At 39.9% G+C, this 72089-nt stretch overlaps 1 long non-coding RNA gene and 1 pseudogene across 1 annotated transcript in view; both read right to left on the bottom strand.

Moving 5' to 3' along the window:
* The window catches only part of LOC123379243, a 20339-nt gene extending 19325 nt beyond the window's left edge, over positions 1 to 1014 (bottom strand). The window contains exon 1 of the long non-coding RNA XR_006583470.1: positions 795 to 1014. This is a non-coding gene — a long non-coding RNA (uncharacterized LOC123379243). The remainder of the gene's footprint in view (positions 1 to 794) is intronic.
* A 28074-nt stretch (positions 1015 to 29088) lies between these two features.
* On the bottom strand, positions 29089 to 71882 carry AOX1P (aldehyde oxidase 1 pseudogene; annotated as a pseudogene).

Raw genomic sequence — 72089 nt, 5'->3', positions numbered from 1 at the left:
TAGACTTCTTATGATTGTCACAACTTCTGTCTTCCCACATTTTATGTTTCTCTTCACATATGCTTTTTTGTTTGTTTGTTTGTTTGTTTGTTTGAATTGAGATGTTGGGGCACCTGGGTGGCTCAGTCAGCTAAGCGTCTGACTCTTGATTTTGGCTCAGATCATAATCCCATGGTTGTGGGATCAAGCCCCAGCATGGAGCCTGCTTAAGATTCTCTCTTCCTCTCCCTCTTGCCCTCCCCTGCTCTCTCTCTCTCAAAAATATAAAATAAAAATTGAGATATAATACACATACCATAAAACTCACTTTTAAAGTGTGCAGTTCAGTAGTTTTTAGTATATTCACAGGTGTACAGCTATCACTACTATCTAATTCCATAACATTTTCATCACCCCCAAAGAAACTCTATATCCATTAGTAATCAACTCCCCGTTCCCCTCTCCCCTCAGCCTTTGGCAACCACTAATGGATTTTCTGTCCCCAGGAATTGGCTTATTCTGGATGTTTCATATAGAAGGAATCATATAACATGCAGCCTCTTGTGTCTGGCTACTTTCACTTAAAGAATGTTTGCAAGGTTCATCCATGTTGTAGTATATATATCAGTATTTCATTATTTTGTATGGCTGAATAATATTCCCTTGTATGGATATACCACATTTTTTAAATAATATTTTGTTATCAGTTGATACAGTTGGGCTGTTTCTATTTTTGATTATTATAAATAATGCCATGAACATGTGTGTATAAATTTTTGTGTGTACATATGTTCTCAGTTCTCTTGGGTATATACCTAAGAGTAGTCCTTTGGTAATTCCATGTTTAACTTTTTGAAGAACTGCCAATTTTTCTTCCAGTGGCTGCACCATTTTCATTCTTCCCAGCAATGGTTAAAGGTTCCAATTTCTCCACATCCTTGTCAACACTATTATCCATCATTTTGATTATAGCCATCCTCCTGGGAATGAAATGGTTTCTCATTGTGATTTTCATTTGCATTTCCTTAATGACTAATGACTTTGACTATCTTTTTATGTGCTTATTGGCCATTTATACATTTTCTTTGGATAAATGTCTGTTCAATTCCTTTGCCCATTTTTAACTTGCATTATGTATCTTTTTATTGCTAAGTTTTGAGAGTTTTTAAAATATATCCTACATAAACATCTTTATTAGATATATGACTTACAAATATTTTCTCCCATTCTGTGGTTTGTCTTTCAATTTCCTATAGTATCTTTTGAAGCACAGAAGTTTTCAGTTTTGATGAAGTCTAATTTATCCATTTTTTTTTCTTTAGTCCCACAGACTCTTGTATACAGTGCCTGGATCCATTCTGACAATAAAAGGAGGCTGATAGCAGATGGGGACATATGAGAAAATGACAACTTTACAGTTCACACTACTAATAAAATTATTTAGAAAATTGCCTTTCACTAGACAGTGTAATTTCTGTTGGTGGATACAAGCCAAATATGAATCATACACAAATCATCATCTTCTATTCCATTCAGCTGGATGGATTTAAGAAACAGAGTAATAGAGAATATCATTCTAGAGGAAACCAGTTAGTATTTGTGCTATGTAAAATATGATTTCTAAATTGCTTAAGCATATCTATCAAAATCCAAATGGAACATTTAAAATCAGCATCATATAAAAGCAATCCTCTGTGAAATGATTTCTAAACTATGAACATTTATCTTTCAGACCTAGCATCTCAAAGCATAAACACTGGATAGACCGCTATGTTGGAACAGTCACCCCATTTCCCCAGAAATTTGTATTTGATTCATGAGTACATTCCAAGGAACATAGGATCCAGGTTTATCTTTTGGAGTCTGGAATAAAAGAACAAATGTGGACATTTGTAACTTGGAAAATGTTTGTGCCAGGTGAGAAATAGCATAATGTAAAACAGGATAAAAACCACCCAGAGGGTGATCAGGACAATGAGAGGTCTCAGAATGACAGAATGAAAAGTGTGTAAGAATCTAGGACAGGACTAAGAATCAGGGCAGGGCAGCTACAAGAATCATCACCTCACACTTGAAGAGGGGCAAATGAACAGTGCAATTAGTCTCTGTGTTCCTCCGTAGTGAAGAAGTGATTCACGGGGCTTAGGAAAAGCTATAAGGGGTGCCATGCAGAGCAAGTATTGAGAGGAGGTGAAGGAGGGGGCTCTCCCCTCAATATAAGGAACACCTTGTGTATAGTCAGAAGGGTCACTGTGAATGGCATGACTTTCCCCTATAATTAAATCTCATCACTGAAAGTGACCAAGGAGAACTGAGATGTTTACTCTGTGGGGGTGTTGATGCATGTGGGATTCTGCTCTTGGGGTTGGGCCAGAAAGGGCCCTTCCCACTCTACAGTTCAAACCAGGAAATACACATAGAATCAAGTGCCTGATTGGGTAGAGTGAGACCGACTGTTGGGGTGGCCCATATTCTTGGCCTGGGTATCTTAGGTTCAGGGCACAATTCCTGAACTCCCATTCCTGACCAACATGTCCTGGGAAGGGAATAAAACCAAGGAGGAACATGTAACTGATGAACGATCAATGAACCTTCATTTTCATTACAGAACTAAGCCCTGCTGTGAGCTGGGTAAGACCAGACTGACGAAAAATTGCAATCTAAGGGCACGTCTGCTCTTCCTATGCTCAAATGCCCTCAGGATTCCTGTCACCTTCTCTCCCATGGAAAACCGCCATGGTGGGGTAATAAAACTTGACCATAAGGACGGGGGCAAAAATTCATAATTTTATGAACAGAACATAACATACCATTTTTGTGAATTTATCTTCACAGACTATTCTAATCTTCTCTGGGGTCAGTGGACTACTGAGCTTCAATGGTCCAAACAGGGCCCTCTCTTGTCCTGCTGCATTGTGTCATGAATGGCAAAAAATACTGATCATTCCAGGAATATCCCAGACTCTGCTAGACCCTTGAAAGGAAACAAGTCAACTAGAGTAGGGCTCTCTCTCTCTCTCTGCATCTATATGTATATATACATATATGTGCATCTATAGGCAAATATGTGTATAGATGCACATATAAAATATTAAAATATATGTAACATTTTCCTTTAAAAAAGTAATTTAACATTTTAGTCTAGTATTCTCATTCTTTGGATTCCATCCTAAGGAAATTATCCCAAATGGAGAAAGCATATATAGATATAAGATGATTACTGGGGCGCCTGGGTGGCGCAGTCGGTTAAGCGTCCGACTTCAGCCAGGTCACGATCTTGCGGTCCGTGAGTTCGAGCCCCGCGTCGGGCTCTGGGCTGATGGCTCAGATCCTGGAGCCTGTTTCCGATTCTGTGTCTCCCTCTCTCTCTGCCCCTCGCCCGTTCATGCTCTGTCTCTCTCTGTCCCAAAAATAAATAAACGTTGGAAAAAAAAATTATTAAAAAAAAAGATGATTACTGCAAAATGAAAAATCAGATATAACCTGATGGTAATAGTTCATGTTAAGCTCCAAGATTTGAAGTATTTAAAAAAACTATAAAATTGTTAAATTAATTTATAATTAAAATGTTTAATAGAGCTTTTTCTTCTAAAAGCCTGGTAGAAACCCAAACAACCAAGAAATGAAGGAACCTCTGCTAGTTCCCTGCACAGTTACTACAAATCACATAAACATGCATGTATTTATCAAGCACAACTTACCTTCAACAACTACAGGGTATTTGAGCTTTGAGATGGAAGCAATAAAGAAATGTGCAACTCTGTGGGGATGCCACAGATGGCAGGGATTTTATATTGGTTTGGACCGTGAGTGTATAGGACACCCTAAGGAGAATAATTCAGCTCCTCTATTGTATAAAGTCCCATGCCTTGAATAAATGCACCTTCAATCTGGGGAGGGAGGAAGAATTTCCATATATGAGAAAATACAATCAACAGTAGCATTTCAACTTCATGCTGTTTATTTGAATTGTTAAAATACAGTATAAGAGGGTTTTCAGCATGTCATGGAAGATGTCTCTGAGAGTTTACTTAAAAGTTTGCCTCAAAGCATTTCTACAACATCTTAATCAGCGCTAAATTCAAAGTCAAAAACTTGAGTGTAAATCTCAATTTGGCAGTAAAAGTATAGCTTTAGAAGAGGCGCCAAAGAGCCTATGGCCCAAAAGCCCTCCTTTTTTCTGTCTATGAGCCAGAAGGAACCCTCTGACCTATCCACAGACTCCAGCACACTGAAAAGTGCTCTCAGGGTCTGAGAATTCCCTCATTGCATCTCATCTCACCATCCTTGCTCATATTGGGCTTGGCTTCACATTTCTGCACTCTTGTTTCCTGGCCTGTGACATGAACTCTGTTGTGTGCTAAGCTTCCTACACAGCTTTAAAATGCTCCAATTCTTAGATGTCAGCCTGTGGGAAAAATTGCTTTCCACACATCTTTCTGATTTCTGGGTCTCCTCTTTGTTTGCCTCCTTGCTGTGGCCGTATTTTCTCTGTCCCACTCTCTACCCTCACATGTATCTATCTACAGGGAGATTCTTCTCTAACATGATGTTAGATGAATCCTCCTAAAACTCTAGACCATACCCCAGGCCACATCACCTCCACCTATGAAGGCAGGTGCCTGTCTTTGGGGCCTCACATTCCGCTCCTCTGACACAGGTACTCTCCACTGTCATCAGCACACCCCCTTCCCTGCCCTGCCACCAGCCAGCCATGAACACAAACTATGCTGAATTTCATGTCTTTCTTTAGGGAGATGTCTTCCATTCTCCTCTTGTTCATTCCTTGACTACTTCATCCACATGCACTGCCTCCCAGAAGCCCACTTTGACTTCTCCAACCCATATATTCTTCCCATTCTCCAATGACACATGTCATGATTGGAGAGTACCTCAAATTATGTTCTGAACTGGAGGTAGTAATGAGCTGAATTGCCCACTGGTAAAGAAAGTGAGTGAAGCTTCCAGTTGAGTCCTGAGTCCTAGAATCACAGAGTGCATGATTCTCTAAAAAGGCAGCCAACTGCTTTTCCTTAGGCACATGCAGCTCCAGTGCTGGTAAATTTTCTGTTTCCAAGAGATGCTAGACATTTGAATAATTATATAAGGATGATGGTGAATTTTTAATCTTGTCAATTATTTCAAATTTGAATAAAAAATGTCTGTGGGCAAAACAGGCGACCTATTAATAACAACTGCTGTAATTATTTGATGATTTGATGTGCTCCCAACCCAACTTTAAACTCCTCAAAGCTACAGCCCATCATGTGCCCAAGACTTCACACTTAGCATACAGTCTACTTCTTTTTTTTTTTTTTAATTTTTTTCAACGTTTTTTATTTATTTTTGGGACAGAGAGAGACAGAGCATGAACGGGGGAGGGGCAGAGAGAGAGGGAGACACAGAATCGGAAACAGGCTCCAGGCTCTGAGCCATCAGCCCGGAGCCTGACGCGGGGCTCGAACTCACTGACCGTGAGATCGTGACCTGGCTGAAGTCGGACACTTAACCGACTGCGCCACCCAGGTGCCCCACATACAGTCTACTTCTGATCTCACTGGCATTGGGCCCATTTTGTCACCTCTAGGCTCGCTTCTGCCTCACTCAAGATCCTCAATCACAGACCGTATGTCTCTTCAAACACTAATTCAAAACATCCTTTTTTCCTTCTCTTTTTTAAACAATAAGAGATTTGAGTTCTGTGGCTGGCCTGGATAGACAGATTCTGACTTCAGGGGCAGAAAAATAAGATGATGAATAAGCTGGATGGAATGTTTTCTCTACAGACATCCAGAGCAGTTATGGTTTTTACAAAAGGGATTGAGGCAAAACAGGTACACATACCTGGCCTATGTCACGGGCTGGATTTATACTGAAGCCAACATCCATGCCAATGTCTGTTTGGATGTTCTAGTAATAAAAAAGAGAAAAAATGTTTATCTTAATGAATACAACTTAAGGAGACAGGCTGAGAACACTTCATGCCAGGACACCACTGGTACAGAATCTTTCTTTGGGCCACATATTTCAGGAGAAAGAATCAACAAAGATTTTATTGTGTAACAGTTTATTATGTATAAATTTCAAAGTTATACACATACTCAACCGGCTTAAGCACTGATTTTTTTCCCTCAGAAGCAATAGGAGATGGGGCGTCTGGGTGGCTCAGTGAGTTAAGCGTCTGACTTCAGCTCAGGTCATGATCTCACAGCTTCTGAGTTCGAGCCTCACATCAGGCTTGCACATGTGAGTGTGCTTTCTCTCTCAAATAAATAAACATTTAAAAAAATCTTTAAAGAAAAGAAACAATAGGAGAGAAAAATATTTGACTTTCTTCGGGCTGAGTGATGTAACTTATGGAGTTTAATCCACTACAACAGACATTAATCTATGACACAGAAAATGTTTATGGCCCTCATGATCCTTGTTGAAAAACTCTGTGGCTACCACACAACCCAACATCCGGAGTCCAGCTGGCTGGGTAACATCTACTGAAGCACAGAACTCAGGGAGCATCAGCCAAAAAGTCTTCAATTATTGCTATTGTGGAGTTTTCAATTTTAGACCAGAGGAAAGATAAATCTAACACTACAACTTGGTCACCAAGAGTTCCTGATAAGTTACAAATAAGGAATACAGCAGGCCTAGCTAGGTTACTGGTAACACCTTTGCTCTCCAGCAAGTCTGGACCTTCTTTCAGTGACATACTGGCTTCTGCCATGACAAACAGATTCTACTTATAATTATTAATGGAACAAAGGAAATCCCAAGAGTTTTTCTTTTTTTAAAAAAACATTTATTTATTTATTTTGAGAGAGAGAGAGAGAGAGAGACAGAGAGAGAGAGAGACTGATTTACAGTGCAAGCAGGGGAGGGGCAGAGATAGAGAAAGAGGGAGAGAATCCCAAGCAGGCTTCGTACCGTCAGAGCAGAGCCCCACACAGGGCTCGAACTCCCAGTGAGACCTGAGGCAAAATCAAGAGTTGGCCGCTTCACCGACTGAGCCACCCAGGTGCCCCAATCCAAGAGTTTTCTTGTTTGATTTGGGACTTTCATCTAACATTTTTCTTAAGAAAAGTAGAGAGTAATCCAGAAAATTTTACTATAATAAAACACTTCTGTTATTTAAGGATACCATGAAATGTAAAGTTATTTACAAATATAAAGTTATTTACTTTACAAACACAAAGTTATTTGGTATAATAAAACACTTCCCTTATTTAACGACACCATTTAGCAAGGCTGGCCTTCCAGCAGACTAGTGGCCTCAATTATTGGTGAGAGCAGATGCTCTTAAGTCGGCAGTGCTGGCAAGGGTTCTGTTTTCAAAGCCATGGACTTACTGTTTGTCATTGTCTTTTGTTAGGGCAGAAGGAGAGTGGTTCTAGGTTGTGGTAGCTAGCCTTCAAGATGGCCTGCAATGATCCCCATGTGCTGCATTCAAATCCTTATGTATTCCCCTGCCTCACTCTACACCAGGGTTAATTTGTCTTGCAGAAGTGCTAGTACATCACCCCAGTGTTAGGTTATAAAAGATGGTGGCTTTTGTCGTGGATGTTCTCTCACTTGCTCATACTCTCTTTTTTCCTTTGCACCAGTCCCTCTGGGGGTGGGAGGCAGCATGCATGTCCTATGGACACTGAGATGTCCTATAGAGAGGTCCATGTAGTAAGGAATGGAAACTTCTGGGCAACAGCCAGTGAGAAACGGAGGCCTCCTGCCAACAAGCATGTGATGGAGCTTGGAATCAGATTTCCAGCCACCACTGCAGCTTTGGGATAAATGCAGACTTACCTGACAGCTTGATGGCAACCTCGTGAAAAATCCCGAGCCTGAATCATTCAGATAAGCCACTCCCAGGTTTCTGGCCCTCAGAAATTCTGTCAGTTAACAAATATTTGTTATTTTCAGCTGCCAAATTTGAGAGTAATTTGTTACATAGCAATAGATAACTAATATATAAATGTAGGTTTAAAGTGAGGGAAATTTTATAGAATAAGAACAATTCTAACAACATAAGAATGACTGAGAAACAGGCCTCCAGGGAGGGTCCCTAGTGGGATGTTACATTACAGCCCTTTGCCAGGGGTGTACCTAACCTGAGTTACAGACCTAGCTTCTTTGAATGCATCTGATAAAAAGACTATTTAGTACACCTCTTAAGATTATTCAAGTAAGTTATAAGAACACACCTCAAAATTTCACACCAAGGCTATTACCTTTCTTAGACCTTAGCAAGGCCAAGGCATATACAAGATAAAGAAAACCCAAGTGATTTAAGTTTTCCCTAAATTTTTCTTTGAGGGAGAAGGGATGTAGAAATCAGTTAGTATGAGATAACTTTCCATGGAACTAAAACAGGACAGCTACTCTAGCATGAAAACCATGCTTAGTATGATCACTGTTTTTTCCTAGTCCAAGGTTCCCCAAAAGTGAGCTGGTCTGAGTTAGAATCCACACAAACCAGATACTTTACTGGGCAGGTTCAAAGGTACATACAATTTCAAAGATTAGGCTGACTATAGTTTAAAAAACATACATGCTGGAGACCTGTTAAATGAAAACTTAAATCTGATCATAATCTAAGATATAGTGACAAAGTATGTTTGGAAATATCAAGACCTATAGTCTCCTTCTGGGTAGGTTTTGGGACAGATTATCACAAGACAGTTGTGAGGGTATCACAGCCCCATTTAATGTATTAATAATCATTTATTATTACTGACAGTGGCCAGTAAGTAGCTTCATTTACCCACAGGGGCCCAGCTACAAGAGGAGAAACTCTCCTTGAAACAGAAGTGTGTGTGTGTGTGTGTGTGTGTGTGTGTGTGTGTGTGTGTGTGTGTGTGTGTGTGTGTGTGTGTGAGAGAGAGAGAGAGAGAGAGAGAGAGAGAGAGAGAGAGAGACCACGCACCTGTGTGGGAATCTCTTCACAGCATCCCTTAAAATCATAAGATGCCCTTAAACTATCTAAAAAGCAGGACCTAGCTAGATAAAAGATATCAAAAGCTGGCCACTAACTTCCCTGGGCTGGCCCTTGGTGCTTGTTAGATTATGGATGCTTATTAAATCCTTCAAAAATGTCATATGATGGCATTTCACATAGGAGGTCAGGATTGCTGGTTATACCAACAGTCTACATGAAAGCTCTCTTCAAGCTGTGTTTCTTCCTTGAAGTGGTTTCTTTCCCAATTCCATTTAAAAAGACCAGAAAAATAAGAGAAGTTGCCAGCTGTTTTCCACGGAAGCAACCACAACACCAAGGCAACTGCTGAGCTTCTATTTTTTTCTGGTAATTCAGAGAAATTATCCTTAGCCAAATACATGGTGCTTCCACAGTGCTCAGATAGATGGAATATATGGAATTTAGATCTATCAAAGGTACAACCTGAAGACTTTCCCAATTTGTATTGACCCTATGAACACCTGTCAGGCAGTCTATTTCAACCTCGGAACAGGCAGCTCCATAAACAAAATATTTTAAAGGATGGCTTTTGCCTGTCTCCCAGTTCTCAACCCCTGGAGGAAACAGAATTCTTGAGGAGAGCTGTTAAGTGATTAGGTCCTCTAATTGCATGGCCCGATGATTTAAACAGACCAGTAAGAAGCTGCATTCAATTTGCATGTACAGCAAACTAAAAGAATACACTTGTACAATGATGTGCCAGCATGTAACACATGCAATAAATCTGTTGAATAAATATATACTTCTTATTACACTTGCTTTGGCTGATAAAACATCCAATTGCTCCTCGTCAATGAATGACTCCTTATGCCTGGAAGTTAGGTGCTGACTATACGATTATCCAGCCTATTGCTTTTAATTAATCTTGAATCATTTCATCCCACTGTCATCAGATTTGGGGAATTACAGCTGCATTTTAGACCAAACGCTATTTCAAAGGTGCATGTTTGTCTGTCTGTCTGCCTTTTTGGCTCCAGGATTCAGCCTTCTGTTCGCAAGACCAGGCCCTTGGCTCTCATTCTATGCTACTTCTCTAGTCCCCATGGCCTGCTCTGTTCCTGACTCTTCCTTAAGACACCAAATGGGTGTCATGGTAAAAGAGACGCACAGGCGAGCAGCTTGCCAGGAATTTCTACCCTGCTCTCCTCTGTTTGCCCTGGTCTGGAGGTGGCCATTAAAAACGCTTCTAACACTTATTCCTGATAGCCAGCCAGTGCCCCAGGACTCCCACGAGAACTAACAAAATGACAAAATCACATAAGACTCTACATCACTCTGTTCTCTTATGGCTTTCATTTTCCATTAAAATAATTTGATAATTATTTTCTAAAGTGTGCGAGAAACAATTTTTCCACAGGTTGACAACACATGGTTATTGTCACATTTCTTATTTCTTGCCAATCTAGAAGGTGTGAAATGATGTTCGTCTTATTATGGGTTTATTCTGCAATCTCCCTACCTTTGTTTCTTAAGGATACACTAAGTTTTCAACAGAAAAATCAATCACTGCTGTGGGTTCCAAGCACCAACCTCATAGAACCCTCTAGTACTACTCAGTATGATTCAAATCATCAGTTCAGCCATATTTTATTTGTGTTCCTATTTTTTCCAACAGAAGACTTTCTGGACGCTTGGATTAACTAGAAGCTAAACGTTGTTTATAACAGTGGGTTAATAGAAGGTACAAAATCAATTTTTTCCAAAATTTCAAACAGAAGTGAAACTCTTCCTCAAGCTACAACTGCTATTTTTCATGGCATGGGATTGAAAGGACTATTTACCTGAAGTATTCAGCAACTGCAAGACTACCGCTTTCATCAAAAACAACTCGTGCCTGTGAAAAAGAGCAAACATGATGTGATAGTGATGTTTAAAGAAAGAATCATTTGAGACTTTAATTCTGATTTCACTAGATGATAAAGAAAGCTATCAGTAGTAATAACCAGGAAGAGCCAAGATTAATGTAATCCTTCCCACAGCACTTGTGGGAACTTCCAACTTCCCAACTTCCCAAGCACTTGTGGTCATCTTGTACTAACAGCATTTGTTCAGTGCCTGTGACCGTCTCCCGTGACTGCCAACTTAGTTACACCTGTGGTCTGCGCTATAACGGGCAATGTACGTTTTGCTGCTGAAGAACTTCATTCAGTCTTCTGGAAAGACAGCCTATCAACAGCGAGTATTTCAGGAGACAATGGATGGTGGGTTGTTTAATTTTAGTATCAGGTACCTATCAGTCTTGGGAGAGTGGCGTAATTTTGGTAAATTATACCATTTACATCAAAAGTTCTCCTGACTCTGCAGTGCACATTGTTGACTTACAGAAAAATGAGGGTTAGGGCCAAGTCCCCAAATCTAAGAAAGAAAAAGGTGAGAGGTGCAACCATTAGAGAAGAAAGTATGCTGAATGGCAGCAATTCATGAGGGTGGAAGGTTGACTGCCTGGCACTGTACCTCTCTCTTCAGTCAGGCTCTCTCAGCCTTTCTTTGGCTCAGGAAGCACAGTGCAGAGGGGAGAAATAAATATGCCCCAAAAGGATTGAGAGCTCCCATAAATATGAATTATAGAAGGAGTCCTAGTTTTTTTTGTAGAATAGCAGGGACCATTTTTTTTTAATGTTTATTTATTTTTGAGACAGAGAGAGACAGAGCATGAATGGGGGAGGGTCAGAGAGAGAGGGAGACACAGAATGTGAAGCAGGCTCCAGGCTCCGAGCTGTCAGCACAGAGCCCGATGAGGGGCTCGGACTCATAGAGTGTGAGACAATGACCTGAACCAAAGTCAGAAGCTCAACTGACTGAGCCACCCAGGCGCCCCAGGAACCATTTCTAAGGAGGATTCCTCAAACATTATTTCCCCGAGACCAATGTTTTTAATGTGACATTCTAGAACAGTCAGCATGACACATACTCAGCTTTTATTGACATCCATTCCACACCATCTGGTACTTTATAACCTATTACTTTGAAAGTTTGCTAGTTGACTTTAGAATGTGTGTTTTCTCTTCCAACTAGGTTGTAAGTACATCAAAGGAAGCAGCTGAAATTTCCACTGCATTTAGTGCCTACTATTGGTTGAAGACATAGCCAGCAGGTTGGTTTCCTATTTTCCTATGGGTGCTTATATGATTTTCACTTTTATAAAAGGACTGTAGTGTTGTCTTCCCATTTAGGAACAGTGGAACCCAAAGAAGGAGAACAAATAGATTTACAGGTATTATCTGGAAGATACCTACATTCCATAGGAAGAAACATTAATTAGTTCTGGCTTAAAAAGAAGAGTTTTGGGCAGAAAAACCACCTTTTTCTCTCATGGAGAATTTTCCCAGATGCAAGAGCTCCTCTACCATATGACAAAAATTTCCACATGCAGAGAGCCAAAAGGCCTCCATTTATCACTGTGTAACTGCAGTAGCTTTGACAGTGCCATTTCCACTGATATTCAATTCACTCATTCCTCCTCCCTCCTTCTTTTTTCTATCATAAAACACAAAGTAACAGTGATTCTCACCCAATCCTTCTGAGTGCCTTGATGGTTCTTGCTGATGACTGGTTCAAGGCATTTTAGAAGAGTCTGACAAGCATGCTAGGGATTATTTTTTATTAAGTTATCATAATTTCCAGCAAACACTGATTTCAAAACCACAAATATGTGCCAGAGGCTTAAGAGGCCCATGGGACACAGAGAAGGCAGAGACCAGCCCTGTAAGAGGTGATGCAAAAGGTTTCCCAGGGGCGGGGGTGAAGTGTGAGTTGGTCTTAAAGACAGACCATCTAGGGTGGAGGCCTTACAATTCATGCTAAGAGGTCAGGGATTAACAGAAAAACTGTTGGCAAACTCTAAGCATTGTTTTTAAATATGGCATGGCCAGATTTATTTTGTGGGAAAGCTCTGTCAACATGAAGCCAGAGTGAAAGGCACTGAAACTCAGGTGGAGGGACAGAGCCTTGCAGTGGCCCTGAAAAGAGGTGCAAGTCTGAATCGGAGTAGCGATATTCCCAGAACATGGAGGTTGAAAGACAGAGATATTTTTGAGTAAAATGGAATCTCACTGACCAGTGGGATGTCAGGAGTGAGGGAGAAAAGGAGATGGATTTCCAGGCCAGGAGAGCAGCTGAGTATTGTACCATGTACTGAGCCCGACACTGGGGAAAGCACAGTTTTTACTAGGAGGCTGTGGGAAGGAGATAAAGATTGGATTAATTCTCAACAACTCTGGAGCTCCACCCATGTATCTGGCCTAGTGGGGTTAATGATTCGGACACCACTGCAATGATTTTTACCTTTACTGCCAACCCGCTGAGACCCGCCACCACAGAACCCCAGAGACATTTGTATTAGGGACAGTTTCTGTGCGTGGTCCATGCAGGTGGTTGTTAGACACTGGCATCCTTAATTTATAACTAGCCACCTGTTTCTTTTCAAATACTTTGGTCATAGACCTGTGCACACACCCACACAGCAGCCTGTGTGTTGAAGCCCCACACGTGCAATGGCGACAGGCGGGCAGAACCATGAATTCTGCCAGCCACAAAAAGTTCTTTTCTAAAATCCCTGTAGAGCTAGTCTGGACTCTAAAGTCTGAGCACACATTCTTTTTTTCTTCGGCTTTCTTCTGTGCAGTAGCATCAGGAAGAGGAGGCAAAGCCCAAAGCCAACACGGGAGGAAAATGCTTCGTATCTTCATAATCATGAAATCAATACCTCTGCAGCCTTTCCTACCACCTCACTCTGCAAAATTCCAGCAAAAGCTCTATAACCAGAAAAATGCAAATTAAGGCAATAATGAGATACTATCATTCACCTATTAAATTACTTAAGGTTTTTAAAAAATCCATAAGACATAAAGTTGGTTAGTGGTATAATGAAATGGATACTTTCTAGAAAACAATTTAGTAATGAGTATCAGTGATTTAAGATATACTCTGTGACCCAGTAATTCCATTTCTGGAAATCTATTTTAAGAAAATAATCATTGATTTGACCACAGGCTTATGTACAAAAATATTCATTATAGTATTCAACAATGGGGATGGTTAAATAAATTATACATATATCCACATGCAGACATTAAAAATCAGGATTTCAAAGAATTCTTAACCACAGGAAGAAGTGTTCATTCTATATAAGATAGGTGAAAAAAAACCCAGTAATGAGCATAGGGAAAAAAAGAGAGAGAGAAAAGCAAATCAAGAAACAGGCTCTTAACTATAGAAAGCAAAATTAATGGTTACCAGAGGGAAGGTAGGTGGGGGGATGGGTGAAATAGATGATGGGGATTATGGAGTGCACTTCTGATGAGCACAGAGTGCTCTATGGAAGTGCTGAATCATGATATTGTACACCTGAAACTAACAGAACACTGCATGTTAACTAACTGGAATTTAAATAAAAATAAAACAAAAAACATAAAACAAAAAACCCACCTAAAAACCAGGATACAAAATTATACAAACAGCATGTTAGAAATTTTTGAAAAAGAAAAAAGATGGAAAAACCTCAAAACAGTGCTTATTGCTAAATGGTTAAATTGTTCAGTCTTTAAAAATTTTTTTTTGCCTCTTCCAAATGTTTTATAACCTTTAACATTACTATTGTTTGCAAAATAGAAACGATAGCTAAAAATTAATCTAAAGTAAATGAGCCAAAAGAAAATGGGTAAAGTCTGATTAGAAATATCAGATGTGATTTATATTATCAATTGTTCAAAGTCCTCACTATAAGGGATCTGGGTAGCTCAGTCAGTTAAGCATCCGACTTCAGCTCAGGTCATGATCTCACAGTTCATGAGTTCGAGCCCCATGTCAGGCTCTGTACTGACAGCTCAGAGCCTAAAGCCTGCTTCAGATTCTGTGTCTCCCTCTCTCTCTCTGCCCTCCCCTGCTTGCATTATGTCTCTCTCAAAACTAAATAAATATTTAAAAAAAATTCAAAGTCCTTACTATAAAAAAGGCAAGAAATAATGCAATATATGAGAATTTACACATCTTTTTATTGCCCAGCAAAAGTTGAAGAAAGACAACTCACTTGTTAATACTGGTATCCCCCACTTTGTGAAAGTTTGCATAATGCCACTTGGCTTTTATGAAACACCTACAATTTGTACCTGTTTTCACTAACTGAAATAAATCTGAAGAGGATTTTCACTTTTGCGAAAAAAGGTAAAGAGCAAAAATAGTGCTCAGTGTTTATTTTGCAGCAAGCCGTGGTAGAGGCAGAATGCACCCCAAGCAGTGACAGTGGCACCCCAAGCTCCTTCCCCAGGACTACAGTCAGCATCACAGCATCAAACTGCCAGAGCTTTGAACTGTATTGGTCCAGCCTCTGTGCTTTATCTCCATTTATTTTGTGCATCTGCCAGCAAATTAGAAAATACTAACAGAAGTTATTTTTTGGGGTTTGGAAGGGCTCAAAATATTTTCATGTATCCAACTTAATCCAACTAGTTGCATACTCACCTGAATCATTTTAGTGTGGACCCCCTGACCCATTTTGATTCCACTATGAGTCATCAGCACAGACCCATCCAGGTAAATGGGAACCAGGACAGCAGCCTAACCAAAAGAGATGAAAATGGTTTCCATGTTGTTTTTGAGTGACGTTGTCACATTTCCTGTCAATTAAAACATTTTCCCTGGATAATGTATTGAATTGTTGAATCACTATACTGTACTACTACAACTAATAAAACACTGTATGTTAACTATACTGGAATTAAAACTAAAAACATGGAATAAACTGTTCGAAGCCCGAAGACATACAGAACAGGCCATGGGCAGAATTTGACCCACTCTGTAGTTTGCCAACCTTTACTTTAATAGTTTAATGTTAAACGATAACCAAATATTAGCATAGAAATTGTCCTCAAAAACCAAGTGTGTGCTTCACTGTCAGTCTATTCTAGAAGGTATTAAAATGTACCAAATGAAAATAAATACGTAAATAAAACAAAACATTTTCCCTGGAAATGATCCCCTCCTTTCCATATCCTGCCAAAATATGCACACTTTCCCCCTGCCCTGAGAGCACTAAGTAGAGCCAGGGCAATGCTGTGGCAAGTGCTCTCTCATGATCACTCCACAAGAGGGCAGACTGTTACGGGATGGCTTTGAGGCCGGGGGAGGACTGTATTCCTTAAGCTACTATTTCTTCATGAGGACATTTGAGCATATTGGTACCTTTAGGGATCTCCCTAATTCAGAGTGGAACAACAATCTAGGTTTGGGGGTTTTTGTGGGGAGGGAGGTAGTTTTAAAATGCCAAGTTCTGTGTAGATAGGTTGAGGCAGGGGAGAATTGTTTATATGAACATATGTTCCCATAGTTGTAGGTATGATATAGAGAAGCAAAACCCAAAATCCAAATAAGATAGGATAGACAGACGTAGTTTGCCACAAAATGAGCTAAGCCCACTCCAAATCATTCTGGCGCAGAATTATAGAGCTTTAGTTGGAAGAGAACTTGGAAGTAATCTTATCTAACTGTACAGTTTCCCACAGGGATCCAGAAAGAACCAAACTGCTAACACAGAATTAAAGGCTGCTGTAATCAGAAACATCCAGACTCCAGCTAAACATGTTTTATAATCAACAAGAATGTGCCTTCTTACAATTTTGTTCATGCTAAAATAAGAGGTATAAAGATATCCCAGGAGGCTGCAGAAAACAAGGCTGGTCTTTTTACTTTGAGTTTCTAGTATAAGAGCAGTATTAACACACACAGTCCTAGGAGAAATGCTTCCAGTGGTTCCATTGTAGTTTAAGAAGCCCTGCAAGACATCTTTGTAGCTGCTCAACTGGGAGATGCCAGCCTCACAGGCGTGGTCTGGGCCAGCAAGGGGTGACTATAAAGCTCTGTCAGCTAGGTTTCTTAATATCTAAGCTTCTAGGCAGAGTGGCATAATAATCTAGGATTTATAAAGGCAGGATCTTCAGGAAATTCTGGTAACAAGTTAATTTGTATACAATGAAGATAAAATTTTAATAAACCTTCACTACTCAGATTACTTATAAACAACCCTGGTCATAAGTGAAAGTCAATGGAATCACATGTCAATCACCAGATAAACTCAAGGAATGAACTACAGATGGATGCTCTGACCACCAGAAAGACCTTCATTGCCACTGCTGGGACATGAGCCACACTTGGAGTACTGCCTCTTTATTGATATCCAAAGATTTACATTATTCCAGTGAATGACTAACAGAAGGTTCTATCATTCTAAATAAGATACTGACAGTGAAAATGGGCTCTGGGGCGCCTGGGTGGCGCAGTCGGTTAAGCGTCCGACTTCAGCCAGGTCACGATCTCGCGGTCCGTGAGTTCGAGCCCTGCGTCAGGCTCTGGGCTGATGGCTCAGAGCCTGGAGCCTGTTTCTGATTCTGTGTCTCCCTCTCTCTCTGCCCCTCCCCCATTCATGCTCTGTCTCTCTCTGTCCCAAAAAATAAATAAACGTTGAAAAAAAAAAAGAAAAAAAAAAAAAGAAAATGGGCTCTACTTACCTGGGTCAGCAGGTGTAAACTAGGAATGTTTTGGTCAAATAGGGACATAGGGATACCCTTTCTCAGCCCAAGGGAGAATCAGAACCTTGAGGAAAGCATTGTTGCCATGATAATCATGCCCAAGAGCCTTGGGAAAATACATCAGAGCGTGTTTTACTGTTTGTTCACACATCACTCCTGGAAATACCGTCTTGTCATTCTGGCCATTTGTTCTCAAAATAATAAAGCTAAGGAGTGGCATCCCCTGCAGAGAGCCTAGTGCTGGCTGCCCTGGTTGCTCATCAGATGCCAGGTGATGGCAGCTGCAAGGGCTGCTCCTGGGCTGAACTCTATGACACTTCAGTGTCATCTGCTAGAACATGAGCCCCCTGAAAGGAAGGACCATGTCCTAAGGCATCCCTTGGGATGTAACATAGTATCTCACACATTGTAAGTGCCCAATAAAAGTTTGATAAATGAATTTACAACAGCATAGTGATTTGATCTGTTTCTGAAGCTTTTAAAGTCTGTATTTGGCCTCCTTGGCTCTGCAAGCAATTCAGAAGTTGCTTATGGCAATTTGTAGTTGGCACATGTGATTGAGCTACAATTACAGTGGATTGTGCATTTCCTCCATTGTGTGACCCTACTGGCAACAGTACCCTGCCTGCGTGTCCAGGGAAGCATTTCTTTCAGAGACTGCTGAGTAATTTGTTCCATGTGCTGCTGCAATCCCCTTGGGTCATTTAAAATGTCAAATTTGGTTCAGTTAAGTGGCACCACCGGATGGTTCATTGTTATCGCCACAAAGGAAAATTCTGCAAAGCTTCATCTATGAAATCGGCACAACTGGAGCATTAGAACAGATGGTTCTCCAATATAAATTGGGGGCTGAGTCTGTGAAATTTAAATCATCAAGCAATGACTGCTGGTATTGGTGAGAAGTTTGCTTTGGTTCCAGATTCCCAAAATGTCTCAGTCATTCAAGCACTTGAGTTTCTACTCTGTGTTGGGGTACTGGGGATGTGGAGGTTAATTAGATATTGTCTGTTCTTCCGTGTTCACAGGCTAGTAATTAAATATACCACAGGGGAGGTATGTTTGACACCCTCAGCTGTTGGGAGCACAGCGGCTGCCTCTGCTCAGGGAGACAGCACGGAATGAGATAAAGACACATGACAAGACAGTCTTCAAGTCCAATCCTTATTCTCAATAGCTAAATGTCCTTGGGCAAGAGACTGAACTTCTATGGGCTTTAGTTTCTTCTTCTATAAAATAGAATCATACCTACTCAACAAATATGAGATATGGGTTAAATGAAGTGGGCAATACAAATTCCCCAGCCTTGGGCCTTATAGGTAGAAGGTGCTCAAATACCATTTCTAGTTCCCTTCTCAGAACAGTCTTTCAGCATATGGCTTCCAGGAAGCAGCTTGCCCGATCTCAAACTCCTCAATTAGGCCCTAAACAAATGTTTTCAGCATGGAAACTGGTTTCCAGGAAAAGATGGGTAGGACTGGTGTGCGCATTGGGGAAACTCCTCAGGAGACTTCGAGAATGAGTCTTTGTACTGCTTGCTGGATGTTGTCTAGTTTCCTCCCTGTTGAGCTGAATCCCACCTCAGTTCCCACCAAAAGGTGCCGTGGAGAGACATCTGAGAGGACACTGCTTCTGGAGCCTCTCAGATCTGAGTTTCCAGCCCTGGTCCCATGTGTCTCCAGATGTGGGACTTCAGGCAAGTTATTAGATAAAATCTCAAAGAACTTATAGCATAGTAGGTAACTATGATATGATAGCTCAGTACCTATCATTATTTTTTATCTACTTTTAAAGAAATTTCCGATAAGGGAAATGGAACAGGTCTGGTCTACTGCGGATATGAGATATTAAGTAATGGCAACAGTTAAGTAGAAACAGGCTGCCATTTCTACCACAGCTTCCTGCCCTGGGATTGCTGGAAGGTCTGTAAACAATAGGGACTGTTTCCCCAGTGATCCTGGCCAGTCCGCTCAGGGACAGATGGACCAGACTGATCCCTCTGTTAACTGCTGGCTAATCAGTTTACTCCCAAACCTTGAACCAACATCCACTGCTCACTAACCCTTTTCTAACAGTAGTTTTCCCCTCTCCCCTCCTGCTGAATAATCTTGGTTTTGCCTTTATTCCTCAACCACAGTCTCTTGATGGTCTCCCTCAACTGGGTAAACTGTGTGCAGATGACTAAATGGCTCTGTGTTGTTTTTGCTATCATAAAAAGGCATGGAATGCGAAGGCTGCAAAAAGATCACCGCTTGTATTGTTATGATTCTCCCTGAGCTACCACCTGTCTATAACCAAATTGCATGAAAACATTCTAATATTATACCAAAGCTGAGCCAGGATGGTTAGGTGAAAGGATGGGTATAGGAATGAGGGAAGAACTTTCTTGCCCATTTTTTTCTGACCTCCTTTGCTCTCTTAACACACAGCATACGTACTAGTGTTCCTCACAGCCCCACCCCCCTTTATCTCTAATCTGTCATCACTCAAAGCACCTGCCATTTCGTTTTCATAGCTCAGCCAAAGGTGTGAATTCTGCAAAGGGGAGTGACAACAGTTTTGAGGGCTCTGCCATCTTCTCCACACATATATATGCATATATAAGAATGCAGACAACAGGGGTCCCAAATCACTGCTGTACAGTGAGCAAGAATAGAGCAGACCACCAGCTATTCAGGTAAGTTGCATTCAAGAATGAATGGGGAAGCAGGGATTTAGCAAACAAACAGGGAATTGATTTAATCAATTGAAACTACAAGAGCAGATATCCAATCCTCCCCTTCACATAACTCTCAGCAGCTAAGAAATGAACAAACTTTTTTTTAATGTTTATTTTGAGAGAGAGAGAATGCGCGTGTGAGCAGGGGAGGGGCAGAAAGAGTGAGAGAGTGAGAGTGAGAGTGAGAGTGAGAGTGAGAGAGAGAGTGAGAGAGAGAGAGAGAGAGAGAGAATGAGAGAGAGGGAATCCCAAGCAGGCTCCATGCTTCATACCACAAACTATGAAATCATCACTTGAGCTGAAATCAAAAGTTGGACACTTCACTGAGCCACCAGGCACCCCAGAAGTGAACACACTTCTAAAATTGTGTTTTGAGGGGCGCCTGGGTGGCTCAGTCGGTTGGGCGTCCGACTTCGGCTCAGGTCATGATCTCACAGTCCGTGGGTTCGGGCCCCGAGTCGGGCTCTGTGCTGACAGCTCAGAGCCTGGAGCCTGTTTCAGATTCTGTGTCTCCCTCTTTCTCTGACCCTCCCCTGTTCATGCTCTCTCTCTGTCTCAAAAATAAATAAATGTCAAAAAAAAATTTTTTTTTAAATAAAATTGTGTTTTGAAAAAATTATTTAAATGATTTACTTTTCTGACTTTAGTTTACCCCACCCACTAAAAGGGAAGGTGCACCCAAATGCCTTGCAGCTTGCAGTTTCTATTTCATGGTCCAGAAACACAGAAACATAGAGTAGCTGGAGTCTTGGCATTCATCTGACCCACTGTCTTACTTTATACTAGAGTGATCTGGGCTCAGAGCGAGTTGACTCAGTTGCTTAATGCCACAGCCAAAAGAAGGCACTAGGTCTCCTGACTTCCCAACAAGAATGCTTGTTACTAACCCTGGGGAATCCTGCAAAGGAGCCTTTATCTTCTCTGGAGAAAAGCTGGCTTGACTAAGCACAACTTTGGTGAAGGTTAACAAACAGGCATTGCAACCACATGGCTAATCCAACTTAATAGAAAGCTTCCCCAACACCTTTTGATTTGTCTGTTTGGAGAGCTGACCTGACCAGCAGCGACTGAGCCAAAGCTGACAGAAAACTTCAGGGGGACCACAGCCAGCCCTTTTTTCTTCCAATAAGTCTCTGAATTGAATTTTTCCATGGCTGCTTTCCTCAGAGAGAAGGAAGACACGGACATACATTCTTTCCAACACTGAATCAGGGCCTTGGCATTAATCTCTTGTTTGATCAATTTCCTGTACATGTTCATCATTCGGACCTATAAAAGAAAAGGAGATTAAAATAGGGCAACAGACATAGTCTCTTCCATTCACTGTCATCCTAGTCAAGCTCTACTCATCCCATAGGCTCAAACTGAGTTCCTCTTACTCCTTTTTGAAGCCCTTCCCCACACATAATTTCTCCTCTATTTGGAGATTCTCTCAAATATGTTAGCACTTACATGCCTTCTATGCTGCTCTGGTGTGAGTTCAAAGGAAGGTATCCTTTCCTTATATAACTCAGTACAGTCCAAGTACACAGGAGACTCCTAATTCTAGTTGCACTTGTGAATATCTGTTGAAAGGTAATCCTGATTTTAACTTCCAGGACATGATCTACACAACTTGAATTATTCAGATGCTGTCACAAGACCACTCATTTCCAAAAAGGAAAGTACGAAAGCTTGTTTATACATAACCAATAACTAAGATGAAGAACAAATTAAGATTCTATCTCAGGATGTCTGAGCCATGAGTAGAATTCTTTCTACATTCTCAGAATCAGTGACTAATGCCCCTGGCAGAGAACAAAAAATGCCAAGTACATCATATTCTCAGTTGAGAAAACTCTCAGCTGTTCTTGCCAGTGACCTCCCAAGCTGACAGGTGCCATTACAGACATGCACTCTCCCGACACCCCTAAAGAAGTTCCCAGATCATTATAAGAGAAATGTTAGAAATTAGTAAGCTGTACCATTTTGGGGGAGGCAGTGTTTTTAAGGGTGGCTGTTCTCTCCTCCAACTTCCCCAAGGATGGAGGGAGATCATTATCTAATGCCACCAGTGCAACAGAACATCTGGGAGGGAGGCTGTGATGAGACGGCCAGAAGGGAAGGGCAGGGACCCCCACAAGTTCAAGAAACATAAAGAAACTGGCTCCTGTCTAGGGCCACAGATTCTAATATTGAATAGAAAGTCAGATGAACTTGGGGATGGGGCTTTCCAAGGTTTGTGGCAGCATGGGGCAAAGAGGCATCAGGAAATGCCACATGAGGTGCCAGCTGAGGGTCAGTTGTTGATTTAACGAACTCTCACAGGGAACTATTGATTTCTGAGAGAGCTAGCAGAAATGGAACCCTCAGAAACATACTTGAAAAGTGGCTACATCTAAGCAAAGAAAGGATGAGAGCTTGCTGGGAAGAGGCTGTCTCCTCTGGTCCTCCCTTCCCTCTCTGCCCCAAGAGCACAGCAGAAGGCACAGAACAGGGAAGGGGTAAAAGAAAGCACACTGTATCTCCCCAGTCTAACTCTGCTCCAGGATTCTGAGTGGAAGAGGCAGAGGGAAGGGAACAGAAACTGGGACCCAGACTTTAAAAACGGAAAGGAAACCATTTTAGTAATTGAATGACTAAAACTTCATGACACCTGCCTGGGATGTTAAAGGAAATAGGAAAAAGAAGGGTTTGACAGGACTTGTTGGCAGCAGTAATGTCCTCAACCAAAGGAGACTGCTCACTGAATGAGCTGGAATCCAAAGCTCCCTCCTCAATATCCTCTGTCTCCAGGATTTTTAGGAAAGAGCCTGAGAAGACAAGGATCACTGAACTTTGGAGTCCTGGCTCTGTCTTAAGTAGTTAGCTGTGTTACTTCCGGCAAATCACTTAGCCCTTCTGAATCTCAAACTCCTCAACCTGAATGACACCCAATTGTTCTCCTTGCTCTGGAGCTTGAGGTCTTGTGGAAGAGAGACTAGGTAGCATTACCTTCTCAGGAGCCAAACCACAGCTGGCTGCAACTTCAGTGATCCAGGACTCACTGATCAGCTGCACCTGAGGAAAGCCAAAGCCACGCAGAAGTGTGTTGGATGGAAGGCTGGTTATGCTTTAGAGCTAATGCATTTTTTTTTTTTTTAGGTTTCAGACATTTGCCAAAGACACTGAAGCATTCATAGGCTTTAAATACTGGGTCTACAGAATGTAATGAATAAAATATCCTGGAAAACATGAAAAAAGTGTTTTGGTATTTGGCCTAGTGCATTGGTTCTCAACCAGAGGCAATTTTGTCCTCTCTCTTCCCTGGTAACCTCTAGAGATACTTTTGGTTGTTAACACCGGAGGGCAGCTGTGCCACTGACATCTAGTGGGTAGAGGCCAAGAATACTGCTTAACATACCACAATGCACAGGACAGCCCCACAACAAAGAATTATCCCATCCAGAATATCAATAGAGCTGTGGTTGAGGTCTAATGCTTGCATTTGGGAAAAGAAATCTAAGTATGGGAAAGATGCAGATAATACACAGACACAGATTTAGGAACTCTGGACTTATTCTGGGGGTGCCAGTAAGTAATATATGGCTATCCCTGGAATGTGGGTCTTTATTTATTTATGAAAATATTCCTTAACTATTAAACATTTTCTGAATTATATAATTTTATCTAAGACTTTCCAGAATGTAAACTTGCCTCTTAAAGCACTTACAAATAATAATTCATCCAGGGAGGCACCTCCATTGCTATAATACTCCATATCCAGGGCCAACATTCTGCCAACATTCATGAAGCCAGCCTAGGAAAAGAGAACTGACTTTTTAAAAAAATGCTTTAATGTTTTTATTTATTTTTGAGACAGAGACAGAACACGAGCAGGGGAGAGGCAGAGAGAGAGGGAGACACAGAATCTGAAGCAGGCTCCAGGCTCTGAGTTGTCAGCACAGAGCCCGACGCAGGGCTCAAACTCATGGAGTGTGAGATCATGACCTAAGCTGAAGTCGGACGCTCAACCGACTGAGCCACCCAGGCTCCCCATAAGAGATAACTGACCTTTATTACTAGTGTTGGGGACCATGTTTCTCTATATTTTATTTTGTCACTTGTGAATCCTTACATAGATAAAAAATTTCATGACACTGGGTTTGGCAATGATTTCTTGGATATGACACCAAAAGCACAGGCAACAAAAGAAAAAAAAAATAAATCAGACTACATGAAAATTTAAAACTTACATGTATCAAAGGACACAATCAATAGAGTGAAAAGGCAGACCAGAGAATGGAGAAAAATTTTCAAATCATATATCTAATAAAGCATTAATATCCAGCATGTATATGAATTCCTACAACTCAACAACAATAAAAAAACTTGATTAAAAAGTGGGTAAAGGATTTGAAGAAACATTTCTCCAAATATTCAAATATCCAATAAGCACATGAAATGATGCTCAACATCACTAGTCTTTAGGGAAATGCAAATCAAAATCATAAGATACCACCTCACATCCAGTAGAATGGCTACTATTAAAAAACAACAACAACAACCAACCAACCAGTAACAGAAAGCAGTAAGTGTAGGTGAGTATATGGTGAAATTGGAACCATTGTGCATTGCTGGTGGGAATGTGAAGGAGTGAAGCTGCTGTGGAAAACAGTATGGCAGTTCTCAAATAATTAAACATAGAAATATAATATGATGCAGCAATCCCATTTTTGGGTATTTAATCAAAAGCATAGAAAGCACAGTCTTTTATATTTTTTTATTTTTATTTTTAACGTTTATTCATTTTCGAGAGACAGAGACAGAGCGCAAGCAGGGGAAGGGCAAAGAGAGAGGGAAGCATCATAATCTGAAGCAGGCTCTGAGCTGTCAGCACAGAGCCCAACACAGGGCTCGAACTCACGGACCATGAGATCATGGTCTGAAGTCAGACCCTGAACTAACTGAGCCACCCAGGTGCCTTGAAAGCCTGGTCTTGAAGAGCTATTTGTACATCTATGTTCATAGCAACATTAGTCACACACAATAGCCAAGGTGTGGAAGCAATCCAAGTGTCCATCAATGGATGAATGGATAAATAAAATGTGACACATACAATAGAATATTATTCAGCCTTAAAAAGGCAGGAAATTCTAACACATGCTATAATATGGATGAACTTTGAGGAGATTATGTTAAGTGAAACAAGCCAGTCACAAAAGAATAAATACTGTTTGATTCCATTTCTATCAGGTACCTAGTGTAGTCAAATTCCTAGCAAGTAGGATGGTGGTTTCTACGGGGCCACTGGGGGAGGAAGAAATGGGGACATCTTGCTTAGTGGGTGCCGAGTTTCAGTTTTACAAGATGAAAAGAATTCCAGAGATGGCTGGCGGTGATGGTTGCACAACAAAGTGAATATACTTAATGACGCTGACCTGTACACTTAAACATGGCTAAGATAGCAAATTGTATGTTGTATGTATTTTGCTACAACTAAAAATAATAATAAAGGAAAAAAAGAAGGGTAGAGAAAGATATAAAAGCAAAACAAAGACTCCTCCTATGCAATTCATGACTACTGTTCAACCAGTCCTTTTCTTTCCTCCTAATGTGAGTCAACTGCATACTTCTTAACCTCCTATTCTTGCCCCAACTCCTTGAATTCTGGCTCCACATTTCTACCTGAACCTTCTCCCCTGAAGCGACCTAACCTAATCTCCAAATCTGGTGACCTGCTCATAATGGATTCAGCACATGTTTTTCAGAGGGCCCAATTCAACAAAAACTCTCAGCAGCATTTAGTGCTGCTGGAGGTCTTTTACATAAAAATCTTTGCTATTAATATGTACCCAGGTGTGCCTGGGTGTCCGACTTTTGATTTCTGTTCAGGTCATGATCTCATGGTTTGTGAGTCTGAGCCCTGCATCAGGCTCCACTCCTTCAGCTTGGGATTGTCTCTCTCCCTGTCTCTGTGCCCCTCCCCTGTTCATGTGCGCTCTCTTTCTCTTAAAAATAAATATTTAAAAAAAACTACATGTCCAATATCCCTGCTTTCTATCTGCATTCTGCTTCAATATCTCTGAACTTATTAGAGTTCACTTTGTGATTTCTGTTGAAAAGAACCAAATTCAAACCGAAGTAGTAGTCAAGGGCAAAGTCTATGAATTCCAGCAGTTTAATTTTGGGTCCCGGCTCTGCCACTTAACTAGCCCTGTGATGCTAGCTAGGCTAGCTATAGAATCTATCTGTGAAATGGCAATAAATAAGGTAATGCATGGAAAAATTATAGGTGAGTGACTGAAACACAGCAAATGTTCTAAATACAAATTATTAATATTACTATTATAGGTGTTATTGACATCATCTCCTGTCCTCACTCTACATTAGAAAACATTATTTTATCATAATTGTCATCACCACTATGCTTTTGGCCTCTATAACTATAACCAGCCCGTTTAATAAAGTTCCATACTGGTGCAAGACATTTGTACTTAAATGTTCTGTATTTATATGAACAAGCTCATCATTGTTCCTCCAGATTGGTTCCTCCTTCCAACCTCGCTTTTTCTGCTAGAAACTTCCGAGTCACGTTTGTGGTTTTATTCTCCCCTGTATTTTGCCAAGTTTGTCACCAACTCCTATTTTATTTTATACTACAGTGGCTCTTGGACTCACTTCTTCTACATCTTACTATCACAGCTCAGACCCCCAACTACTTAATGTCTGAACGCATCAGCTGCCTTCTGATGGTCAGTCTGCCTCCATCCTCTCTCCCCAGGCCGTCCTGCCCAGTGCTATCCTATTACCCTCCCCAATGCACCTATGTTTGGTTATGACACGACTGATCAAAGGTCTACGCCGTCTTACTCCTTCTTATAAGATCAAGTTTCAACTTGAAACTCTAGGCTCCTCTGTCTGGCATCACTTAACCTAACCAATCTTATTTTCCACTACTTTTCAGTAATCATCGTGTGTTCTAATTCCCCTTCTCTCCTCATGGCCACACGTATCAACCATGCTATGTTTATCCTACCTCTGCATTTTTGCTTTTGCTATTCCCATCACCCATATGCCTTCTTTCTGCCCATCTATTCTTTTTAAATTATTTTTTAATAGATTTTTTAAGTGTATTTATTTATTTTGAGACAGAGTGAGTGAGCATGGAAGGGGCAGAGAGAGGAGAGAGAGAAAATCCCAAGCAGGCTCCATGTTGTCAGCACAGAGCCCAGGGTAGGGCTCAGACTCACGAACCATAACATCATGATATGAGCCAAGGTGGATGCTTAACTGACTGAGCCACCCAGGCACCCCTTCTGCCCATCTATTCTTGAAGGCCATTTATGTTTCACCTTATCTAAGATGCCTCCTGTACATACTGTAACTCATGTTCATCTCTCCTCATAGTTTTACTATGTGTATCTCATCTTTCAACCTGAGATTAGTATGTTTTCATAATGACTTCATATGTGTAAGTTTTATTTCCCCCTCAATCTCCAAAATGTAATCTCTGTCAGAACAAAGTTCACTCTAATAAATCGTTGTTAAACTACACCAAATTCAAAATAGAGAGTGAGTGTGAGTTGAAATAAATACATCCATTATCTCCTAAAAATATGTACGTAGGTACACCAGTTGTGGTGGAGATGATGCTGTGTTCAACAAATGCTATTGTCTTTTATCCTGGGCACACAGAATCTGACTACATTGCCCAGCCACCCTTGTAGTTAGGTGGCAAAGTTCTGGCTAATAACATGAATAGAAGCAAAGTCCACACTTACACACCAGGTGCCTAAAACACCTCCCACATAACAGTCCATGTTCTCCCTCTCCCCTTGTGTTCTGCCCTCTTCAGAAGACCCAGTGGAGGACTTAGAATCCTCTCTGAGTGCTATGAAATAGAACTTTCTGTGATGATAGCAATGTTCTATATCTACATGTTCAATACGGCAGTCACTGGCCACATGTAGTTATTGAGCACTTGAAATATAGCTAATGCCACTGTGGAACTGAATTTTTTGTTTTATTTAATTTAGTTAATTTAAATTTATACTTAAATAGCCATATGAGCCCTGTGACCTCCATATTGGACAATTCAGTCTGAGGGATGATGGTGGTACTACGTTTAAGTCCCTGAATGATTTTTCGGAGCAGAGTCCTGTCCTCTTCTCTTCCCTGTAACCCCTACTGATTATACTGGGCTGTTACTTGACGAAGAAATCACACAATACAGGATTAAGCCCCAGAAGTTTTTAGTTGTTTGTTATGGAAGTTAACCCACTCTGACAAGTTAAATTATTTCTTAGAAAGCAAAAGAATAATTATTTTCTGCTATAGAAATTTTTCTAAGAATTTCTGAGACAATTTTATAAAAATACCCTTGATATCCTGAAAAATGAGGAACCTGTTGGCAAATAATTGCAATTTCACAGAACCCTACTGGGAATTATCCTATTTTTAAAGTATGTGGAAGTAGTACAGTTATCAGATCTACTTTAATAGATGTATATATACTTACGTATTTTCCAGTTACTCTTCTGTACCAGCCAATACCAGTTAGTGTTTACATACTGAAAAGTACGTAGCTCAAAGCACATCTTTGAGCAAAGCAGATGTGAACCAGCTAGTAATCATTCAGCACAAGGAATGGGAAGTTAAATAGAAGCACGGTTTGTTGATTTGCTCACTGTTAGTCCCCATGAGAGAGCAGCCAAGTGCTACCCTTTGCAATTATGCCATGTTATCTTTATAACATAAATATTTTCCATCCCCGCTTTTCTTCTACTCACTTTGTACTTTCCAAGGTAAGGGTGGTGGCAGTTATTAACATGTCTTCTCGCTCCACAATGCAATTGACGGCACGACCATGTCTAAAGCAGAAAAAAGGAAAGAGTGGTAAACTCTTTACCAAGCAGGTACCATCTGGGGATTATATAACTCTCAGTGAGAGCTGGAGTGACATCCACACACATTACAGAACAATAGAACTACTGAACCCAGGCTGTCCTGATCTCAGGCATGCACTGTGGCCTCCCCTCCCCTTGGGTCAGGGCACAATGCCTGGCGTTCATTACTTACGTGGGGGAGAGTCTTGGGTGCCAGAGGCTTTAGGGTTTTGCTTGGGAGTATTTCCCGTGGTTATCACAATGGAAATCTGCTATAGGCAAGCCGTCCCAAGCCACATTATAGGCTGGTAACAAATGGAGGAACTAGGGTGATGTCTGATTACCAAGTGCTCTCTGAAAGGACAGGTTGGGAATCAAGGTCCTTTTGCTTCATGGGATACAAGAACTGACTCATACTATTCAGCAAAGAAATTAAGCCTTCTACATGTGCCTGCTCCAAAGACTATTTCCTATGGTAATGTTTTGAGATCTTTAAAGGAAATGGTAATATAAATAAAGGTAAGCATGACAAAAGCAAAGTCTTCATTTAAATCAAGAAAATATATGTATAAGTACATATATTTATATATTTAATATATATCATATATAATATACAAACTATTATAGAGAAATATATGTAAAATATCATAAATATGTATATATATAGTGCATATATAATACATATATAAAAGATGGAACTTTTTTCAAAAGGTTAAATTGATCTATATATACATAAAGGTGCTAAGGACAAGTAACCACCATCCATTTAGGACTTGTTTTTGTCTATTCCTCAGGTATTTTTACTCTGGCTTTCATTCTTTTCAGTAACTGATTCTCATTTCAGTTCCTAGTATCTGGTATGACAATATAAGATTAAAAAGTTGTAATAAGCTGGCAGCTGTATGTATTTGTGTATTATTTGTGATTTTAAATAATCTTGACCCAAATTCTTCCTCCTTAACCCCAACATTGAGAATGTACAGCATGACTTCCTTTTATTTTTTGTCTATTTAGCAGATTTTTTCCACTTACGTGTTGGCAGCAAATGTGGTGATGGCTGCCATGATGCCGGTTTTATTGGTCTTCCCCTCAAACATCCCACCACCAAGCTTTGCATGACACACGACCTTGTTAGCTGGGAGCTTCAAGGTCACAGCAACTATGTCCTGTGAATGATAACAGTTCCTATTAATCTGATCCACCTGCAGCAAGGGAGACGGGTAGCCTTAACATGTTTTGATTCCAAAATGTTGTACACATTACAGAAACTGTGTTACACTAAATAACAGGATAATTTCCAATAACCTAAGCATACATCCACAACTGATCTCAGTAGTATTTAGCTATCATTAAGTAGTCCCTTCAATAGAAATGTGATATTTTTGTGTCAATAAATTTTTTTAATTTTATTTTTAATTTCTAAAAATTTACATCCAAATTAGTTAGCATATAGTGCAACAATGATTTCAGGAGTCGATTCCTTAGTGCCCCTTACCCATTTAGCCCATCCCCCTTCCAACGACCCCTCCTGTAACCCTCAGTTTGTTCTCCATATTTACAAGTCTCTTCTGTTTTGTCCCCCTCCCTGTTTTTATATTATTTTTGTTTCCCTTCCCTTATGTTCATCCGTTTTGTCCCTTAAAGTCCTCATATGAGTGAAGTCATATGATTTTTGTCCTTCTCTGACTAATTTCACTTAGCGTAATACCCTCCAGTTCCATCCACATAGTTGCAAATGGCAAAATTTCATTCTTTTTGATTGCCGAGTAATACTCCATTGTATATATATATCCCACGTCTTCTTTATCCATTCATCCATCCATGGACATTTGGGCTCTTTCCATACTTTGGCTATTGTTGATAGTGCTGCTATAAACATGGAGGTGCATGTGTCCTTTCAAAACAGCACACCTCTATCCCGTGGATAAATGCCTAGTAGTGCAATTGCTGGGTCATAGGGTAGTTCTATTTTTAGTTTTTTGAGGAACCTCCATACTGTTTTCAAGAGTGGCTGTACCAGCTTGCATTCCTACCAGCAGTGCGAAAGGGTTCCCCTTTCTCCGCATCCTCGCCAACATCTGTTGTTGCCTGACTTGTTAATGTTGGCCATTCTGACTGGTGTGAGGTGGTATATTACTGTGGTTTTGATCTGTATTGCCCTGATGATGAGTGATGTTGAGCATTTTTTCATGTGTTGGTTGGCCATCTGGATGTCTTCTTTGGAGAAGGGTCTATTCGTGTCTTTTGCCCATTTCTTCACTGGATTATTTGTTTTTGGGGTGTTGAGTTTGATAAGTTCTTTATAGATTTTGGATACTAACCCTTTATCTGACATGTCGTTTGCAAATATCTTCTCCCATTCTATCAGTTGCCTTTTAGTTTTGCTGGTTGTTTCTTTCTCTGGGCAGAAGCTTTTTATTTTGATGAGTTCATTTTTGCTTTTGTTTCCCTTGCCTCCAGAGACGTGTTGAGTAAGAAGTTGCTGCGGCCAAGATCAAAGAGGCTTTTGCCTGCTTTATCCTCGAGGATTTTAATGGCTTCCTGTCTTACATTTAGGTCTTTCATCCATTTTGAGTTTATTTTTGTGTATGGTGTAAGAAAGTGGTCCAGGTTCATTCTTCTGCATGTCGTTGTCCAGTTCTCCCAGCACCACTTGCTGAAGAGGCTGTCTTTATTCCATTGGATATTCTTTCCTGCTTTGTCAAAGATTAGTTGGCCATACGTTTGTGGGTCCATTTCTGGGTTCTCTATTCTCTTCCATTGATCTGAGTGTCTCTTCTTGTGCCAGTACCATACTGTCTTGATGATTACAGCTTTGTAGTATAGCTTGAAGTCTGGGATTGTGATGCCTCCTGCTTTGGTTTTTTTCAAGATTGCTTTGGCTATTTGGGGTCTTTTCTTGTTCCATACAAATTTTAGGATTATTTGTTCTAGCTCTGTGAAAACTGCTGGTGTTATTTTGATAGGGATTGCATTGAATATGTGGATTGCTTTGGGGAGTATCAACATTTTAACAATATTTGTTCTTTCTATCCAGGAGCATGGAATCTTTCTCCATTTTTTTGTGTCGTCTTCAATTTCTTTCATAAGCTTTCTATAGTTTTCAGTGTATAGATTTTTCACCTCTTTGGTTAGATTTATTCCTAGGTATTTTATGGGTTTTGGTGCAATTGTAAATGGGATAGATTCCTTGATTTCTCTTTCTGTCACTTCATTGTTGGTGTATAGGAATGCAACCAATTTCTGTGCGATTTTATAATCCTGCAACTTAGCTGAATTCATGAATCAATTCTAGCAGTTTTTGGTGGAATCTTTTGGGTTTTCCATATAGAGTATCATGTCATCATGCGAAGAGTGAAAGTTTGACCTCCTCCTGCCTGATTTGGATGCCTTTTATTTCTCTGTGTTGTCTGATTGCAGAGGCTAAGACTTCCAATACTATGTTGAATAACAGTGGCAAGAGTGGACATCCCCGTCTTGTTCCTGACCTTAGGGGGAAAGCTCTCAGTTTTTCCCCATGGAGGATGATATTAGCATTGGGTCATTCATATATGGCTTTTATAATCTCAAGGTATGCTCCTTCTATCCCTACTTTCTTGAGGGTTTTTATCAAGAAAGGATGCTGTATTTTGTTAAATGCTTTCTCTGCATCTATTGGGAGGATCAGATGGTTCTTGTCCTTTCTTTTATTGATGTGATGAATCACGTTAATTGTTCTGTGGACATTGAACCAGCCCTGCATCCCAGCTATAAATCCCATTTGGTCGTGGTGAATAATTTTTTTAATGTATTGTTGGAGCTGGTTGGCTAATATCTTGTTGAGGATTTTTGCATCCATGTTCATCAGGGAAATTGGTCTATAGTTCTCCTTTTTAGTGGGGTCTCTGTCTGGTTTTAGAATCAAGTAATGCTGGCTTCATAGAAAGAGTTTGGAACTTTTCCTTCCATTTCTATTTTTTGGAACACCTTCAAGGGAATAGGTGTTCACTCTTCCTTAAATGTTTGGTAGAATTCCCCTGGAAAGCCATCTGGCCCTGGACTCCTGTTTTTTGGCAGATTTTTGATTACTAATTCGATTTCCTTACTGGTTATGGGTCTGTTCAAGTTTTCTATTTCTTCCTGTTTCAGTTTTGGTAGTGTATATGTTTCTAGGAATTTGTCCATTTCTTCCAGATTACCCATTTTATTGGCATAGAATTGCTCAATATTCTCTTACTGTTGTTTTTATTTCTGCTGTGTTGGTTGTGATCTCTCCTCTTTCATTCTTGATTTTATTTATTTGGGTCCTTTCCTTTCTCTTCTTGATCAAACTGGCTAGTGGTTTCTCAATTTTGTTAATTCTTTCAAAGAACCAGCTTCTGATCTGTTCTACTGTTTTTTGGGGTTTTTTTGTTTCGATAGCATTAATTTCTGCTCTAATCTTTGTTATTTCCTGTCTTCGGGCTTTATTTGCTGTTCTCTTTCCAGCTCCTTAAGGCATAAGGTTAGGTTGTGTATCTGAGATCTTTCTTCCTTTTTTATGAAGGCCTGGATTGCTATATACTTTCCTCTTATGACTGCCTTTTCTGTGTCCCAGAGGTTTTGGGTTGTGGCGTTATCATTTTCATTGACTTCCATATACTTTTTAATTTCTTCTTTAACTTATTGGTTAGACCATTCATTCTTTAGTAGGATGTTCTTCAGTCTCCAAGTATTTGTTACCTTTCTAAATTTTTTCTTGGGGTTGATTTTGAGTTTCACAGCGTTGTGGTCTGAAAATATGCATGGTATGATCTCGATCTTTTTGTACTTACTTAGGGCTGATTTGTGTCCCAGTATATGGTCTATTCTGGAGAAGGTTCCATGTGTACTGGAGAAGAATGTATATTCTGCTGCTTTAGGATAAAATGTTCTGAATATATCTGTTAAGTCCATCTGGTCCAGTGTGTCATTCAAAGCCATTGTTTCCTTGTTGACTTTTTGATTAGATAATCTGTCTATTGCTGTGAGTGGGGTATTGAAGTCTCCTACTATTATGGTATTACTATTGATGAGTTTCTTTATGTTTGAGATTAATTGATTTATATATTTGGGTGCTGCCACATTTGGTGCATAAATGCTTACATTGTTAGGTCTTCTTGGTGGATAGACCCCTTGATTATGATATAATGCCCTTCTGCATCTCTTGATACAGTCTTTATTTTAAAGTCTAGATTGTCTAAGTATGGCTACTCTGGCTTTCTTTTGTTGATTGTGTCAATAAATTTTTGAAAATTTTCCCCATGAACCATACCCGAAGTATCCTTTACCTACTAAACGCATGGGATAGGTTCCTGAAGCAGCAAGATTTCATGCCCTTGCAAACCTCTCTCAGCCTGGATCTTTTCCCCACATTCTGCTTTCTCAACTGGACACATTTCTCAACTCCCATTTGAATTACTGCTAAAGTTGGCCAGTGGGTCTTCCCTGGGTGCAGGTCTTGCTCTACCTTTCCATCCTAACGTTTGGAGGTCTTTTAATCGTAACAACTCATGTTTGTATATGAGGAGCCAAGAAGGATGAAGTGATAGGCCCAATATCACACAGGGAGTGAGGAGCAGACAGGACTGGAGTGGGGCTCACTTGACCCTTCTTAATGTTTTAGCTCCTAAAAGGCCTCTTTCCCCACATTCCCACATGCCCACCTGCTCTGGTAATAACACTGGTGTGTATGACCTACTAAGTCAACCCTTTTGCTTTGTTCCCCTTGCTTTTACCCTGATACTTAAACCAGCCACTCCTAAATGCATCCTTTATTCCAGCTTGGGCAGTCTTTGTGCCATTCCTCCTTTCTTGCATGCTGCCTGGTATATAGGACACAGACAATACATGTTTACAGAAGGAATGAGTGAGTGAGTGGCATTTTATTTTGGTGTAGAATTGCCTAGAATTGGCCTCTCTTTTCACCATCTAGACAAACCTCATTCTCACTGCAAATCCAAACTTAAGACTTCATCTTCATGGACTTTCTGGATGATTCTAGCTCTCAGCAAACACTCTATTCTTTCTACTCTTATTCCTTCTGCGTAAACTCTGACTTAGATGATTTAGTACTCAGTTGAATTCTGTCCAATACCATTTCCTAACTGCTTCATGTGAGTTAGGTACTTATAAGCTTTGGAGGGCAGGCCTTCCTCTTTTCTCTTTTGTATTCTTACCAATGCCAAGAGTATAGCAAAAGAGACCTACTGCCTCCATAACTGGTTCTGGAGTTACAGATCCATAAACAAAAAGCCCAGACTTTCATAATACTCTCTTAAAAGCTTTGAAATGATGCAGCTATTAATACCCAAATGGACAGGGCTGTTAGTACTCCAAATTCTTTCAGTTCCTTAAGACTTTTTTGGGGTCTCTAATTGCTCAGGTGTATTTAGCCAGCAGAAACCTTTAACCACATCCCTTCCACAACGGCCCCATTATTACCTGTATGTATTTGGGAAACTGTAGAAACACAGACATCAATTTCTTGATCCCCTCCTTTGGGAACAACAAGCATGCTTTGGGATTCCATATAAAAGTGTCCTTAATGTCCCATACGTATTTCACCTGTTATAGGAAAGTACACCCGAGTCAAGAAGGCTTTCAGCTAGAACAGGTAGCATTCCCCAGTTGTTATTCCATTATGGAGAAACAGCAGGCTACACAGTTAAGGGCCATAAACAACACTTAGCTTCATTATATCTGCAGATTTAAAGTACGGTTCTATAGGGGTATCTGTTAGGTCTGCCAATACAGCAGGTCACAGAGCCCTAGAAAAAGGTGTGTGACATTCTAGAGTCAGTCAAAATGTGATGGCAAGGAGATTTCTGGTCCAAGATGAGATGGACTAGATGTACTTCTCTTGGTTCTTTGTCCTAAGTACAGCTAACAGCCTTCTTTATTTATATATAAAAGAAATAGAGAAGAAGACTCTAAAATGTAGAGAGAAGAAGGCAGACCCTTAGGAACTCTGGGACCCAAGGAAAGACACATGGTGAGTTCAGTGAGTTCATGTTCTTTGTTGTTGTTGTTTGCTCCATATATCACAGAGTTGGTGCCAGAGAAGCCAGTAATCCCAAAATTTCAATATGAAAAGACAGAAAGAAAAGCCCCAAGAAAAGCCTACTTTCTCCAGCCAAAGGACCAAGAGATGGGAAACCTAGCAAGAAAACTTTTATACAATAACCACTCTACTCTAGCAAAACACTACAGGAAAAAAAAACAAAAACAAAAACAAAAACAAAAAACGTGGCCCCATCCCTATCTGAAAAAGTTGAATGCAAAATCTAGACATCCACCCTTGTCAGGCTGTAATGGGATGCCCCAAACCCTGTGTTGTGGTGGTGTCGGTGGAAACCATATGAGGAATCAGGACTTCCACCCTTCACCCAGCAATAACAAGGCAACCCCCTTTTTCCTACCAACACAGGGTCAGAGGTGTTCTGTAAAATAGAAGATTCACATAAGATCCAGAGTCTTACAACATAATACTCAAGTGTCCAGAATACAATTGAAAATCATTTATTATACCAAGAACTCAACTTGAATGAGAAAAGACAATCAAGTGATGCCAACACTGAGATGACACAGATGTTGGAATAATCTGACAAGGATTTTAAAGCAGACGTAATAAAAATGCTTCAGTGAGCATTTACATAAACACTTAAAACAAATGGGAAAATGGAAAATTTCAGCAAAGAAAGAGAAGATACAAAAAGGGCCAAATGGAAATTTTAGAGCTAAGAAATACAACAACCCAAATTTAAGAGGCTCAATGGAAAAGCTCAACAACAGAATAGAGACAACAGAGCAAATAATCAGTGACCAAGAATATAGAATAAAAGAAACTGCCTACCCTGAACATCAGAAAGAAAACAGACTGAAACAATAATGAGCAGAGTTTCAGGAACCTGTATAACTATAATAAAAGATTGAACATTTGGGTCACTGACGTCAAATATTTGAAGAAATAATGGTTGAAAATGTCCTAAACTTGGCAAAAGGCACAAACCTATAGATTCAAGAAGCTGAGTATTTTAAAATATGATAAATCCAAAGAAATCCATGCCGAGATACATCAGAGTCAAACTTCTGAAAAGTAAAAACAAGAAAACATCTTGTTAAGCGTCCGACTTCAGCCAGGTCACGATCTCGCGGTCCGGGAGTTCGAGCCCCGCGTCAGGCTCTGGGCTGATGGCTCAGAGCCTGGAGCCTGTTTCCAATTCTGTGTCTCTCTCTCTCTCTGCCCCTCCCCCGTTCATGCTCTGTCTCTCTCTGTCCCAAAAATAAATAAACGTTGAAAAAAAAAAATTAAAAAAAAAAAAAAGAAGAAAACATCTTGAAAGCAGACAGAGAAAAACAGTATCTCATCTATAGGAGAAAATACTTCAAAAGGCAGATTTCTCATTAGAGACCATGGAGGCCAGTGGAAATGGTACATCTTTCTTCAACTGCTAAAAGACCTATAAACTCAGAAATCTATACCTAGTGAAAATATTGTTCAAGAATGAAAAAGAAATCAAGACATTCTTAGATGAAGGAAAATTAATTTGTCTTAGACATGTCCTAATAACGGCTAAGAACAGTTTTTGAAGCAGACAAAAATGATTTTAAAAAATTTGTTAATGTTTATTTATTTTTGAGAGAGAGAGAGACACAGAGTGAGAGTGGGGGAGGGACAGAGAGAGAGGGAGACACAGAATCTGAAGCAGGCTCCAGGCTCTGAGCTGTCAGCACGGAGCCCAATGTAGGGCTCGAACTCACAAACGGTGAGATAAGACCTGAGCTGAAGTTGGACACTTAACTGACTGAGCCACCCAGGTGCCCCAAGAAGTGATTTTTTTTTTTAAGGAATCTTGGAACATCAGGAAGGAGGAAGAACAATGGAAAGACAACAAATACAGGTAAACACAATTAGCTTTCTTCTCCTCTTGAATTTTATAAATTGCATTTGAAGCAAAATTATAACCTTGCTTTATGTGGTACTCAATGTATAAAGAGGAAATTTCTTAAGACTACTATAAATGAGAGTAAAATGATATTATGAAATATAAGATTTTTAGATGTAAACTGATAAAATGTTGCTGCCAGATATAATGTTTCATATATACATACGTATATGTAAAATTTACACCTAGAACTACCACCAAGAAAACTAGACAAAAAGATCAGATATGTCAAATTGGAAGATGGGAGAAAAAATTAAACAGAGAAAAAACCAGAATATAATAATGACTAGACGTTATGTTAGGCAGAAGGCAGAACTTTAACAAATTAAAAATTTATCCAATAACAGTGATTTGCAAATTGTTTAAGGGAGATTCCCAAGGAAATCTTTTGTATTGGAGTCTGGATTTCCTATCTTACCCCAAATCTAAGTAAAGGAAAAATACAGAAAAATGAGATTATGTTTTATTTATAAAACATAAAGATTAAAATGTCAAAAACTCAAATCTCAATTTTATTTAAACTTTTATCAAAGACTGTACATTGAAAAATCCAGTCAGTGGGCTCAAATTCTTGCAATATTAGAGTTCTGACCTATCCACTCAGAATTTGTTTTGTTAAATACCTACTTCACTTAAAAAATAAAAAGCTAGGGGTGCCTGGGTGGCTCAGTTGGTTAAGCGTCTGACTTTGGCCCAGGTCATGATCTTGCAGTTTGAGAGTTCAAGCCCTTCATCGCTCTCTGCTGTCAGCATGGAGCCTGCTTCAGATCCTCTGTTTCTTTCTCTCTCTCTCCCTCCCGCTTGTGCACTCGTGCTCATGCTCTCTCTCTCTCATGTGCGCACTCTCCATTTCGCTCTCTCAAAAATAAAATAAACATTAAAAAAATAAAAAGCTATAAAGTATTGGACAGAGCTGTTTCTGCTACACCTGTAAAGCAGAAAAGTTTTAGAATACTGTTACATTCACCGCCCACCCTGCAGCCCTCCTCCCATGGTGCCCTCCCTCTCTGCCTCCCTAGGTGTTTTTCTCAACTAATTTGATCAACTAATCCCCAACATAAAATGTTATCCCACTATGGGTTTAGAAGGGATTCCTCCAGACATATTTCCATTTTAATAAGAGGCCCTTAAAGACTGAAAAGCCATTTGGATATGAAGGAGTCTATCTGTATTATGCCCAGTAGAACAGGATGTGGGGAAGATAATCTGGGTTTCAGAGCTCCTAGATCTCTTGCAAATCCTATTGTACAGATTGTCTTCTGTGCTCTCCAGTGGAAAGCCCATCCCAGCTAATGGAATTTCAGAGGGAAATAAGAAGTGGCATCCTGTAGAGAGGGATGTTAACTTCAGAGCTGGGAAATTAGATCAGTTTGATACCTGCTCAGTCACCTGCCTCCCAGCCTCAGCTGTCTCTTTATGAATGGGGGTTTTTAATGCCCCTCAAGTGCTGTGACATCAGGGTTAGGAAGGGTTGACATATTTTTTAACAGTGGAAAAAAAACAATATCACTCCCTTCAAGAACAAAGACTTGATATAGTGTTCCACATATTTTATCTTTTAAATATCTGTTTGGGAGCAAAAAAAGTGCTGTTACAACTATTACCTCCAGTTACCACTCATTGAAATATGTGGCCAAAGGGGCGCCTGGGTGGCGCAGTCGGTTAAGCGTCCGACTTCAGCCAGGTCACGATCTCGCGGTCCGTGAGTTCGAGCCCCGCGTCGGGCTCTGGGCTGATGGCTCGGAGCCTGGAACCTGTTTCCGATTCTGTGTCTCCCTCTCTCTCTGCCCCTCCCCTGTTCATGCTCTGTCTCTGTCCCAAAAATAAATAAACGTTGAAAAAAATTAAAAAAAAATGAAATATGTGGCCAAAAATTCTTTAAATTTTTTTTAACCTTTATTCATTTTTAAGAGATGGAGAGAGACAGACCATGAGTGGGGGAGAGGCAGAGAGAGGGAGACACAGAATCCGAAGCAGGCTCCAGGCTCTGAACTGTCAGCACAAAGCCTGATGCGGAACTTGAACCCAAACCCACAGACCATGAGATCATGACCTGAGCTGAAGTCTGATGCTTACCCGACTGAGCCGCCCAGGCGCCCCTAGTGGCCAAAAATTCTTAATCCAAATGACAACTGCATAGTAAGAAAAAAATACCACAAACTACTGAGTTAAGAAGACGAATACTTAAAAGTAGTATAAATACTCCTTTTAAAGCATCCTGTATCACTTTTATATTTATAAATAGGGTAAGGGGTAGGATACAAATTAAAATTCAAGTAAAAGACGGACTGAATAAATTACTTAACTGAATAAAATAGCTAAAGAAGATGTCAAGGGAAAGAACAATAATTGAATTCACCCAAAAACACATATGGCAGGAATGGAGACAAGAACATACAATGGCACAAAGGGAGGAACCCTCTTAAACACAGATATTTCCAAGATGCTCACACCATCATCACTTTATGCTAACGATGCTTTCTCCTCTTCTCCCAAAAAGCAGACCTATCCTTCAAGTGTTTGCCACATTTTACTGACCCTAAGCATCACCTGGAACACTATGAAACCTTGTCAAAAGACATTCCTGTGCTACCCTGAACCCTCCAACTCCAGAATTCCATAAAGGGGGCACAGAAATCTCCAGGCAGGTCCCACAAATGTCTCATACTGGGAAACACCGGGGGTGCCCGCCAGTGTGTTAGTTCTGTAGCAGACAACACTGTCTGGAGAATGACAAAAACATCTAAACCTAGTAGTAATTACCCCTTACAGTTATGGATCTCATATTACATGCCAAGCTCTATGCCAAGCATGCTTGTGTTATGTCTTAGAATCTTCACAATGGATCTTTGAGATCAGTATTATTTTATTTATATATAATTTTAAAGCAAGGAGATGGGCTTTCCCGAGTCACACAGCTAATAAGGCTGGGTGATGGTGCAAGGGGTCTTTTCTATAGCTTCCAGGTGACATTATCCAGGCAGCCTGTGACCATGTTCAGGTTTAATACAGCTATGGAATTAAGAAACATGATGGGCTTTGACCTCAAGTGGTTGGACTGATTACAGCTGACAGAGCTCTGGCTATACACTCAGGGATGGTTAGTCTTAGGACTCCTCCTGAACTTGGGATCAGGGCTGGAGAGAAAAATTATGAGATGGTAGTTCCAAACACGCACTAGAGGCCTATATCCTGGGAATTCACTTAAAGACAGACAATGCTAAATGAGTTCTTCTCTGCCCTGAGATGCGGCACAGAAAGCCCATACCTACCCAGCAACACATCTCTGTAAATCAAATCCTGCATGGCAGGCGTTAAGGATGCTTTCTAGCATGGATGACAGCAGAGCATAGTGGGGAAAATATGTGTTATTTAAGACCGATGGTACATTTATTTTTTTGCTATAAAGGACATGACTGAGACAAGTGGCGAAATTTGAATAAGGTCTGTTGATTAATAGTATTGTGTTGATGTTAATATTCTGATTTTGATAACTGTTTATGTAAGATATATTCTTACTCTTAGGAAATACATGCTTTAGGTATTTAGGTATAAACAAGCACGTAACTTACTCTCAAATGACTTGGAAAAAATGTGTGTGTGTACAGAAAGAGAGAGAATGATAAAGAAAAGTGTAGTAAACTGGTAAATCTGGATAAAGAATAACTGGGGGTTTCTTAGTGTTTCTGCAACCTTTCTGTAAATTTTAAATTCTTTCAAAATAGATTATTGGAAAATTCAAATCAACTATTTTGTAAGAGGGAAATTTCATTTGAATTACATATATACCTAAAGGAAGGAAGGAATTCTGGAAGGAATGGAGAGAAGTCAGAGAGAGAAAGGATGGAAGAGAAAGAAACACAGGCTTTGGAAATCCTAAGAAAAGCATCAATTTGATGACCAGCTTTGTCACTTAGCAGCTGTTGTATGGCTGTGTTCATGCTCCATAAGCACTCTGAGCCTCAGTTTTCCAATCTGCAGGGTGGTTGTGAACAGAAAAAGAGACAACATCCTGGAACAACTGGAGCCATGACAAGGCAGGCAGGCACAGTATAGGGGGCCATGCCTCCCACTTTGCCTCCCTGCTGTGCTCTACACACACACACACACACACACACACACACACACACACACACACACACACACGAGACAGAGGGAAATGTGCATGTGAATGAAATGCCTGTTCCTGAGAAGCAACATCCACCTAGGCTGATTTCTATACGGTTTCTAAAAGGTAAAAATAGCAAGAAACTAGCCATGTTTAGAAAGCTTCCAGAGCTGCTTTAGCTTCTAGAATTTTATCAACCACTCTAAATGCTTCATCAACTTTTCCAGTTTCCTTTCTGGAGTTCCTGGAAAGAGCAGAAAAGGGAGGCTCCCTGGGCAAGAGATCCAGCCCTGTGGCAGCAGCCATCCCTGGTGGGGCATCGCCTGAGTTGGGGCAGCATTTCTCCTGCTCTGGAATCCCATGCATTTTCACTCAGTATGATCCTAGTGACCTGAGTTAAGAGCCAGCCTTCAGAGTGGCTCCTCACAGAATAAATACAAGTGTGCCCATCGAGACAAAAGAAACAGAGCATGTTCAGAAAAAAACCCCAGCACAAAAGGTGGTCCCAAAATGGAAACAATATTTTCCAGAAAGACTGTACCATTCATTCTACAACCCATTTTATGCATCCAGGGCCACACAGCACATGGGTTTAGAGCGTAGACTTTGGACCCAGTCAGAATTATGTCCATTTTCTCCATTTACTACCTGTTTTTGAAAAATTTTTTAATGTTTATTTTTGAGTGAATGAGAGAAAGAGAGAGAAAGAGACAGAGTGTGAGCAGAGGAGGCGCAGAGAGAGAGGGAGACACAGAATCCTTAGCAGGCTCCAGGCTCTGAGCTGTCAGCACAGAGCCCAAAGTGAGGCTCGAACTCATGAACTGCCAAGACCATGACCTGAGGTGAAGTTGGATACTTAACCAACTGAGCCACCCAGGGGCCCTTCCATTTACTACCTATTTGACTGTGGGCCTATTATTTCTTCTCTCTGAGCCTCATCTGTAAAATGGAGATATACTTGGGCACACAGCTCCAACAGTTGTGGTGTGGATAAAATGAAGCATGTAAAGAGCTTATGTGGCATATAATAAGTGCTCAATAAGTGCTAGCTGAAGACATCCAGTGATAAGGATCATGGTGGATCTGCCTGCCAGCCCCACACAGCATTTGCACAGGGCAGTAGAGCACCTGAGATCTCCAGCCCTGGAAGTGAGGTTCCATTACAAGCTCAGTCTAAGTACCGCCAATCCACTTATACATGGACTCCCATTGGCTTCCACTGGGTGCCCAGTGAAGGGGAACAGTGGTGGGTACACATAATCAGGAATGTAGCTATAATAATCTAGACTTGTTTTCTTATCTATTCCAGGAGTTTACTTTGCTGTAATCCCTGTGTCCACTGGCAAATGTGACATGCCAGCTCCTGCCAACATTATCTAGCATGGATTATTGTCCATCCATGAAATTCCAGCCTGCTAGCAGTTGGGAATTATCCTAACTCTGTTTCTCCCTGGCCGCTAGCAGATGTTTAGACCTAGCAACATACCCTGGAGGGCTGCTGTACTGTGATCCTGTCATTTCCTCCATTCAAAAGTGGGTTCATTTGTTTTTACCACCATGGGACCCGGGTTCTTCCATAGAGGGTTTGTTAATTGCTTCTAGTACTGTCTGGCTACGTGACCATCTGTATGACCTGTCTTCTCGTTTCCTCATCAGAATGAGGATAACAGTTTTTCCTCATAGGACTGTTGTGAGCATTTAGTGAGTTAATGTATAAAACCTGCTTTGACCTGTATAACCCCATAGTGACTCTGTAGAAGTGTTAGCTATGGTCATGTTGTTGATCATGATGATTGATAGGAGATTCTGGGTGGGAGCATATTTTTTTTCACCATGGTCATCAGCCTGACCCCTTAAGCCAGGAGTTTTGATGGAGTTTTCCCATTAAAACTATTAAACCCTCTAAAAAGCATAAGCTTGATCAAACCTCAGTGTTAGAGACAGAGGTATATTTACTTTTATCTAATTTAGATTGATACCACACTTCCTTCCATAATGAATTTATATGATTTTCTTATTAATCTAAGATTCAGATATTCCAGGTTGAAAACAGAAGTTTTATAAATCCTATTTTTTTTTAAGTTTAATTTTTTTCCACTTCACTTGCTGCTTACTCTTTGAGCAACTTTGAGACAATTTCCGAAATTGTTCTTGTCAAAAAAAATGATAAAAAGTATGACATATAGGGAGCTGGGAATATTTCCCACTAAATATTTTGATTATATCCACTCTGATCAAGTTAATTGACTTCGGAGAGCTTGACCTCTGATAAAAACATGAGGCAGCTCTTCTTCACAGTGTCAGAGTTTGGTGTTTGATGCTGGTATTCTCTGGCAAACAACTGGGGATCTGCCAGTTGGAGTGAGGGAGGGCAGGGAGAGAGGTATCTGCTTGTTTGGAACTTTATTTGGCTGGAAGGTAGGGGCAGGGAAGGGAAGATATTTAGCTACTGGTAACTGGGAAAAGGATTATCAACAAAATTTTGATGAAAAATCATGTAAATAATCTCTTATTAAGAAGTAATTAAGAAGTAATTTCTTTAAAAATTTTTTTTAATTTTTCTTATTTGAGAGAGAGAGAGAGACAGAGTGCAAGTGGGGGAGGGGCAGAGAGAGAGGGAGACACAGAATCTGAAGGAGGCTCCAGGCTCTGAGCTGTCAGCACAGAGCCCGATGTGGGGCTCCAACCCACCAACCATGAAATCATGACCTGAGCTGAAGTTGGACGCTTAACTAACTGAGCCACCCAGGCACCCCAAGAAATAATTTCTTATTCAGAAGTGACTCTAAACCAAGTGCTGGGGAATAAATGTGTGTGTGTGTGTGTGTGTGTGTGTGTGTGTGTGTGTGTATACATATATATACGTATGTATATACATATGTCTATGTCTATGTATATACATACGTCTATATATAACATATATATATAACATATATATATAACATATATATATATAACATATATATAGACGTATGTATATACATACGTCTATATATATATAAAGGAGGCAAGCACAGCAGTCAACACCGGACTAAGGGAAGAGAATGTTTCAATTTTAAACTGCCAGGAAAATCTGGGAGGACTTATCACTCCTTGACTGCAACTTAACTTCTCTATGTCTTCTTGACACGATTTTATTTAAAAAAAAATTTTAAGGTTATTATTTATTTTGAGAGAGAGAGAGAGAGAGCATGCAAGAGTGCACAGGGGAGGGGCAGAGAGAGAGAGCAAGTGGGGGCGCAGAGAGAGCAGAGAGAGCAAGTGGGGGAGGGGCAGAGAGAGAGAGAGAGAGAGAGAGAGAGAGAGAGAGAGAGAGAATCTCAAGCAGGCTCTGAGCTGACAGCACAGAGCCCAACATGGGGCTCGAACTCATGAACCGTGAGGTCATTGCCTGAGCAGAAATCAAGAGTCAGATGCTTAACCGACTGAGCCACCTAAGTGCCCCTTATTTTAATTTTAAAACACTGAACACATTGTCCAGAAACAGACTGTATGTTCCTAGGAGTAAAGCAGCATGACAGGAAACACACACACAAAGCCAAGTTCTTCTGGAAACACTAATCCCAGCCACATCAGTTTCTCTTTCTCTGCCACAGGGCATCCTAGTCACCTAGAGAATAACTGATTCATTCTGTTGTAAAGATAATGTATTTCCACATCCATGCATCTGTCTGAGCTGAATCTAATCTATTCATGCTGCCTTCCCTACTTGCATGCTTTCATTATTTAGTAAATTATAAGAACCAATGAAATGGACGCAGAAGAACACCTTATCATTTCATGGAGGTGAGTCTTATAATCTTTGTAAATTTCTAACTCCTTTCTAAAAAACAGGATAGAAAATGCAATACTCCAATTTGTTTAAGTTGCCAAAATACCTGCAGGCATCATAGGATCTATTATTCCTCAATACTCATTTAAGATATGCACTAAAGAATTTAAAAATAGTGTCTCCACTATTTGCATTGCAGAGCATCTTGCTGATTCCTGCACACACCTGAAAGACTTGGGGTGAAGGTGAACTCAGGGCCACAAGGCATGTCCACTGTCTTGAATGCTGGCTTCCCAGGCAGCATTCCTCTCAGCTGCCCCCTTCAGCGATCAGATTTCTGTTTCCATCTTCATCGCTCCCCCTGCAGCCCTTGCACTTCAAGTAAATCTAACCCCCAGCAGTAACCAACAGGTCCTCCATTCCTCTGGCCAATCATTCATTCAGAGATGGACATGTGACCTAAGTGGCCTGATAAGGCTGGATCTCAGGACTTGTACATGGAACACTGGGAAAATGGTGCTCTCTCTTGCTCCCTGGACACGGACGGGAAACACCTGGCTGCCATCCTGTGACCACAGGGATAAGGCCTGGACTGTGGGCAGCAGAGAGGAAAGGCACAAAATCAGGTTCTTTGCTGACACTGATTCAGTCCGGAGCCAATAAAGCCCCTGTGTTTTGGACACCACTATGAGTCGGATTTTCTTTCCTGTTACTGTAGCCAACCCCACTGAAATGTGCTCTTCTGGCACTACCCCTGAACTCATTACCTCGATTGTCAGGATCAGTGGTTCCAAATATTGGTAGACAATCTTCACTCACTTGGCTGCTCACTTTGCCTGAACTTCTGAATCTGCGACCAAGGCACAGACAAGCTGACCAACACAGAACACCTACAATAGGGAGCACAGGCACCAGGTCCTCTCCTTTCATTCATTCTCCTCCTCCTGCCTAGCACAGAGCCAGACACACAACAAATAACCCTTCACATGTGCAGTGCAGCAGTTAACAAAGGCTTCAGCAAGAAAATGCATTTGTCAGAGTTGGCCTGCTGACCCCAGTGTTGGAGGATGTCACTGACAGGATGTGACCACCAGTTGATCCTTGCACTTGACCCAGGAAAATGGATGCTCCTCATTCTTTCCCTGTCCTTGGAAAGTAGCTTCCACACTAGGAATTGTTTCAAGGATGGAGCCTTAGGAGAGTGAGGTGTGGTATAGACCATCTGGATGGCACATGTGACTAAACCCAGTTAAGGCATCAATACCTACAAACTTTTAAGACTCTGGCAGATGGGTGCAGACATCTACCAGACTTGTGGCTGCCCAAGACAAGCCCATTAAGTTACCTTGCTTATGAAAACCACTACCTATCAATCTGGAGTGGCCTGCCTCTTCCACTGGTTTCTTTTTTGCCCTGTATGGGGACCAGCTGGGAACCAACACCCAGGCACCAGGCATATTCAGGTTTTTGGGCTGCATCACTGGCAGAAGGGGCTGACGAGGGGCATCAATGACTGTCATACAGCAGACTCAGGCTCTAAGCCAACCTGTGGGGCTGCTGAGGGCCAGCTGGCCTAGGAGAGCCAGTCACACCCCTTGACCTATGGCTGCCACCATGATCAGGGCCACCCTTCATGAACAGGGAGGACCAGAAGGTCACGGCCCGTCTCATCAGAGAGAAGGGAGGGAGAGAATGAAAGTACAACACTCTTGGTGAGCAAATCTCTGCCCCAAACCCTGGTGTAGCACAGGCTTTTCAGGAAGAGACTGAGCCTGTAGGAGTCAAGACATAATCAAGCACAGAGCATCCCCTTCATTATTGTACCTGCAGGTGGGGGGTTTAAACAGAGACCAGGGCAGAAAGTTGATGGGAAAAAAATAAGGCTCCAGAAAGGCACAATAGAACCAGAAGAATTCACCACGACTGTTCAGTTCTCTCTTACCTCATACCATGACCACAATTCAATCATTCATTTTAAAATTAACTTTAAACTATTATTTCTACAATGAGCACACAGTAGTTTTGTCTTTAGAAAAAATTATAGTTAAAAAAGTTAAATCTAGTGTGCACGTGCATTTACACACACACACGTGTGTGTTTGCTGGATGTGGGTGGGTGGGGACAGTAGGGAGATACATGAAGCAAGAATGGCTTCAGATTCTATGTCTCCCTCTCTTTCTCTCTCTGCCCCTCCCCTGCTCATGCTCTGTCTCTTTCTCTCTCAAAATAAGTAAACATTTAAAAAATTAAAAAAAAAATAAACTTACAAAGGCATTCACAATGCTCTCCACTCTGCACAGATGCCTAGCTTTGCCTCTGTGACCTGGCACACAGACATGTCTTTGTGATGCTCATAATCAACATACCCACACCACACAGACGAAGTCCTATGGTGCATCTCAGAATGGTTTTGCTTGTTTAATTAACATTTTGCAAAGGCCATAATTCTCATTGTCTTCTGCCAGTCCCACACAGCCCTGCTTTGGGAGAATTTCAACCTTGACTTCACAGTCATCAAACTTTCATTTTTATCAACTAAATCAGCCAGGAAGAGCCAGAGGTAGGAACTATGTCAAATGATGAAGCTCTTTTGGGTAAACATTAAACTGAGAAATCTGAGTTCAGCAGAAAACCTACTGAATGCTGCCCCTGCTGCATTTTCTGAAAACCTAAGATATAACAGCCAAATCGTTTTGAATCATCTGAAACTTTCAAATGGCAACAGTGCTATCATTGTCCCTCCACCTTGCTACATGGGAAGCAATGTGTGGAATATACAGATGAATCAGACATGGGGTCTCACTCAAGGACTTTTACTAGGTAGGGGAAACACATAAGACAAAGAAATAAATAAGTAAACTTAATACAAAGTAGGAAGCACATTAAAGGTCCACTTTGCCTTTTCTTCTTGTCTTTAAGCTCTATAAGCTTACAGACCATATGGGTCTTGCTCAGCTATGGTGGCCAGCCATATTAGGTGCTCATTTAAAAATGTCTGTTGAATTCATGTCAGTATAAATGAATGAGTCACACTGAGTTCTGAGAGGGAGACAGAACTGTATTAAAGGATAAGAAAAAGGCTTCATGGTGGACATATCACTTGAGCTTGGATTTTGGATGCGATGAGATTAGGGCAATGGTGGGGAATTTTTAAGGGAGAGATTAGCAAATAAAAGTTATTATTCTCTCCTCATTTACCCTTTCATATTTGTTAGACACTATTTTACTACTAGAAAATAGAAAACAATAAGTATCTTTTATACAACTAGTCAACTTCTTGACTTATATGGAAAATGAATATATTTGAATTCATTCACCATTAGAATACAGTGTTTTGAGGAATTATTGGCATCTTTTATAATGTACCAAATTTGATGCCATCTTTAAGAAAATGTGCAATGCCATTAACTGAGGAAATTATTTTTGAAAGAGAAAGCAAAATGCAGTACCTCTTCTTTCATCAGAAGTTTCTCATGTTGAATTAAAAGGCAGAAAGAGTTTACACACCATGTTCCTCAGTCACAATGTCTACCATGCCTGGAAGGCTGGGAGCTTCTGACAGATCAACAGACCTGGATGAGAACACACAAAGCAGGTCCTCAGAGAAGCCCCCTAGCATGAAGTCCATGGAGAACATGTTTAATTGGAGAATAAGATATTCAAGTGGTAAGATACATCTAGGGGCTGCTCCAATAGTTCTCTACTAGACAACTGGGAAAAAAATTCCTGGGATAATGAAGCTATTACTTGAACTTGAATGAAGTTGACCCTTGAGCAATGCAGGAGTTAGGAGAACTGACCCCCTACACCATTGAAAATTTGCATGTAACTTTCGACTCTTCTAAAATTTAACTACTAAGGGCCTACTGTTGACCAGAAGCCTGACTGATAACATCAACAGTGGATTAACACATATTTGTATGTAATATGTATTATATACTATATTTTTACAATAAAGTAAGATAAAGAAAAGAAAACGTTTTTATAGTCCTGGTACAAAAAAAATCCGCATGTAAGTGGACCTGCTCAGTTCAAACCTGTGTGGTTCAAGGGTCAACTGTATATGGAAGGACAAATTGTAGTAAGTCCTACATTTTGATCTAAGTTCCCCTCTAATCTGCATTGGATATCACCAACAAACAGCCAATCCTCTTTGTACCATTATTTATCACTAATATGACTTAGACGAAAAGGCAATCATTAATGCCTATTAGGAACTTTAGCACTTACACAATCTTAGCATGAGCTCTTAAACTTGTTCCAAAAGTCAAGAAAAGTTCCTGGTCCACTGTAGGCATGTCATCACAGTAAATGGCTTAACCTGTGGCATGCTTAATACCAGACAGATGCATGATGCGATGCTCAACTGGGTCTTGAGGAAGCTGCTTTGAGTCTACACTCTGTTTAATCAATAACCAATATATCATTTTATTTATTTATTTTTAAAATGTTTATTTATTTTTGAGGTACAGCACGAGCAGGGAGGGGCAGAGAGGGAGGGAGAGAGAAAATCCCAAGCAGCCTCCATGCTTGTCAGCACAGACCCTGACACAGGGCTCAAACCCACGAACTGTGAGATCATGACCTGAGCCAAAATAAAGAGCTGGACACTTAACTGACTGGGCCACCCAGGTGCCCCCCCCAACATATCATTTTTATAATCACTTTTATAATTTATAATATGATGCACATCTCCCATAAGAGAGCAGCTATATAATTAACACCAAAACCAGAACACTTTTGAAACTGAAAAGAGTCACTCTTAATAATAACACCAGGACAATAAACCCATTTCAAAAATACAGCAGGCAAACTGGCATGTATAGTTATAATGCTGTTATTTTTTGCCCACGTTTTCTGAATACAGAACACAAATATCTCTAATGCAAATTCCATTTATGTAAGTGAATATAAAGACTTCTTCCTGAAAATGTAAAATTATATCCTTTTAATGCTCATTATTTCTTTAAATTTTATTATCAAAATTATTTTACCATTATATCTAAGCAATGAAATATATAATATTTTTCAGAAGAGCATGTTGGTATCATGACTATGTTTTATAAAATACTGAGGGCATGCTGTCAACAAAAGGGTCCTTCTTTTCCTATGCCAAGTAAGGAAGCGAAGAAATAATTGGTAAAACTCATAACTTGGACAGTCCTGGTAAAGAATGAAAACAAGGATCCTCTCTCTCTGCCGTTTCCCTGCTTGTGCTCGGTTTCTCTCTCTCTCTCTCTCTCTCTCTCTCTCTCTCTCTCTCTCTCTCTCTCTCTCTCTCTTTCTTTTAGAAATAAACATTAAAGGGAAATGAGGCACCTGCGTGGCTCAGTCAGTTAAAAACCGACTTTGGCTCAGGTCATGATCTCGTAGTCTGTGGGTTCGAGTCCCACGTTGGACTCTGTGCTGACAGCTCAGAGCCTGGAACCTGCTTCAGATTCTGTGTCTTCCTCTCTCTCTACCTCTTCCCCACTCGTGCTTGGTCGGTCTCTCTCTCTCAAAAATAAATAAATATTAAAAAAAAAAAGAATGAAGACAAAGGGACCTGCACTTTGATAAATGATTTACTAATATTACTCTTTCTTAGAGACCTATGGAATAAACTGTCTTGCTACTGGTTCTATAAATACCTTAAATATGCATCATTAAACAAAGTGGCGATTAAGAAACATAATATTTTCCCCAGTATTTCAAATATGAGAGAGTTGTTAGCTTTCTCAGTTGGTTGGTTATTGGGAGAAAAAGAACTGGATGTATGAAAAAGGAGGAGTTTATAAGGGAAAGAACAGAGGCCAAGCTCAGAGAACAGCATGAAGGCTATGGCTGCTAAGGGGGCTGGTGACAGCAGTGTGGGCAGTGGAAATTCGAGGAAAATTGTCACTCAAGCAGCAATGAGGAAACTCACATAAAGATAACTGAGAAACACACTTCTCCCATAGCCTCTGACGCTCACGGGACTACAGAAGAGTGGTCTTGGATCACTGTCAATCTACTTGAGGGACTCAAAAAATAAACCTTTGGCTTGAGATAGATCAGAGGCTGTCCAGGCAGGAGCAGGCCTGGAACATCAAGAGAGAAATGGAAAGTGGGAAGTATAATTTGAAAACATATTCAGCATTTTTACTGGTTATTTGTAAAAAAATTAAAACCTACTGTCTTTATAATATAACTGATAAAAAGTAAAATATCAGCCAAATGTTGACTGACAATTATGTGCAGAAAGTAGAGAGATTCCTAAAATTAACTTGGCACAAGATACATGTGTGGGATGCTATGAACTTATTCTTATTTCATACAAAATTTACTGTTCTACATTCTTAACACCATACACAAAAATAAATTCAAAATGAATGGAAGACCTAAACGTAAGACAGGAAGCCATCAAAATCCTAGAGGAAAAAGCAGGCAAAAACCTCTTTGACATTGGCCACAGCAACTCTTACTCAACATGTCTCTGGAGACAAGGGAAACAAAAGCAAAAATGAATTATTGGGACCTCAGCAAAATAAAAAGCTCCTGCACAGCGAAGGAAACAATCAGCAAAACTAAAAGGCAACTGACGGAATGGGAGAAGATATTTGCAAACGACATATCAGATGAAGGGTTAGTATTCAAAATCTATAAAGAACTTATCAAACTCAACAACCAAAAAACAAATAATCAAGTGAAGAAATGGGCAAAAAACATGAATAGACCCTTTTCCAAAGAAGACATCCAGATGGCTAACAGACACATGAAAAAATGTTCAACATCACTCATCATCAGGGCAATACAAATCAAAATCACAGTAAGATACCACCTCATACCAGTCAGAATGCCTAACATGAACAACTCAGGCAACAACAGATATTGGTGAGGATGCAGAGAAAGGGGAACCCTGTTGCACTGCTGGTGGGAATGCAAACTGGTGCAGCCACTCTGGAAAGCATATGGAGGCTCCTCAAAAAATTAAAAATTGAACTACCCTACGACCCAGCAATTGCACTACTAGGTATTTATCCAAAGGATACAGTATGCTGTTTCAAAGGGACATATGCACTCCAATGTTCATAGCAATGCTATTGACAATAGCCAAAAAATGTCCATCGACAGATGTATGGATAAAGAAGATGTGGTACATATACAGTAGAGTATTACTTGGTAATCAAAAAGAATGAAATCTTGTGATTTGCAACAACGTGGATGGAACTAGAGTATATTATGCTATGCAAAATCAGTCAGAGAAAGACAAATATCATATGAGTTCACTCATATGTGGAATTTAAGACATAAAACAGATGAACATAAAGTAAGGGAAGCAAAAATAATATAAAAACAGGGAGGGGGACAAAACATAAGAGACTCTTAAATATAGAGAACTGAGGGTTGCTGGAGGGATTGTGGGAGGGGGGATGGACTAAATGAGCAAGGGGCACTACTGTTGGCATGAGCACTGGGTGTTATATTTAGGGAATGAATCACTGGATTGTACTACTGAAATCATTATTATACTACATGCTAATTAACTTGGATGTAAATTTTTAAAAAATTTTTAATTTACTGTTCTACAAAATATACATTTACTGATACGCATTTTTTATTCTAGTGTCCATAATTATTTCATTTAAATGTAAACTTCAATTTTGTAGTTACTATAATACAATGCATGGAAAAGGAATATTGGCTAATTTGGGGGGAGGTTGTGTTCATCCTGAATTTATAAACTAGAAAGCAGAAGATTATGAAGAAAAATAATTTAGAACTTGGCCTTGACACCATTAAATAAAGACTGACATCAGGCCATAAAGGTAGGGAAAGAGGGAAGCTGAGAGGAACTGGGGGGGGGGGGTTCAGGCATGAACAGGGATCTGACGCAGCCCCAACACACACCAGCCCCACTGACACAGCTCATCGCTCTGTCCTCAGGAACAAGTGCTCCCAGCAGCCTTTTGTCTTTCTCCTTTGAGGAGCTGAGAAGGTGATCAAGAGAAAAAAAAAATGTATGGGGACTCCATCAAGTATGGTTTTTCATGTTCCATGTAGTAGGGATTAACTCCTTCTGTAAAATACTCCCAAAGTACTATGCTGTGATTCTGTGCTGGGCTTTCAACTTGAGTGAAAATCACCCACACTTTTTTATTACGTTACATTACGTTATTTTATTTTTTTATTTTAAGTAGGCTTCACACCTAGTGTGGAGCCCAGTGTGGGACTTGATCACGACTGTGGGATCAAGACATGAGCTGAGATCAAGAGTCAGATGCTTAACTAACCTAGTCACACAGGTGCTCCAACCCACATCTTAAAAAAAAAAAAATCCTATGAGATGCCCGCCGGAGAGCACTTGCTGGGATGAGCACTGGGTGTTGTATGTAAGTGATGAATCACAGGAATCTACTCCCGAAGCCAAGACTACACTGTAACATGACAATAAATTATTTTTTTAAATCCTATGAGATTTTTTCCATCCTGAAGAGCAAAATTCCAGGTACTTTATAAGCTTCAACATTAAGGAAACACATTCTTACATATCTGTAAAGTTTCTGAGAGTTTTCTATGACGTAATAGTTTTTATTCTCAATAATGAAATACTTCATAGTATTCAAAAAAAGCCTTCTGAAACCCTGCTGTGTGAGGCCTGAGGAAAGAGTGAAGAAAAAATCCCACAAAATATATTTTTCTCCTATTCTATAACAAATACACAATTGATTATATTAGCTGAAGATACAACCCTTTTTTTGGTTGGGGAGGGTCAGTCAGTTGGGATGAATCTACTGGTGAAAGAGGCTGCACTTGACTCCTTGCTTCTGCTTGTTATGTGGCTGAAGGTACCATGGGGGAAAGGATTTGTCTCTTTAAATTGGTGATCTCCCAAAGCTGTGTCGAAATGCTTTCAAAGCAAATGAACTGATTTGGGGAAAAAAATGCTTGTTATGAGTGCTGAAGTTGCTCTAGCAATGTAGATATGTGTGATAGTGTATGAAAAAACACAGGAAAACAAGAAGAAAACACATCTGTGAGGAAGATAAACTGCTTCCCAAACTCGGCCTTGCAATCTATAATAACAAGCTCCCTTTTATGATTAGCAGCTGTGTAAAGATTATCGCTTTTCTTTGGGTGATCTGGATGCTCATTAATTTGTTGTTGCTCCTTTCTGAGGTTTATTGCATTGTCAAAGCAATGTTAGGGTATTTATAAGCCAAAGGTTGCAACTGCCATATTTTGCAGAACACCAGGAAAGATAGCAGCTTTTTTAAACTTTCAATATCATCGCTTTCAATGGAGTTTGGTGTCCTTGAATTTTTGAACATATTGAACCTAAAATCTCAAGATATATATACCAATTGCAATGTTTGTTATGACATACTGTAAGCTTTTACAACTAAACCCAACAGATTCAATGAACTGATGCTTTAAAAAGCCTTGTCATGTTCTTGACTTAATAAAACTTTCTCAATAATAAAAGTTTCTCGATAATAATTTCAAGAAAAAACACATCAAATCTTATCCAGTTTACTAACAGGCTGGCTTTATGATGTTGTGGTAGAAAATTCCATTTGAAAGTCATGAGGAATTCTGTTCTAATAGTTAGCTTTCATTAGGAGAGCTTGAATAACTCTTAGAACTTACTTTGATTCAACTCTAAATGACACCTGGAAAATGAGACTGGGGGAGCAAACATTTCTGTTTATTAAAAAAAAAAGCAAATCAATAGCTCTTTTAGAAAACTGTTACTGCATTCTCACCAGCTTCCAAGGGCTGTGTTTTCTGCTCCTTTATAAATGAAATCAAAACAGCCCCATGGCCTTGACATGGAATGTGGCTCTGGTTGTGTCTAGCTTCCACAATGCCAAGGGCAGAGAGCATGTGGCAAGCTAGCCAGCTCATTCATGTCCGTGGTACAAGGACACAGAGCAAAACACAAAAAGACATTTTTAAAAAACTGCCATTGCTAGTTTTATTTTTAGTTCTGATTCTTCATTGAGTTTGAAATTTTAATTAACATTAAAGAAAGATTAAGTTCACCAAAAGGGAAGCTTGAGCTTCTAAAGCTTGAGAATCACTGAGAGATAAGTGGAGTGTCCAGGTAAAGGAGCCACTGGCTTTTGAATTAAAAAAAAAAAAAAGCCACTAACCTCATAGTTTAGTGTGCTGCAGGGATGTCTAGAATGAAGATCTTCTATAGCACTCTCATACTTGTCTGCAAGGCTACGACACTGAACAGGGTCCTGAAAAGTAGAACCATTGTAAATATTTAAAATAGGCCAGAAGGGTCTTAGAAGGGCCAGAGTGGGGGCAACAACCCTGTGCCTAAAAGCCATAGAATAGAAGGAAACAACCCAAATTAAAAACACATAGGCTAGCTGGGCATCCCCCAGGCTGACTGTTAATGGCTTGTGAGCTTGGAGAAGAATTGTAAGTAGAGCACAGAGCTGTAGAAGATTTTAACACCACTCAGTTATTTTGTTTCTGTCTGTTGTTTGACTAGGTGGTGTGCAGAAAGCTCGTAATGTGGTGAACATATTTTCTCTTAGTAGAGCATTTCTCCCACTTGTTGAGGGTCACCTTCATGTAGTTGACTTTGTTCTCTGGATTCAGCTTCATTTCTCTCACCTATAACATGATGATGGCAGCCACTCCACAAGATTATTGTGAAATAGGTCATCACAGGAAAAGGGCTCAGTGGGTTGGAGGAACGTGGGGAAGACTGCCTTAGTCATCTTAGTGATTGTAGGTAATCACCCAGGCATTCTTTTTCTTGATTTCCCTTGTGACAAACAGTTACAAGATTATTGGCTAGAGAGCATACAACTAAAAGGATTTCTCTGAATAAATTTTCTATACCTGAAGGGCACATGAAGCATACTGGCCTCATTAATCCCATGCTACAACCAGCTGACCACACTAGACTAGAAGCCAAGTATATTCTTCATGTGATATAGAAATTAGTATGATCACTTTAATAAGAGTCACAAAATTTTCTTAATATTGCTTCTGAAGAGTAATTTTCTCTCAATATTGCTTATGAGGGTGTTTTCTCATAATAGATGGAGTCAACTAAGAACCAGAGGGGTTATATCCAGCTTCTGAGAATAGAAGATTAACATCATGTATGACATACTGTCACCAGGCAGTCAAAAGAGGAAAAAATAAAGCCAAGTGTAGATTCCTCCAATTAACAGCAAACTAATACAATTTCTTGGGTGAATCAAGTGACATCACTTAAAGCTTCTACTTTGTAGTCTTGTGCCTTCCATTCAGCTTCCTCTAGTCAATATTCCTAGATTAAAAAAATACACTTTGTTGCCTTTAATTTTACATTAAAAATTTTAAATTATAAAAAAATAACCATTAGGTGTAATGTTTTAAGTGTTATATAAAGACCCAAGTGACCCATTTCTCTCAGTTCTAAGAAGTGTTCCTCCCAGGGTCCCAGGATGCTTCCTCCTGTGGGCTTGTGGAGGGTATGCAGCCTTCTGCATTTTCCTTCCTCCCCATTGGCCAGGTGGTGCAACACAGAGTTTCATGCTCATTTGCAATGGTGTGCTTTGGCTCTCACTTTTTCCTGGTTTGAATATTCTCTCCCTCTTCTTCAATGTTTAGAAATATTTTAACATGTGGGGTGCCTGGGTGGCTCAGTTGGTTGAGCGTCCAACTCTTGTTTTCAGCTTGGGTTATGATCCCAGGGTTGTGTGAATGAGCCCTGCATCAGGCTCCATGTGGAGTCTGGTTGGGATTCTCTCTCTCTCTCTCTCTCTCTCTCTCTCTCTCTCTCTCTCTCTCTACTTCTGCCCCTTTCCCCTGCTCATGCTCTCTCTCTCTAAAATAAAAAAAAAAAGAAATATTTTAATATGCTTAATTTTGTTAAATAATTCTATGGAAGACTAAACTTCAACAAAGCTGGAAGTAGAAAACATGTCTATATTTATAAATGTTGTGATGTCATTTCATGACATTTTCTTAACATACTATCTGTTGCTTTTTATAGTCAACTGTCCCCTCCTGATGGCTCCACCCTCATTCACACATCTCTGCCTTAGTCCCATACTCAGACTCTGGGCTAACAATGACAGATGGATATTACCTACTTGTCAATCAGCTTTTGATAAGACCCATAAGCAAACACCCTTCCTAAACATCTCACAAGGAATTGCTCTAAAACAAGCTCAACTTTGCCTTACCATTAGCTCCGGAGGAAATATCGGTTCTTGAGTTGAATCCAACGGCAGAGACTCATCTTCTGAGAAGAGTTTTGGACTTAACTTTAAAAAGAGAAAATAAAAGGAATCATTGTCATCCGGCAACTCTAGCTACTTTAAATCATTTGTGGAATGAGGTCAGAAGAAAGACACATAGTAGACAGACAAAAAGCCAGCTGGCCAGCTATAATCTCTGGGTTCTAAGTCAAGGGCTCTAACACAGACCTAGTCACCAGCAACATAGTGCAGATGCCAATGGGCCTCCAAAGCTCAACTTCCTGCACGTTCTCTTTGCAGTTTGGGAAAGCAGAGGAGGCAGCAGCACCAGACACCAGCTGAGCATAAGAATGTTTCCCTAAATTGCCATTGTCTGTTCTTCCATTTCCCTAACATCTTCACTTTGCTTCTAGCCCTTGAAAAAAGACTTGAATAGCCTTTTTTTTAAAAAATTAAGAGACATTGGAGAACCTGGGTGGGTCAGTTGGTTAAGCATCTGACTCTTGATCTCAGCTCGGGTCATCTCATAATTCGTGAGATCGAGTGCCGAGTTGGGCTCTGTGCTGACAGCATGGAGCCTGCTTGGGATTCTCTCACTCCTTCTCTCTCTGCCCCTCCCCCACTTGCATGCACACACACTCTCTCTAAAAATAAATAAACTAAAATAACAACAACAACCAGAAATTAAAAAAAAAAATCTAAGAGACATTAAGGGGTCAATGTGTTTTCTCTCCTATAGATAGCTATACTTGAACCACAGCAATATCTGGAATGAAGAATAAAGTTATTAGGATAGTTTTTTTTTTTATTAGAGGTGGAGAATGGGAGAGGATACGTGTTGAAATACCTCAAATGAGTTAATTTGGGCAGCCATTAATTCTTCCTAAAAAGAAGAATTTTTAGTGTCTGCTCATGTCCTGAGAAAACCTTATAAAAAATTTACATTTCACTAACCTTATTTACTTCCTGAAATTCTGGTAATTCACTTATTCATTTGACTAACAGTAAACCCCATTTTCTTTACTTTGAAAAAGCCAGAAGTCCAGTGGGTGAAAAAACAAATAATCAAGAATTTATTACTGATCTTACTATTTTTCAGCTTTATTGAAGTATAACTGAAAAATAAAATTATATATTTAAGGTGTACAATGTGATTGTTTTACATAGGTATGTTTTGTTAAATGAGTACCACAATCAGGTTAATTAACACATCCATCATCTCACATAGTTACCACGCTTCTGTGTGTGTGTTGTGAGAAGACTTGAGGTCTACTCTTTTAGCAAATTTCAACTACACAACTCAGTAATGCTAACTATAGTCACCATGCTGTAAATTAGATCCTCAGAGCTTATTCATCTTATAACTGAAGGTCTGTACCCTTTAACCAGCATTTCCCATTCTACCAGCCTCCAACCCCTGGTAATCACCATTATGTTCTCTGTTTCTAGGAGTTCAATTTTTTTTCTTTTGTACATTCTACATATAAGTAGGATCATACAATATTTGTCTTTATCTGGCTAAGCAAAATGCCTTCTAGATTCAACTGTGTTGTTGCAAATGGCAGGATTTCCTACTTTCTCATGGATGAATAGTATTCCTGTGTGTGCCTGTGTGTGTTTACATTCACCTGTTGATGGACACTTAGGTTATTTCCATATCCTGTCTATAGTGAATAATGCTGCAATAAATATGGGAGTTAGGATATCTCTTCAAGGGACTAATTTCATCACCTTCAGATATATACCCAGAAGGATTGTTGGATCCTATGGTGGCTCTATGTTTAACTTTTTGAGGAAATTACAGTTTTTCACAGTGGCTACACCAATTTATATTCCCATGAACAGTGTACAAGGGTACCCTTTTCTTCATATCCTTGCCAACACTTTTGACTTTTTGATAACAGCTATCCTAACAGGTGTGAGGTATCTCACTGTGGTTTTGATTTCCATTTCCCTGATGACTAGTGATGTTGGGTACCTTTTCAATTACCTGTTGACTATCTGTAGGTTTTATAAAAATATGTCTATTCAGACCCTTTGCCCATTAGTTAATCAAATTACTGGAGTTTTATTTATTTTTGCTATTCAGGTGCATGAATTCCTGATATAATTGTATATTAACTCCCTATTAGACGCATGGTTTGCAAATATTTTCTCCCATTCTGTAGTTTGACTTTTCACTTTGTTGACTGTTTCCTTCACTGTGAAGAAGCTTAGTTTGAAGTAATACCACCTGTTTATTCTTCCTTTTGTTGCCTGTGCTTTTTGTTTCATACCCCAAAAAATCATTGCCAAGACCGATGTCAAGGAGTTTTCTCCCTTTTATTCTGGCTTTATGGATTCAAGTTTTACGTTTAAGTCTTTAATACATTTTGAGTTCATTTTTGTGAGTGGTGTAAAGGTACAATTTCATTCAGGTTTCCCTAAACCATTTATCGAAGACACTATCCTTTCTCCATTGTGTGCTCTTGGCACTCCGTCAAACATTAGTTGACCATATATGCATGAGTTATATCTGGGCTTTCAATTCTGTTCCATTGGTCTGTGGGTCTGTTTTCATGCCACTGTTATATTGTTTTGATTGCTATAGCTTTGTAAATAGTTTGAAATCAGGAAGTATGACACCTCCAGCTTTGTTTTTTCTCAAAATTGCATTGCCTATTCAGGGTCTTTTTTTGGTTTTGTGAAAATTTTAAGATTTTTTTTCTATTTCTGTGAAAATTGCCAATGGAATTTTGTTAGGGATTGCATTGAATTTGTAGATTGCTCTGGTAGTATGAACATTTTAACAACACTAATTCTTCCAATCCATGAATGTGGGATAACTTTCCATTTATTTCTGCCTTCCTCAATTATTCAACAATAGCTTTTTTTTCCCCCCCAGTGTTTAGATCTTCGCTTCTTTGGTTAAATTTATTCCTTAGTATTTTATTGTTTTCAATGATATTATAAATGGATTGTTTCTTAATCTCTCTTTCTGATAGCTTGTTAGTATATAGCAACACAACTGATTTTTGTACATTGATTTTATATCCTGCAACTTTACTGAATTCATTGATTAGTTCTAAAAATGTTTTGGTAGAGTCTTCAGGGTTTTCTACACATAAGACCATGTCATATGCATGGACAATTTTACTTCTTTCTTTCCAGTTTGGATGCCTTTTGTTTCTTTTTCTTGCCTAATTGTTTGGCTAGGACTTCTAGTACTATGTTGAATAGCAGTGATGACAGTGGGCATCCCTGTCTTGTTCCTGATTCCATTCATTATATTCTTCAGCTCCAGAATTTCTGTTTGCCTCTTTTTTAAATTATTATTATTATCTCTATCTCTCTGTAAATCTCTCATTTAGTTCAAGTATTGTTTTCCTGATCTTGCTGAATCCTGTGTTTTCTTGTAGGTCATGGTTGGTAGGATCCATGTCCTACTGATGCCCCCTCAGAGCCCTGGCTGCTTCTCCCAGCCCTTCCCTGCCCCCAGATTGTGCAACATTCTTCAGTATTCTGTATGGGGTGAGAAAGAAGTAGGCCTCTATGGCAGCGTCCACACAGCTGGGGAAGCCAAGTACCCACTCATATACTCTCACCTTCCCCCATGGGATAAATCATGAGTCAAGAAGGTCTGTCTTGGCACTAAGCTGTACCACCTTGGGGGAAGGATGATGGTGATAAAGTGAAACTGTTCCTCTCACTCTCTTCAATGCATACAGTCCTGGATTTGTTGTTGTTTTTGTTCTAATGGTGTGGTGGGATTTCTCCACTGGACTCTTGGATTCCCATAAGTCACTCTTACCCATGGATAATTGTTAAAATTGGTGTTCTCTGGGGGAAAAGACAGGAGAAAACTCCCATTTCACCATCTTACTGATGTCACTCCTCTATGGACTAAATCTTGATTCTAGTAGGGTACTTAGTCCTCATCTAGGTGGAAAAGCAGCTGGTCCAGCCTCAGAAGGTGTTGGTCTTCTGGGGTGAGTTACTGAAGCTGGAGATGAAATGTAGATCCCAGGTGGGAAGCAAAGTACCCTCTACTAACTACTAAATAAAAGTGTGACTGCTAGTTGAAACATAATACATAATCAATACTGCTAAATGTTATGAAAAAGAACCATGTGTGTGTAAACATATCTATACTAACTTCTAATAAAAAAAAATCTAAGCTACTTTAAGATACAAAACAGATGAACATAAGGGAAGGGAAGCAAAAATAATATAAAAACAGGGAGGGGGACAAAACAGACTCTTAAGTATGGAGAACAAGCAGAGGGTTACTGGAGTGGTTGTGAGAGGGGGGGATGGGGTAAATGGGTAAGCGGCTTAAGGAAACTACTCCTGAAATCATTGTTGTACCATATGCTAACTTGGATGTAAATTACAAAAAAATAAATTATAGAAAGAAAAAAAATCTAAGCTAATGAGAAAATTAGTTGACCTGTCCGACTTCGGCTCAGGTCATGATCTCACAGTTCATGGGTTTGAGGCCCACATCAGGCTCTGTGCTGACGGCTCAGAGCCTGGAGTCTGCTTTGGATTCTGTGTCTCCCTCTCTCTCTGCCCCTTCTCCACTCACACTCTGTGTGTGTGTGTGTGTGTGTGTGTGTGTGTGTGTATGTGTGTGTGTGTGTGTGTCTCAAAAATAAACAAACATTAAAAAGAATTTAAAATATGTAAAAATCTTATAACAAGGTCTGGCACTCAGCAGTAAATATTAATAATAGTTGACTGTTAATAATATTTAATAATTAATTATATATTAACAATTATTATGATTATTATTATCACTCAGTTCTTATTTATGACATATTGATTTCATAGTTTAACATCCAAAGGGCAATCATATGTCCCTTATATCAAGGTTGTTTGTTCATTTATTCATGTAGCAAATACTGACAGAGTGGCCACTCAATCAGTGCATGGTGACCAGCCCTGGAGATACACAGTCTCCACTGTCAAGCAGCATGCTGCCTGGTGGACAGATAGGAGAGAAAATGGGAATTATACTACAGTGTGACCAATGCTGTGATGTGGGTGTGCACAGAGGGCTGCAGGAGCAACCAGGGGCAGGGCACCCGATACAGACAAACAGATCAGGAAAGACCCCTTGAAACAATGACCTACAGCTAACATCAAAGTGACTGACCTACAGCTAATATCATAATAATACTCATTATGTGACTACCAGGGCAAGTTCAGTAAATGGAGAGTAAGCAGCTACCCAAAATCAAATAACAAACAGCAATTACAGACCTTGGGATAAGAAGGGACCTTGTATGAGTAACAATGGCTATTCCCCTAACACATCTGATAAATATTTTGTTTAATTAGAACAAAACACATTCAATAATGTGTTCCTTTCTATTTTATAGAAAGTCTTGCATGCATCAGTTATGGGCCTGTATCCAGGGGTATGGCATAGGTTACCTGAAGGAGAAAAACTCAACTGTGTTACTCAAGTAACCTAGAGAGAGACACAGTCTGCCAAATCATGATGGAAGTAAGGGCCCCATCCAAGAAGAAAGCCCCATTTGACATTTCAGTCTACATAATCTACAAAGTCAGATTTTTTCTGTCAGCAACTCGGGATATTGGGTTGAGAGTCCTGAGGTAGAGTTCAACAGTTCAGCTATTTGTATTTTCTCTCTGTAAACAGTTTTGTATCTTCTGCTTGTGCTAGGTGCTCAAAGAACACAATGATTTCAAGCTAGAAACTTGGTCTACAGGCACATTCAAAAACTAAGCTTCAGTTGACTGATCAAAGTCATTACATAGCAGCAAAGGCAACTATTAAACTTTGGAAGCAACTGAGCACACAATTTATTTACAATAAATCATTAGGTCAGTGTTTCTTTCAAATGGTCCATAGGCCACATTCTCCTCCACCCCCCAATCTATGGTGTCACTGAAAAAACAAAGCCATTGGAGCAAGTTATCTGGGGTTTAATCCCAGGATTTAATTTTTACTCTTCACATTCCCCATAGAAGTTGTAAGCACTCTAAAATTTGAAAACTCCCTCATCACTTGTTCACATTATAAACATCCATGAGATCTAATGCATAATAGAATCTAAAGGAAATCAGGAAGGAGACAGTTTATGTGCTGTATCTCTCCTTATTACTTCCATTTGCTCTGGCCTTCCATGTGTGCAAACGAACTAGAAACATGAGCTTTAACCTCGTGTTCTCTGGCAGGGAAACAGGGTCCTCAGGAGTCAGGAGGAAAAGACAGAGCCATGAAGAGTTTCACCAGAAATAGAATCTGGGAGGCTATTGTTTTAAAAAATTGTTTAGTTAAAAAAAATTTTTTTAATTAAAAAAAGGGGGGGCGCCTGGTGGCTCAGTTGGTTAAGCATCTGACTTTGGCTCAGGTCATGATCTCATAGTCCATGAGTTCGAGCCCTGTGTCAGACTCTGCTCACAGCTCAGAGCCTGGAGCCTGCTTCAGATTCTGTGTCCCCCTCTGTCTCTGCCCTTCTCCTGCTTGTGCTCTGTCTCTCTCCCTCAAAAGTAAATAAACATTAAAATTTTTTTTTAATTTTGAAAATTGTTTAGAATATTATTAATGAAGACCTCCTCCACCCCCACACACAACTGAGCTGTTAAACTTGATCAAATCACTCTAGACTGGATAAAGTTATTTGAAATAAGTATCACCAGAATATTTCAATCTCTTTGATCTCATGTAGTATTCATCAACAGCCCTCTGATATCCAATATGATCTTGAGAGCACTCACTCCAAGGAGAGAGTGGTGGTAGAGAGTGGCATGTAGAGAAAACTGGACCCTTTCCAAGAGCAAATGAATAAACTGGCTTTGTTTGTAAAAATAAGCAAACAATAAAAAAGGGAGGAGACTTTTATAAATTAAGAAAGACAAGAACTATATGAGCAAAGTGCAACGTATGGATCTTGTTTGAATCTTGATTTGAACAAAGTAACTCTTCCACTTATTGGTGGTATAACTTTAAATAAATTAAACTCTCTAAACCTCAGTTTCTCCATCTATGACATGGGATGGTAATAATGCCTATCTTATAAAAGTATCATAAAGATTAAATGAGATAATCTTTATATAGTATTAATATAGCATGTGGCACATAGTGTCTAATATCAGCTCTCACCATCACCATTATTTAAAAATAAAAACACACAGGGTGCCTGGGTGGCTCAGTCGGTTGGGCTTCTGGCTTTGACTCAGGTCCTGATCTCACAGTTTGTGCACTCGAGCCCCTCCCCTGCTTATGCTCACTCTCTCTCTCTCTCAAAAATAAACATTTTTTAAAATGTCAAAATAAATAAATATATACACACACATATTACATCTATATAAGTTATATATATAAATTATATATATAGATTTAAATATTTATAAATATAAATATATATTATATACATATAGAAATATTAATATATAAATATATACATAATTATAAATAAGTATATATTTAAATATAAATAAATATTTAAGTATATATATAATATTATATATTATATAACCTACCACCAAGGGCATCAGTTAACTGATCCAGAGAGGGCCCTGGACGGTTCCTCAGCAATGTGTAGATGGACATTACCATCCCAGGAGTGTTGAATCCACACTGGGTTCCCTGACACTTGGCAATCCTCTCCTGGAAGCACAGAAAGGTTAGAAGTGCAGAATCTTGGGCCCCACCCCAGATGCACTGAATAAGAACCTGCACTCTAACAAGATCCCCAGGCAACTTGCTTGCACATTAAAATTGGAGGAGAGGCCCTGGAAAATCCTTCTCATCCTAGGTGTCTCCTTTTCTCAGACTGGGTGGCTGTGATTACTGGTCCTCACCTTTCATTACAGGTTCTCAGCCTATGGAATCACCAGAGGAAGTTTAAAATTTCCAAGGCCCAAGAAGCACTTCAGACCAAGAGTATAGATATATATTTTTTAGATTCCCAGTGGTTTCAGTGTGTAGTCCGGAATGGGAATCATTAAAATAAAGGTTACCCCCTTTAAGTCCTTCAGAGAAGTGAAGCAGATTGCACTCAAGTTGAGAAAACAAAACAATACAAAACCTCCTGAGTGCCTTCTAACTGCCCACCACTGCCCTATCACTTTAGCACATAGAAATTTGTTTACAAAGTGCAACCATTAAGCCAGAAGACAATCAAGAAGGAAACACTGCCTATTTCTCTACCAAACTTTTTCCTTCTTAGCATTTTCTCTTTGGAGTCTAACTTCAAAGGTGAAACCCCATTTTGGAAGTTGTCTTCTGGCTACACTGCAACACCAGGATCTCAGCAGCGTCTACTAAAAGAAAGAATATCTCATGGCTGTGAACAGCCAGCTCTCATAAGAGCATCCAGGCAGAATTCGCTCCCTCCAAGTAATGAGGTTGGACATAAACAGGACCTGAAATTCCTTCAAGCCCAGAGAATGTGATGTTTGGTTACTCTCGATGTCGCCCCTATCTTTTCCCTCTTGTATCCTCTCCTCATAAGTGAACCTCTTTAACCTAGAGAAAAACAAGTAACAACAGCATTTTTATGGGCAACATATAAATAATTTAAAGTCAGGAGTCTGAGGTGCCCTTTCATTTGAGGCAAAGTCCTAACAAGGTGCTGCCTTATGAGAAACGTCTCCAAATTTGCTAAAACTCCTATTATATGTCTTCTGAATAAGTCCTACATTTAACAAATCTTTCTGGGAGCTGAGATTTTCATTCAGCTTTAAAATCAGATTATTTTCCACTTTGTAAAAAGACTACAAAATTATAACCCTCAATGCACATGGCTCTTGTTTCTTTGAGTTTGGAAGATGTAAGAAGGATAGGTCCCATCTAATTAGAACAAAAAAACAAACTCAGCAATGTCAGAGTTTTCTTCCAAAAGAAAAAGTCTTCTGCTCTTTCAGCTGATTTCTGAGAAATCAGTTACAAGATAGCCACACACCCCAGGCTTCACTCCTGGTTTCCAGCTCAGTTTCATGTATGGGCAGTGACCAAGCAGTGGGGCCCATACTGTTCTCTTACTTTAACCTATGGGGCTAGCCATGCTTTTTGAAGCACAGAAACCCTATGAGGAAGAAGCATACCCTCATCTGAACAGGATGAATCCTGGTCTTGGTGATTCCTGTGCTTTCTATTGTGGTGATAGCAGCACCTTACAGAGAGCATATGGGGATCTGACAGGCCTCGGCTGCATATTATCTTCAGAATGCAAAAGTAAAAATTATATTGTATCCAGTGGGAAAGGGAACTGAGCATTCACCCAGCACCTCCACTATGGCGAGTTTTACACAATTCTTCAGGCTTTGCAAATACATTCTGTCTTCAGCTCATGCCCATTTTTTAGAAGCAAAATGTATAGGTTTTTAAGCAGTATTGCACCCATAAACACAAAAGAAAGATTAGGAGAATATTATTCATTTATAACTACATGTATATGTTTATTGAGTGTTTACTATGTGCCAGACAGAGTTCCAGGCACTATGATTCATTGCTGAACAAGACAGATAAAATTCCTCCCCTTTTAGAATATATATTTTAGTTGAGGGAAGACAGACAATACAAATATACATAGACTATACACACACACACACACACACACACACACATACATACATGCATACATAAACTGAGATAGTGAGAAGTGCTATGAAAAAAAATAATACAGGCTAAGGGAATAAGGAGTTGGAGAGGCGATTTGGGCATTGGTATTTTAAAGTGATCAGAGAGGACTGATAATATAACATTTTTGCTGGAACCTGAATGATTTGAAGGAGTCAGACATGAAAGGTTAAGGGAACAAACATCCCACACAGAGGACAACACATGCACAGGCGGCAGAAATGAGCTTGGGATGTTCAGGGACAGAAAGAGGGACAGAAAGGTCAGGGAAGTTGGAGCACAATGAACCCAGGAGGAATGATAGGATTCCAGGCTGGGAGACAGGGAGGAGCAAGGTAGGTAACTGTAAGGCTTCGTCTAGAAAGTTCTAAGAGAACTTCACTCTCATTCTAAAATCCAAAGCAGGCCATATAAGCTATATCATTATAGTTTTTTAAAAATTCATCAGATGCTGAGTATGTAAAGAAACTTAAGTGAACTAAACTCCATTAAGTAGAAGTCCTTTATAAGAGAGACGTGGTAACAGCTGTTCTCATCTCTAACTGAAATGAACGGAGATGGAGTAAGGAGAAACCAGACCAACTTTCAACAAACATTTAATATGGGCTGATGTCACAAATTAAAATACAAAGCTGGACTGCACTTTCCTCAAACTCTTCCCCATCAAACTTCACTGAGTGCTGAGGGTAATACCCTAAAAGTAGGGTAATACCCTAAAACTAGGGGTAGGGAAAGAGAGCTGAAAAAAACTCTTCATGCACATGGACTCTTAGATGAGAAAGATAGAGCAGGGGGCGGGGGGGGGGGGGAGGTGGGAAGCAGGAGAATTGAGAGAAAACTGAAGGCACTCAGGTTTCACAGAGTACAGGGCAACTGCCACCCTCCAGAGGCTAAAGGCAGGGAGGCATGGCTGCAAGAGATCTCCCAAAGCATACATGTGAGATGGGAGAGCAAAGAGAACACCCTGGTGAACTCAAAAGTGGGCTGCTAGGCTGTAAAGGGAGGGATAATCCAGAGTTCAGGAAGCAGGTGACTTGGCTGTGAAATACAGGCAGATCTCTGAAATCTTACCAGTGCTCAGATACTTAGCCTTCATCTGAGATCTGTATAATGATGCAAAATGATCTAAGATAGGCATAATCAGAGTCCAAGAGAAAGGAGGGGGAAGAGAAGAGATCGAGGAGGTGGGAAAGAGGGGAGAAAGAAGAGAGAGGAGGGGGGAGAGAGGAGAGAGAGGAAAGGGAGAGAGAGGAGATGAGAGAGAAGAGATGAGAGAGAGGAGGGGGGAGAGAGGAGAAAGAATAAATATTTGAAGAGATGATGGCTTGAGAAATTTCCAAAGCTGATAGAAGACATCAAGCCACAGATTCAAGAAACTTGGCAAACATGAAGAAGGATAAATATCAAACATAAAGAGATGTTAAATGTAATGGGAAACCAATGTAGGAAAGTATGGTGATCTGATTTATACTTGAAAGTGATCTGACTGATGTATTGGATTTACCAAGTGGTGGGGGTGGGGAGAGGGTCAAGGGTGGGAGCAAGGATATCAGTTAGTAGGCTGTAATAGTAATATAAAAGTGTGATGATGGCATTATCCTTCACTGCCAGTTCACCCTTTCCTTTCCTCCCCAGACAGCACAGGGAATCAGACAGCCTTTCAACTTTCAACAGGGGATTCTTTGACCATATGTTATCCTCACTGATGGTACATTTTTTTCTAACCGATTCATATTCCTGGGAACATGTCTATCTTGTCCATCACTGTACCCCCAGTGCCTAGCACAGTTCTTGTCACACAGCAGGTACTCAATACATATTATCAAGTGAAGGAATAGAACAAAGTTTAAGACTGTAAAAATACAACCATATCTGGACTTTGCTGCAAGGTACCTTATCCTCTTGATAAAGGGGTTATAGCATGATATCATCACTGTGCAGTTGCCACAGCCTCCCACTCTACAGCCATACTTAGCTCCTGTGAGTAGACCTGGAAAAAGCATAGTCAAAGATAATATGTTTCTCAAAATGCTCTTTCCAGAATAGCTCTGACCTTAGAGGACATCACCATTCAAAGACTCTTGAATATAGAGTTAAGTTCAAACGAGGTCTTAGCTGCTATTATTTAGAATCTTACAGATTCTTGATTGCCACCCATGCCAGGCCCCACCTCCATGGGGTCTGGAACTCTTTTGTTCTGGACCTCATCCTATGTCTTCATCTGGCTATTGATGCATATCCTTTAATACCTTTATTATTTGTAATAAACCAGTAATCTAGGGAGTAAACTGGTTACTCGAGTGCTGTGGGCCACTCTATCAAATCTTATATAATCATACAGATATCTAGTCTTTCAAAACAACTGGACATCAGATTGCCAAAAACAAGGCCAAACTAAAAAAGAGTCTGTACATATAAAGGCCTGAAAATTTGAAAGTATGAGTACATTGCACATTTGCTTTCACCCTTATCTGCATCTTTGATGACATACAAAGTAAAATGCCCAATTGTAAATACTTCTTGGAATATTTGTGTGTTATTATCCATGTTGACTGTATTTCTCTGCTTCTCAGTGGCAGAAACTGCTATTTGTTCCCTCATATCTGTTCTCTCATTCTTTTTTTTTTTTTTGGTAAAAGAAACCCCAATTTTTAGCCCCACACACGGTTGCCCAAAATGAAAAATACATTTTCCCAGTCTTTTCTGTAGCTGGGTGGGGTTAATGACAATGTTGGCCAGTGGGATATAAGCATAGTGCTATGTATGGCTTTCAGGATAGAAATGTCCTCAAAAGTAGGGGGGTGCCCCCTTCTTTATCCCTTACTTCATTTTCTGGAATTCAGATATAATGGCTACACTTCTATTAGTCATCTCTGCCCATGAGGAGAAAGCTGCATGCTGGGGAGGGTGAGGCAGCAACACACAAGGAGCTTGGCTGCCTAATAGGGTTGAGACACTGCTTTACTAGCTCTGATCCACTTACCTTTGGGATTCTGTTATACAAGCACGACAGCCATGAGAATGTGTTTCACAGACCTCCTTCAACATGGAGGGTAACTGACCAAGAGACCGCTGCACTTTGATTTCTATCACCTAGGTGTCCATTGAGGCCATGACTCTCATGGGTTGCTCCCCACTAGTGGTTTTGGAGAGACATGGGAGTCCCTGTCAACCACCCCCAATGGCTTTGATGAATGTGCTTTAGACTGCACAGCAGCCTTAGACCCTCCCAGTCAGCCTCCTTGCCCTCTCCTCTTCACAGGCGGCACTTGCATTACAGTCTGTCTCCCTGAGCTTCTCTAGCTCCCTCATTATTTTTCATTCAGGTATTTCTCCTAATAAAGTCCTTGTACATTTAATCCCATTTCTGGCGTCTGCTTCCAAGAGAACTGAAACTAACACAATGAGAAAGGAATAAACTTCTATCTTCTATCTTATTTACTGCTATTTGAGATTTTCTGTTACCCACAAGTGAACAAAATCTTAAATATTACACATTAGTACCACGGATAACCAGGAAATCAGTGTTCATTGTTTTTACGTTCAAAGATCTAGAATGATTTCTAGAAGATAGTTACTGATGCCTTTTGAGTTTTGTACTCTTTGGGAAATTTCACTCTCTCTAGGGGGAATGAAAATGTACAAATATCCATTGTCACATAATTCTGCATATAGTTTACTGGGGTCTACAGACATCTGGAAGCCCACTGGACTTCATGGATAGCAGGCTAAGAATCCATTCCTTACATGACTTTTATTTAGTAAGTTTTTCTAAGGTAACATTTTTGGGGTTAAATTTCTCCACGGCTCTTTTACTTTCATTTTAGGAGATTTATGTGCTCTTTTTTCCTAATGGGCATGATGATTAGTTCTTGAAGACAGAATGTCAATATTGTGACTCTTAATTCTAAAGGATGCTAAGTTAAGACCTTTTAAGATTTGCTTTAATTCCCATTGCTAGTTCCTCCATTTTATATAATGTGTTTAGTGCCAAAACATAGATTAGAAAGAATTTGGTTCTTCTGACAGCCACAACTGTGCATTGCCTACAAAACTAAAATGTAGGACTTTCTTAAAGAACATAAAACCATACTAGTAGGAAATATGACTCTGTGTGGTTCTAAGAAGGTATTTGAAATATCACCTGATGAGGATATCAGCACTATACACACACATGCACACACTCAAAGCAAAGAAAAGGATGTGATTCCTCCTCAGATATGGTAACAGCATTGTTTCAGGATCAGTGTTTTTTTTTTCTATCACTTGTACCAGAAGGAAAATAAGAGTTTTGTACATAAAGCTGAGAGAGCTAGTATGATATTCACATTGGCTAGCTCACGCTAATTTAATGGAAATGCACATTAATTCTTCTACTCATATTTTCAATTTGATTTAATGCTTATGGAACACCTGTGATATACAAATCATCTCTTATAAGCATGGAGCCTAAATCTGGAACCCA

The sequence above is a fragment of the Felis catus genome, chromosome C1 (assembly GCF_018350175.1).
Source record: "Felis catus isolate Fca126 chromosome C1, F.catus_Fca126_mat1.0, whole genome shotgun sequence".
NCBI lineage: Eukaryota > Metazoa > Chordata > Mammalia > Carnivora > Felidae > Felis > Felis catus.
This window is presented reverse-complemented; position numbering and strand designations above follow the sequence as displayed.